At 37.8% G+C, this 72089-nt stretch overlaps 3 protein-coding genes across 3 annotated transcripts; 1 reads left to right on the forward strand and 2 right to left on the reverse strand.

The window, feature by feature from the left end:
- Window positions 1-28657: 28657 nt before the first annotated feature.
- LOC133781984 (protein EXORDIUM-like 2) lies at window positions 28658-30240 on the forward strand. Its single transcript, XM_062221107.1, has one exon. The coding sequence runs from the start codon at window positions 28753-28755 to the stop codon at window positions 29680-29682; it is 930 nt and encodes a 309-aa protein (XP_062077091.1). The 5' UTR covers window positions 28658-28752; the 3' UTR covers window positions 29683-30240.
- Window positions 30241-32324: 2084 nt separating this feature from the next.
- LOC133781985 (phospho-2-dehydro-3-deoxyheptonate aldolase 2, chloroplastic-like) lies at window positions 32325-43180 on the reverse strand. Its single transcript, XM_062221108.1, has 5 exons — window positions 42541-43180; window positions 41805-42082; window positions 39507-39783; window positions 39022-39267; window positions 32325-32858 (listed from the first exon to the last, which is right to left on the reverse strand). The coding sequence occupies exons 1-5, from the start codon at window positions 43048-43050 to the stop codon at window positions 32592-32594; spliced, it is 1578 nt and encodes a 525-aa protein (XP_062077092.1). The 5' UTR covers window positions 43051-43180; the 3' UTR covers window positions 32325-32591.
- A 3809-nt stretch (window positions 43181-46989) lies between these two features.
- On the reverse strand, window positions 46990-51649 carry LOC133781986 (polyadenylate-binding protein 2-like). Its single transcript, XM_062221109.1, has 6 exons — window positions 51493-51649; window positions 51244-51346; window positions 50643-50713; window positions 47618-47809; window positions 47382-47521; window positions 46990-47273 (listed from the first exon to the last, which is right to left on the reverse strand). The coding sequence occupies exons 1-6, from the start codon at window positions 51538-51540 to the stop codon at window positions 47225-47227; spliced, it is 603 nt and encodes a 200-aa protein (XP_062077093.1). The 5' UTR covers window positions 51541-51649; the 3' UTR covers window positions 46990-47224.
- Between the last annotated feature and the right edge of the window lie 20440 nt (window positions 51650-72089).

The raw sequence follows: 72089 nt of genomic DNA on the forward strand, positions 1-72089 counted from the left end.
TATTCCAAGTGCATAAACACCCTGAAAACTTTAGACCTTCCATTTGAAAAGAAACCATACAATCCTAAAAGATTAAAGAAGGTTTCTTATTATCCTTTTTACCAATTCTTTCATTATGATGTAATATCTCATTGAAGTCCCCGAGAACCACCCAGGGCTCATCAATAAGCGATGCCAGTCCCTGAATATCATGCCACAACCGTTCCCTAGTCATCTCATCATTAAATCCATACACAAATGTGTTTAACACAAGCCGAAATGATTAGATCTAATCAACATAAGCATTGAATGACTCATCATGAGCATTAATGCTTGACCGACCTCAAGTTCGATGAAAACTAAAAGTGCTTGTTTAGCCTAATGGCTAGTCACTTAGAGCCAGGGCCAGAAGGCCTAGGTGACTGCATCGTCACATGGCTAAGGGTGCAGAGCCAATGTTAGTGACTCATTCATCAGTCACTCATCTGATTTAGACTTACTCATCAGTCACTCATATGATTATGGCAATACTCTGGCAAGAGCGAGACTGTTGTTCTGCTTCGGCTCCTCTTTCCTGGCTTGTGGGCAATCCTTCTTCAAATGGTTGACACTCTCACAAATAAAGCAGGCCCTGATCCTACACTCTCCCCGATGTCATCATCTGCACCGAGGACACACTGGGAAACTCCTCCAATAGTCACCCCTGCCCTGACGGCCACTGAAAGCACCCCGTGCCCTCCTATCTGAGCTAGGAGGAACGAAAGAGTCTGGAGCCTTTTCTCTTCTGCTCACTGGGGCCACTACCCCAACTAGATCCGGTAAAAGGGGGCACCGTCCTCCTAGCATCGCGCCTAACAGCACTCTCTCTCCATATCTGATCCTTGGCCCCCTCGGTTGTAAGGGCCTTGTCCACTACCTGAGCATACGTAGTAGTCCTTGGATCCAAGGTAATCTTTTCATCACAGGCAATCATAATATTCAATCCCCGCATAAACCTATCCCTTCGTGCCGCATCAGTTGGCACCAAATCCGGCGCGAACTTCGCCAACCGGTCAAGTTCATATATATTTACTTTTGCCAAAATCTATATAGAATTAGTCATGCACTTTCTATGTATTTTATAATAGTAAAAGTAATATTTGTCTTAAGTTTTATGTCCAATCTTTTATTGCATTATTGTCAATGGTATAATGTCATTTTTAGATTTCTCATAAGATTTATCTCATCTTTCCATGGTAAAGAATAATAATCACTTGAATACATTTTTGTAAAACATATTTGTGATTCAATGTTAAATCTTCCAAATGTATAGTTGGGATGTGAATTTCTCATTTGTGTAATTTTTGTGAATCAAATATCAAAATAAATAAGTACGTATATTGGTGACTCTTGATCATTTATACTTGTTACCTATTGTTACATCACACATTAGTCTATCTTTATTTCTAATCTATAAATCTCAAAAACAACAAATATATCACTTGTTCTATTTTCCTCATATTATTTATCTCTTAACTTTATTTATTGATTAACTTTATTTCGTTGTCTCCTTGTGGAATCGACCGCCTGATCTATACTACAACCACCGCTTAGTGGAAGCACATTCTGGGCGTTAATCAAATTTTGGCGCCGTTGCCGGGGAGGTAATAGAAAAATGAAAAGAAATTCAATAAATTTTGCAAAAGAGGTGTGTAATTCCATCATTTTCTTTTTGTGTATATTTCTCTTGGATTTTTTTTTTAGATTTTTCTTATTTACCCAAAAAAAAAGAATAAAAAATCAATATCATTTTTTTTAATTGTTCCTTTTTTAGTTAGATTTTCATTTTTTTTTACATTGTTGTACTATAAAAAAAAATAAAAAAATATTGTCACCCTTTCTTTTCTAGGATTTGTTAGTTTTATTCTTAGTTTATTTTGTTGTTATTTTTCTTTTGTTAGTTTTCTTTTTCTCTATTTTTATTTATTATTGTTGTAAAAATTAAAAAATATATAAAATAAAAAGGTTGTTGTGAGTGTATTTAGTTTTTTTTCTTGTTAATTTATTTTTAATAGCTTATTTTTTTTTTTTAGAAAAAAAAAACTTAAAAAGATAAATAAATTGGTTGTTATCTTTTGCTAGTTTAATTTTCATTTTTTTTCAATTATTTGTGTTTAGGATTTGTTACATTTTTTTATCTTACTTTTGTGCTTTTTTTTATGTGGTTGTATGATTACTTTAGTTTTGTTGTTTACTTAGATAGTTTTTCCTCATCTTTAAAAAAAAATGTTTCTTTCTTAGAATTTTTTTTTAGCCCTTTTATGTATTAGTGTTTCCCTTTTCCTATTATTTTTTTAGGTTTAGTGAGCATCTTATTTCTTTTGTTTAAATAATTTTTGTTTTTCTATTGTTAGATTTGTATCTTTATTTTTCATTTTTTTGTTATGAGTTTTTATTTTTTTTATTTTTAGGTTTTAAATCTTTAAAAAAAATATAAAATACAAAAATAAAATTAATAATTATAAAAACAAAGCTTGTTTTGTCAACATAAGCAATTTTTGCTTAAATGCCAATTTGAGTAAAGTTCCATCCATGCTTACTTAGAAACCTCGAGGAGTTCTAGTAAGTATTGATTGTAAGATGACCGCTTTTATGAATTGTGACCCCTCCACAATTATCTATGAACCTCGGGGAGTTCTAGATAAAGTGTGGATCTTAAGTGGGACCGTTCTAAAATCCTCAAATCGACCTGGAAACAAGCAAAACAAAAAATAAATAAAAAATCATAAAAGAATCTTTAAAAAAATGAATGAAGAAGAGAAGAAATGTTTCGAGCTGTATTTTGGTATTATCCTTCAGTTAGAAACAATCGTAATTCTAGTGCTACTGAGGGTACTAGCCGTTTTAGGAGTACAGACAAACTTAGTGTAAGAGAATACCGAGAACTTGAGGTCTTAGAAACTAAGTTTGAAAGAGAAAGTTACGAGGTTCCCGAGATAGATTATGATGAACGTTATTGTGACTTTGAAAGAGTCGACCATAGGAATCATAATTCTAGTTGGACCAACCCCGTAGATTTTAGTTGGAAGCCTGAGTACAACTACCATGCCCCGCCTCACATGAATTTTGAGCAAAATTTTCCTAACTTCCCACATGAACCTCCATATAATGTTTGCACTAATACAAATTCCTTAGAAGACACTTTACACACATTTATAGAGGAGCAAAGAGAATTCAATAGACAATTGGTGGAAGATTTTAGGGAAACTAATACTCAACTTTCATAATTGACCAACGCCATTATTTCACATCATTTAAGTCCATTCCCGTCCCAACCTAAGGCCATAACACCATCCCTTACTCCCAGTTTTAAACCCAATGAGGATGATGCTATTACCATTTGGAGTGAACCTCTTTCCCATACCGAAATCCTTCCAACCACTCCAAAGAAAAATGAGAGCTATCATACTGATGTGATAGACTTAATCGTTGAGGAAATCATACACATGTTTACAATGAAACATTCACCCAATTTCCTCCACGATTTTGATACCAAACATTTTCTTTATCCTGAAAATGTTTCTAACGCTTTGATTTTTGAGACGCAGGTTAAAAGAAAATTCATTTTCGATGCAGGATAGCACACAAACATGCAGTTGGTAGACTTACCTGAGAGTGATGCTTTTGTCTACCAAAGACTGATCAGGTTTTATCTTTCTTTTTAGAGTGTTTTATTTTAATTTGTGTCTTTATTTTATGTTGCGAATTTTACTTTTTGGGGTTTTGTTGGTTATCATATTCCTTTTTTCTCGCATAATGAGCTTAACGTTAGACATTGAGGACAATGTCTCATTTAAAGTTGGGGGTAGTATGCATATTCATGCGTTGAAATATATTTTAATTACCATTTCGAAATTTTGAGTTAAACTTTTGCAAAATTCAAGACAACAAAATCTTGGTGAGATAGTTTTCGCTATTTTTATCATTAGGGAGTAATTTTTTAGAGTAATATCATGCACAACCAAATATTGAATTTTTTTTTTTACACATTCAATTGAGAAAAATCCTAAAGTTTAAAACTTTTAATTTTTGTGAGATGTGAGAATGAGAAAACAACTTTGAAAACTTCTATTGATCATTTGAGTTGGTAAAATTAATTTTTGGGATTGAAAACATATCATTTACTAGAGGGATAATTTTTGTTTTAAAGAGCCTTTGTTGTATTTTATTGTAATTTTTCTTTTAATTTCTTTTTATTCTGATGTTGTCTCTTGTAAAAAAAATTATAAAAAAAAGGAAAAGAAGAAATATATTAATAAAAAAATTGAAAAAAAGGAGAACAAGAGCAACATTTTTCATCTTCATCTTTTGTACTTTTGTTGAAAAAAAAAATTTGTCAAATAAAAAAAAGTAATAATAAAAATTCAACACTACTACATTTGTTTTTAATTTATGTCATCAAAAAAAACAAAAGAAAGAAATAAAAAGTTCGTGTATTGTTTATTTTTATTATCTAATTTTGTTCTTTATTTTGGCTCTTGATATCATTTTGAAAAATCCCAAAAGTTCTTATGTCATTTAGATTCCAATTATTTGATTAACCTATCTTTTGATCGATATTCGTTAACATTGTTTGTCATAAAACGATAACATCCATTTTTTGAGTGTTAATTGATAAATTTCCAACTCCAAAAGTGTCAATCATCTCCCATAGAAATACTTTCAATACATTTGTGAGAATTTGGAGTTGAGACTTTATTCTTTGGTGATTTTTCAATATTGTTTGTGTTAACTTTGGAAAGAACGATATGATTTGGTGCACACACACAAAACTCTTGAATTACAACTTTCATAGTTTTAAATATCATTTTCTAAATTCTCACTAAACATTTTGTTAAATGATTTTTGCATAATTTAGCTCACTAATTCATCTTGGTAATAATTTTTATCTGCTTGAATTGCTAAGGACTAGCAATAAGCTAGTTGGGGGTTGTGATTAGAGGTGAAAATTGCAACTTTATTGATCTTAAAGGTCAAAATAAATTAAGTTTTGATTATTATTTTCATTTAATTAATATGATATATTTTATGAATGAAAATATTTGATTATGATTTAATTTATTGTTGTTTTGTAGGAATTAAAGTTGTATTTTGGAAATTTGAAATGAAAAGAGAAAGAAAGAATTAAATGTGAAACAAATGAAAGAAAATTGGCAAAACTGAAAAGAAAAGGCCCAATCTGAAGGCCCAAACCCAGCAACATCTGCCATTTTTCTCCTTGCCCAGCCGCCAGGTGTCATCGCCAGAGGCCGCCACGCGTCGCCCAAGGTGCCCAGTGTGACGTGCTGCGTCATGACACACCTCCAGGGGCCATTTTGTATAGATGAGCATGCCTTGGTGCTTGATCATTAGTCAAGTCTTGCACCAAGTAACCTCATGGATAGGGGATGGCACTTTTGTAATTATGCATAAGTCTCCTAGAAAAAAATCATATGTTCCTGGAAAGACTTCATTTCCTTAGAAAGCTCCTTAGGGGGGGTGACCTGGTGACTTAAGGAAGTACCATGGCCACCAGCAGATAGGGGATTAAGCTGTATACTCCATTGCCCTATCAAGGCCTTATATGAATAAAATGATGCTTTGCCATGTCCCTTTGTGTATGCTTTCTTTACGATCTATGTGTTGCTTGTTTGTTGCCTTCGTTGGGCCATTGCGTGCCACTTGAATGTGTTGTATGCTCTGATTGTTGTGTGGGATGTTGTCTCTAGATTACTTGCCTCGTGTTTGCTCCCGCTTCATAATTGCCCTTACTTGTGTGAGACTTGTAACGTGGCTAACCATTGAGTTTGCTTGCCGCAGGTGTGAATTCTAGGCTAACTTGCTAGTAAAGAGCACTAACAAGTGCCGCACGTTCCGTCAATTCGAGTATCGAAGTTGGCGGCCTGTGACAGTTGGTATCAGAGCTAAGTTTGAGAAAGCTTGGTGACCCTGCAGGATGGTGAGCAACACTCAAAGGATTGAAGCACTGAAGAGGCGCGTTGGAGAGCTAGATGGCCTGGACGAAAGAGTCAGGGATCTTGGCTCTGTCAGGCTAGAACCGGAGACGACTAACGCACTAAACCGCGTGGCTGCGTTGGAGCGGGATACGACCAATCTACTAGCCCGCATAATGGCAATCGAACGGAGAGAAAACCTTTCAAGCACATCCAATACTCCTCCGAGGGAGGAACGTATTGAGGCAGTGGAACGAGCGATGAAGGACCTACAAGAAGCATTAAATGACCTCGTAGAGAATTGTAGGGAGTCAGTTGAGGCAATGAAGGATGAAATGTTGGAGATGAACACCAAGCTGAACCTCACCATGAGGGTAGTTGGGAATCAGCCTGCAACTGGACCCATTGGCATGGAATATGGGAGAGTAAAAGTCCCTGAGCTGAGGCCCTATGGGGGGGCTAGAGACGCGAAGGACTTAGAGAACTTCCTCTTTGATATGGAGCATTACTTTAGAGCCGTGAGAGCTGAATCAGAGGATGGCAAGGTCGCCATGGCAACGATTTACTTGTCTGCAGATGTCAAAGTGTGGTGGAGGACGAAGTACGACGATATTCAGAATGGCAGATGCACCATAACAACATGGGAAGATCTCAAGAGAGAGTTGAAGACGCAGTTTCTCCCTGAGAATGTTGCCTACATAGCTCGACGCCATTTGAGAGAGCTGAAGCACATCGGAACAATCCGAGAATACGTGAAGAAATTATCTGGGTTGATGTTGGATATCAAAGACATGTCTGAAGTGGAGAAACTCTTCGCGTTCTTAGAAGGTCTGAAGCCTTGGGCAAAGCAAGAGCTCGAGAGACAATGAGTGGCTGACCTAGCCACTGCTCAAGCTGTTGCCAAACGACTAACTGATTACTCTTCAGGGAACATTCAATCCAATAAGACCAATCCGTCAACTCGTGGAAGTAATGTTGGGAGTAAAAAGTTTGGGAAGTCTTGGCAAAGCAAGAGTAGGGGAGGAGAGAAAAGGAGTGTGGAGTCTAACTCTCCTAGCAAAGGTAGTAACCCCCCGTTCAAGAAGCCTCTTACATGTTGGATCTGTACCGGACCTCATACGTCGACAGAGTGTCCTCACAGATCCAAGATGAGTGCCCTCCAGGCAACATTTGCTCAAGGAGAACAAACCAACGAAGAGGAGGAGGAGGAGGAGTATACGCACATGGGTGCCCTCTGGATGCTGAATGCTCTCAAGAACACGGTGCGAAAGTGAAGAAGACCCCCGGAAACGGACTAATGTATGTGGACGTCGCTCTAAACGGTAAGATGGCCGGAAGTGTGATGATCGACATGGGCGCCACTCACAACTTCATTTCGGAGATCGAAGCTAAACGTCTGGGACTGAAATGGGAGAAGGATCATGGCTGCATGAAAGCGGTTAACTCAGAATCCTTGGCCACAACCGGCGTGGCTAAAAAGGTGAACATGAAGATCGGCTCATGGGAGGGGCAGACTGACTTGGTGGTCGTGCGAATGGACGATTTTGATGTGATATTGGGTATGGACTTCCTTACGGAAAAGGGAGCCATTCCCATCCCAGCTACGGGAAGCTTACTCATAATGGGGGAGACACCTGCAGTGGTGCCTGCTAAAGTAGAGCAGCCCCCAGAAACCAAGCTGCTGTCAGCCTTACAATTGAAGAAGGTCGTGAGAAGACAAGAGCCCACATATATTATCCTACCCACAATATACGAGGATACGGTGGATGAAGTCATCCCACCAGAAATTCGAATGGTCTTGAAGAAGTATGGGGATGTTATGCCGGACCAACTCCCCAGAGCCTTACCACCTAGAAGAGGGATTGATCACCAGATTGAGCTGGTGTCGGGAGCCAAACCACCTGCAAAGGCGGCCTATAGGATGGCACCCCCTGAACTGGCAGAACTAAGGAAGCAGTTGAAGGATTTACTAGAGGCAGGCTTCATCAAACCATCGATGGCACCATATGGTGCACCCATGCTATTTCAGAAGAAGCACGATGGGAGCTTGAGACTATGTATTGATTATTGGGCTCTCAATAAGGTGACAGTGCGTAATACGTACTCCATCCCCTTGATCGCCGACTTATTCGACCAGTTGAGTAGAGCAAAATTCTTTATGAAACTGGACTTGAGATCAGGCTACTATCAAGTGCGGATAGCAGAAGGGGATGAGCCAAAGACAAAGTGTGTGACTTGATATGGAGCATACGAGTTCCGAGTCATGCCGTTTGGGTTGACAAACGCACCAGACACATTCTGTACGTTGATGAACCAAGTTTTCCAGGAATACCTAGACAAGTTCGTGGTAGTCTACTTGGATGACTTTGTGGTCTATAGCTCAACAATAGAAGAACATCAACAACACTTATCTCAAGTGTTTCAAAAATTGAGAGAGAACCAACTCTATGTGAAGCGAGAAAAGTGCTCCTTCGCACAAGAGAGAATCAAGGTCCTAGGCCACATAGTAGAACGTGGTCGGATCCGCATGCATCTAGAGAAGTTGCGGGCCATTCAAGACTGGAAGGCCCCCACCAATTTGAAGGAATTACGCTATTTCCTTGGTTTAGCCAACTATTATCGAAGATTTGTGGAGGGCTATTCAAGAAGGGCGACACCCTTAACCGAGTTGTTGAAGAAGGGTGTAACTTGGACGTGGACCGATAGGTGTGTCGAAGCATTTAAGAGCCTGAAGGAAGCCATGATGCGAGATCCTGTCCTAGCCTTAACAGATGTTGGTAGGCCCTTTGAAGTGCAGACAGACGTGTCTGATTTTTCCTTGGGAGGAGTGCTTGTACAAGAGGGCCACCCCGTAGCTTATGAAAGCCGCAAGCTCACGGTGGTAGAGAGGCGGTACACTGCACAAGAGAAGGAGCTTCTCGCAGTAATTCATTGTCTACGAGTGTGGAGGCACTACTTGTTGGGGTCGAAGTTTGTGGTGAGTCATTTCCTCACCCAGCCAAAGCTTACCCCTAAACAAGCACGATGGCAGGAATTCATAGCAGAATTCGACTTTCATTTCGAACACAAGGCGGGCCGTCTAAACCAGGCAGCTGATGCCCTAAGTCGCAAAGCTGAGTTAGCGGCTCTAAAATTGCTGGCAAATATGTCAGATAGCATGGTGACCACTCCACTCCGAGAGCGCATTAAGGAGAACCTGGTGAAAGACCCGGTGGTGAAGACCATCATGAATCTCGCAAAAGGGGGGAAGACTCACCAATTTTGGGTAGAAGACGATCTTTTGTGGGCCAAGGGTGGCCGCTTATATGGTCCAAAGACAGGAGATTTGCGGAGGGCACTAATGAGTGAGTGTCACGACACCTTGTGGGCGGGTCATCCAGGGTGGCAGAGAACTCATGCCCTATTGAAGCAGGGATACTACTGGCCACAAATGCGCGACGATATCGTGGAGTATACCAAAACCTATCTCACCTGCCAGCAAGACAAAGTGAAGAGACACAAGACGCCAGGGTTGTTGGAACCTTTGTTAGTCCCAAGCCGACCATGGGAGAGTGTGTTGCTTGACTTCATTACTAGTTTACTGAAGACAGGAGACTTGAGTGCAATCTTAGTGATCGTGGACAGACATTCAAAGTATGCAACCTTCATACCGGTGTCGAAATATTGCTCGGCAGAAGAGACAGCGAGACTTTTCTTCAAGTATGTAGTTAAGTATTGGGGAGTACCCCAAAATATAGTTAGTGACCGTGATGGAAGATTCACAAGGACCTTTTGGTCGGAGTTATTCAACCTTTTGGGGTCACAACTAAATATTTCCTCGAGCTACCATCCTCAAACAGACGGGCAAACTGAAAGATTCAATGGGATGCTGGAAGAGTACTTGCGGCATTTCGTCAGTGCCAACCAAAAGAATTGGCCGCAACTACTAGACGTAGCTCAATTTTGTTTCAACTCTCAGAAGAGTTCTTCATCAAACAAGAGCGCTTTTGAAGTTGTTAACGGTCAGCAACCGCTGTTACCCCACACAGTGGTTGAGTATTGCGGAAGAAATCCGAGAGCCTTTAATTTCACGAAAGACTGGAAGAAAACCACCGAGATTGCCCAAGCCTACTTGGAGAAGGCATCAAAGAGAATGAAGAAGTGGGCAGATCAGAAGAGACGATCGCTCGAATTCAAAGCAGGCGACTTAGTGATGATCAAGCTGAGGCCCGAACAACTGAGATTCCGAGGGAATAAGGACATCAGACTCGTCCGCAAATACGAGGGTCCTGTTACAGTCATCTCGAAAGTGGTCCTGACCTCCTACAAAGTCATCTTACCAGAATGGATGAAGATACACCCAGTCTTGCACGTCAGCAACCTCAAACCGTATCACGAAGATCCAGCGCGCAACCAGTCTACCAGAGAAGGAGTCAGCGTCAAGCCACGAAGCAGCAGACAACCTGAAGAAATCCTAGCAGAGAGGACCATGGTCGTGGATAGAAAGAAGAAGAAATAGTTTTTGGTGAAGTGGAAAGGGCTCGGAGATGAAGAAATTTGCTCGGAAAGGGCGGAGGACTTGCTCAAGCATACGCAGAAGATTGAAGATTGGCAAGGGGCAAGTTCGTCGAGGACGCCGAAGATTTAAGTGGAGGAGAGTGTGATGTGTTGCGTCATGACACACCTCCAGGGGCCATTTTGTATAGATGAGCATGCCTTGGTGCTTGATCATTAGTCAAGTCTTGCACCAAGTAACCTCATGGGTAGGGGATGGCACTTTTGTAATTATGCATATGTCTCCCAGACAAAAATCATATATGTTCCTGGGAATACTTCATTTCCTTAGAAAGCTCCTTAGGGGGGGAAGGGGGTGACCTGGTGACTTAAGGAAGTACCATGGCCACTAGCAGATAGGGGCTTAAGCTGTGTACTCCCTTGCCCTATCAAGGCCTTATATGAATAAAACGATGCTTTGCCATGTCCCTTTGTGTATGCTTTCTTTACGGTCTATGTGTTGCTTGTTTGTTGCCTTCGTTGGGCCATTGCGTGCCACTTGAATGTGTTGTATGCTCTGATTGTTGTGCGGGATGTTGTCTCTGGATTGCTTGCCTCTTGTTTGCTCTCGCTTCTTAATTGCCCTTACTTGTGTGAGACTTGTAACGTGGCTAACCATTGAGTTTGCTTGCTGCAGGTGTGAATTCTAGGCTGACTTGCTAGTTAAGAGCGCTAACAAGTGTCGCACGTTCCATCAATTCGAGTATCGAAGTTGGCGGCCCGTGACACCCAGCTGCTGCCCAGCGTGCACCACCTGTCCGCGCCTCAGCCCAGCCTCCCACCTGGTGACCCGGTCCTCGACCTGCGAGCAACCCATCCCGACCCGCCTGTTGACCCGGTTTGGCCCCTCTCTTCCTTTTAGCCAGCCGCCCATGTGGCAGCTTTTCATTGGCTGGAAATGGGTCAATGGACCAGCTGCCACCAGCCACCTTTGGCCCAATTTTTTGTGCACTTTGGGCCTTGCACCTTTCCCTTTTGAGCTTTAAAGCTCATGTTTTTTGGTATTTTAGAAAAGGGAAAAATGACCATACACCAAAATAGCTAGGTTAATATTAATAATAAGATTTGATTTTTCAAAATCATATTTTATTATTAATATTTCAGATTTATTTTGTAAACCCCAAATTGTTGTTTAATTTCTTTTTAGTCATTTTCTCCCTCTATAAATAGGGACTCTTCTTTCACATTTACTATGTAATTTTTAGGTAGGAAAACTCTACCAAATTTTAGTCTCATTTCTCATATTTTCTCTCTAAAATTTCATGAGAATGTCTAGCATAATCGGCTAACCTTCTTAGGAAGGTTAGGATGATCCTATATGCACTATGACTTTGTTTGGTATTTTTTATTCACCATAGGCTTAAAGTTTATATATTTGAGTGATTTATTTTCTTTCATCTCTATTTCTTCATCTTGTTTTCTATATTTATGTTTACTAATAGTATATAGATTTTGTCAAGCACTTTCTATGTATTATCAAATTAGTGAAAATAATATAGATAATATCTTTATCATTTTCTCCATCTCATTCATATATATTTACTTTTGTTAAAATCTATATAGAATTAGTCGTGCTCTTTCTATGTATTTTATAAATAGTAAAAGTAATATTTGTGTTAGGTTTTATGTCCAATCTTTTATTGCATTATTGCCAATGGTATAATGTCATTTTTAGATTTCTCATAAGATTTATCTCATCTTTTCCATGGAAAAGAATAATAATTACTTGAATACATTTTTGTAAAACATATTTGTGCTTCAATGTTAAATCTTCCAAATGAATAGTTGGGATGTGAACTTCTCATTTGTGTAATTTTTGTGAATCAAAGATCCAAATAAATAAGTATGCATATTGGTGACTCTTGATCCTTCCTATTTGTTATCTATTGTTACATCACACTTTAGTCTATCTTTTTTTCTAATCTATAAATCTCAAAAACAACAAAAATATCACTTGTTCTATTTTCCTCATATTATTTATCTCTTAACTTTATTTATTTGCCTCCTTGTGGAATCGACCGCCCGATCTATACTACAACCATCGCTTAGTGGATGCACGTTTTGGGCGTTAATCAGATGGGGTCAGATTCGAAGACTGAGACTGGTTCCTCTGGGGTGGCAGGTCAGCTTTCTAGTTCTGATTCTTGTATTGTGCTGACTAGTTTGGTGCCATGTTGTTCTTTGTTTGTTGCATCTAGAGAAGCATAGACTTGTTATGCACATTGCATGGTTATGTTGTGATGGGAATGTGATAATGTATTGGTGATTTTAAGAGATGAAGTAGATTATGATGGAAATGACTCATCAGTAGTTTTGATAGGGTTGGTTATGACTGACTTCAGTATGATCTTGGAATTGGATTGGTTAACCAAGTGTGGGGCAATGATTGATTGCAAGGAAAGGATATTAACTCTTGGGTTTGAGAGTGAGAGACCCTTGTGGTAATTGGCACTGTGCATGGATTTTGTATGCTTATGACATCTGTATTTAGAGCTAGAGATCTATTGCAGGAGGATGCATAGACTCTTAACTAGTGTGGTGGATACCACTTAGGTCGTGCCAGTGGGATCAGGACAGACTGGATTAGTCTGTGAGTTTCTGAATGGATTTCCAGGGGGAATCGTCAGGATTATGTTTACATAACATGATAAATGGTGATTGGATTGGTGCCAGGAAGGGAATCAGGTCTAGGGCACTATTGAATGGCTTCAGCAAAGTTGTAAGACCTAAAGGTTCAGTTATTGAGTAAGATGATATTCTCCAAGGTGGATCTCTGGTCTGGTTAGTACCAGCTGAAGGTCAGGGAGAAGCATATGCAGAAGATTGCTTTTGTATTAGATAAGGGCACTGAGAGTGCTGAGTTGTTTTGATGGATTAGATGAACAGAGTATTCAAGGATTATCTTAATTGGATATGTGATCGTCTTAATCGACGGTATTATGGTATACTCTCAGTTGGAGAATTTGCCAAGGTCAAGGAACGCCTTAGGGATAGGAGTTTCCTTGGACAAGCAGGATATTATATGTGCTTTGAAAAAGAATTCTGAGTCTTCTTACAGAACAGAACCAGTTGTAGGTTGTTATGACACCTCAATGATAGGGAAAAAGGGATTGCCTATGCATCATGTTGGTTAAAGGATCTGATCATAACTAGAGTAGAGTGTCTAGTGGGCCAGGTGGCCAGCTATATATTTGAGTTTACTTTGGTAGAAAAGATCAAAGGGAAAAACAATTAAGTGAGCCACAGATGAGAGAATTGAGGAGAATGTCTTAGCTGGATTAGCTAAGGATTATGTAGTGTTAGGTATGAGTTTATTGTGGTACAAGGATCGGATTTGGAATTCGATGGACATTGGGATTAATTGAGAGATTCTGGATGAATCTCATACTACATTTTATTCTCTTCATCCAGGCATTGCGAAAGATGTAACAGTATTTGAAAGCTTTATAATGGTGGCCTGGGATGGAGAGGGACGTAATGGAATGCATGACAAAGTACTTAACCTGTTAGCAGGTTAAGATAGAGTATCAGAAACCAGTAAGGCTATTGCAGCCTTTGAGTATTCTATAATGGAAATAAGGAAACATCGCGATAGGTTTTGCGGTGGGAATGCCCAGGAGAGTGGGTCAGCGTAATTTGGATTAGATCATTATGAACCTGTATTGAAAGTGAGTTCACTTTTATCAGTAAGGACAATTAATACATCTGATCAGTATACATATCTCTATGTGAGAGAGATAGTACGCCTTCATGGAATTCAAGGTCTATCTTATCAGATGAAGACTCTATTATTGTTTCCAAGTCTTTGGAAAGGTTATAGATTGTGATGAGTATATAGTTGGAACTTAGTACAGTTGGTTATCCTCAGACTAATGGTAAATCAGAGATAGAGTTATCCAGTATTGGAGAGGCACCTTATGAGACATTGTATAGTAAGGAATGTATATCACCCATTCATTGGAATGGGATGTGTGAGATGTTGATTTTGGATCCTAAGGTAGTTCAGGGGTGGGATAATAAGCCTCGAACTGATGACTTCCACCACGTCAAGGTGACACTTTACCGCTAAGTTATATCCCTTCCCTTGTCCCCCATCGAGAAATAGAATTGACTAATCCTAAGGCAAAGGGTCGAGAAACTCAACGCAACTATTCTTGAACAACTTGGAGTCGAGCCTTCTTTTCGCACTATTACGGATACGAAAATAATGGGAAACATAACTTGAATTTTCTTGAGTCGTACGAGGAGAAAACTTCGTATACGTTTCTTGGGGGGGGGGGGTATTTTTTATCTATATCTATCCCAATGACCCATTTATCGAATCGTTGCAATTGATGTTTGTTAACCCCATTTCCTGTCGTGGGCCCGGGACGATGGTCCAGACCCATGGTCTGGGCGATTGGATATGGGCCCAGCCAAGCCCGCATGGTACGAGAGTAACCAAGGACGATGGTCCAAGTGTGGTTCGGGACCCGGATGGTGTCCAGGAAGATGATCCATGACAGTCGCCCGGGAGACGTATGGCCAGTTGGGGATACGGTCGAGGTATGCGCAAAACGATCCCGGAGCCTGGTAAACGGTCCGGGCCTGCGGGCCTGTGGTAAACGAAGAGGGACAGAGGTAAACAAACCCGGGTCATGTCCTCCAGGTTGGCAGGAAAAGGCATCCATGACCCTGAAGCCGCCCCATGACGCGTGGGAGCTGTCCCCACTTTTCACCTGCGGAAAAGGCCACCTCGGGATTGCACGCCGCTGGTTCAGACCTGCGCCGCCAGTGCACTGACCGATCTTGTCTCCTGAATCTGCCTCGTAACTCGAAATGTCCAGACCAAAAGCCCTATGTTGTCAGGCGAAGCATAGGCTTTGGGCCGCCCCATTGGGCTTCAGTCTTTCTTAATCTTTTGTAGTTTTATCCTTTGTATTGGGCTTCCATTAGAGAAGCCTAGGATATTTATCCTTGACGAGCCCGGGTCATACTCGGCCCAAGCCTCGTGCTCCTGTGAGCCTATAAATACAGGTGGCAGAGCACTGGAGAGGGATCTCTCTTCGACTTATATACAGTTATTCTGTCAAAACATAGAGAGAAACTTCATTGAAAAAGACTTTCCAAGCTCTAACACAATTGACTCATGGACTAAGGCTCATTAACACCCCAACCACGTAAAAATCCTGTTTTTATCTTCTAAATTCCATATCATTAGTCTTACCTAATATTCATTAATATAGTTTCCGAAAATCTCGGTAAACAATGTTCAATCACGAAGAGAAGGGAGAGCTCTTCGGAAAGTGGTGTTTTATGATCCGATAAAGAATCAAACTTATTTAAATGTTCCTGTTATTCTATATTTCCTTGAAAAAGGCGCTCAGCCTACAGGAACTGTTCATGAAAAGATTAGAGCTGGGATGCTCACTTCTAAGAGTAAATGGAAGAGTTACGCTAATTTGAAATGCAGGAACATGGAGTTCCAGGAGGAAGACTGTATCTTCCTTAGGATATCATCATGGAAAGGGGTGAGGAATTAAGGGCAAGTTGAGCCCTAGATTAATATGACCGCTTGAGTCCTGGATAAGACCGATTAGGTTGCCTTTGGATTGACCTTATCTTTGGCATTGTCAACTGTATACAGTGTATTTTATATTTCCATGTTGAGGACATGGGTTAGAAGAGACTCATGAGTTGATTTATGAGAATCTTGAGATTGAGGCTACGTTATCCTATGAGGAATAGCCGGTCCAGATATGAGACAGAAAGAACAGAGTTCTGAGGAACAAAGTTGTACCCTTGATTAAGTTATTATACAAAAACAGTGAGGTTGAGGGAACGACCTAGGAAACTGGAATCAGTTGTGCGGAATTATATTCCGGGTTGTTCAGATAAATTTCGAGGACGAAATTTCTGTAAGGAGGGGATAGTTGTAATGACCCAAATTTCCAAATAAGGTTTAGGACCTTGATTAGGAGGCGTGGAGGGCCATAATTGATTTATTATGTTAATAAATGATTATATGCATGTTTATGTGAATTATATTATTATATGATGTTAAATGCATGCATATGGGTCCATTTTACATTATAAGGGCATTTTGGTAATTTGGCCCGTTGATGGTGTATTTGTATATTTTCATGCATGTTGGTGAATCATGGATAAGATCACATTATATGTGGATTTGTTTGAGCCATTTGGCATGAGACGAACTTTGAATGCAAGTTATCGGTTTGGTCATAACGGGGTTAATTTCGGGGCTCGGGGTGAGACTCGGGGTAATTTGGTGATTAGAACATTACCGGGAATTAAAGGGTAATGGGATATGATTTATTATTATTTGATAATATTGTGAATAACGAGAATTGGAGGGTGTTAATTATGATTAATGAGATAGTCGGGAAATGACGATTTTTCCCTTGGTGGCTGTTAAGGGTTTTATTTAAGCTTGGGGCATTTTGGTCTTTTGACCTAAAGGATATATATGAACCATTAAGGCTGTAGAAAACAGAAACCAAAACACAACATTCATCTTCTTCTAACCGTTTGAGTACGATTCGAGGTTCCGACAGTGAGGTTTAGGTCAAGAACCTTTTATTGTTGATTTCATTAATTGGATTCCATATTTGGTTATGACTAGGTGACGACTAAGGGATCAAATGATTGATCGTTCTCAAGGGTCGTTCATTTGTTATTTCTCGCTCGAACCAGAGGTAAGAAAACTGCACCCACTATGTGATGCATGAGAAACATGTGATTAGGGCATGACATGAATATTGAATATGAGATTGATCAGAGCTTGAGTCTCTATAATTGTGCATGATCATAATTATGTTTGTGATTGTTAAGTAAGCATGTTGAATGCCTTACATTTGGATATTTGACATATGATATATGTCTGGTTGCATTGCTTCCTTGTGTGTGTCACTGACCCATGAGTCAGAAATTGGCACGAGCCGTATGGTATTGGCTTAAGAGTCAAGAACGGCACTGATGTGTTCAACACAAGCCGAAATGATTAGATCTAATCACCATAAGCATTGAATGACTCATCATTAGCATTAATGCTTGACCGACCTCAAGTTTGATTGAAACTAAAAGCGCTTGTCTAGCCTAATGGCTAGTCACTTAGAGCCAGGGCCAGAAGGCCCAGGTGACTGCATCGTCACATGGCTAAGGGTGCAGAGCCCATGTTAGTGACTCATTCATCAGTCACTCATCTAATTTAAGTTAGTGACTTACTCATCAGTCACTTATCTGATTAGGGCTACAAGTCCCAGCATGATTATCAGAATCTCTAGTGTTAAATCACTCATCTGATTAAGGCTACACGCCTCAGCATGGTTATCAAAACCTCAAAGTGTTAAGCACTCATCTGATTTGGGCTATAAGCCCCAGCGTGGTTATCATAACCTCAAAGTGTTAATCACTCATTTGATTATGATTGACTTGATAGTCATCCATACAAAGGGTAGGGCCCATAAGTCATCTATACAAGGGGTAGGGCCCATAAATCATCTATACAAAGGGCAGAGCCCACAATCATTATCTAGACTTTTCTGCATGCATGAATAGGGCTATTATTGCTAGTCATGCACATTATGATTTAGTAACATGTTATTACTGTTCATGAGCATATTGAGTTTTCTTGCTGAGCTTCGGCTCGCGGGTGCTATGTGGTGCAGGTTAAGGCAAAAGAAAGTTGGACCATCCTTGAGTTGGAGAGCTTAGGCGACAATGTGTACATATGCGGCTGCTCGACCGCCACGGCCGAGGGTTCGAAGAGGAACTAGGGTTAAACCTTATTTTTCTGCTTAGGTCGGTTGGTTGTAAATATTTTGTAGCAATACACCTTTAAGTTATATTTTTGGGATCTTAATGTATACAGTAAACGTTTTAGTGAAACGTTGTTTCTTAACAAAAAAATTTTAACCCTAAACCGCTAATCTTACTTAGTTACACGATTATGGCCAAATGACATGATTAGCGAGTTTAGCACTATTTAAAATGCACATCGTAATGGTCCCTGGGTAGTAGGATGTTACATTTGTGGTGGTCGAGCAGCCGTATATGTACACATCGTCACCTAAGCTCTCCAACTCAAGGAGGGTCCAACTTTCTTTTACCTTTACCTGCAGCACATAGCACCTGTCAACTGAGGCTTAGCAAGAAAACTTAACATGCTCATAAGTGGTTAATAACATGTCACCAAATCATAATAAGCATGCCTAGCAGTAATAACCCAATTCATGCATGCAGGCAAGTACAAATAAATGGTTATGGGATCATTCTGGGGCTTGCAGCCTGAATCAGATGACCATGGGGTCAACCTGGGGTCCTTTGCCTTGAATAGATGGCCATGGAGTCATCTTGGGGTCCTGCGCCCTGAATAGAAGAACATAGAGTCAACCTGGGGTCCCTTGCCCTAAAAGAGCTAGCTATATCAGAGCAATTATGTTGGAGTTGAGTCGTATAGCTTTTCACCTGTTATGGCCCGGTCCTGGATAGATGACCATGGGGTCAACCTGGGGTCCTGTGCCCTGGATAGATGACCATGGGGTCAACCTTGGGTTCTATGCCCTAGCCATGTGACCATCAAGTCACTCTGGGCCTTTTAGCCCTAGCTCTGAGTAACTAGCCAAGCACTTTAGTTTTCTTCGACCATAGGGTCAGACGAGCGTATAATGCTCATTTGATTAGATCTAATCATATCAACCAACGCTCGATACGCTATTGACACTCTTGACTAATAAGTTAGTGTTTTACGACCAACGCTCATCGCTATTGTCGTCATTGACTAATAAGTAAGTGCTTTCTCTATGAGGTAATACAAACAGGCATGTATCATATGTCAAATATCCAGATATAAAGCACTCAACATACTTAATCAACAATCACAAACATAATCATAATCAGGCACATTTACTAAGACTCAAGCTCTGATCAATTCCATATTCAACATTCATGTCATGCCATAATCACATGTATCACATGCATCACATACTGGGTGTGGTTTTCTTATCTTTGGTCCAAGCACAGGTTACCAATAAACGACCCTTGAGCACGATCCTGATTCTGAACCCCTAGCAATCACCTAGTCACAATCATAATATATAATCCTATAAAAAAACGAGCGAATAATGGCTTCCGGACCGAGTCCTAGCCTCCAGGACATCAAACTCTACTAAACTGGGTAGTAGGATCGATCATGAGCCTTTAGGTTTAAGTTCCCATGACTAAAACCCACTTTTCGCTAAAGCTGTCAGGCATGCCGTGACTTACCCTTAAGAGCCGCGACATGCTCCCGAGACAGAAACTTCCTTATCTGAATTTCAGGACATGGGCCACGGCATGCTCCCCAGTCAGAACCGCCTTAGTGCCCTGGGTTCACACAGGCCACGGCGCCCAAGAACAAAGTCGTGGCACGACCCCACGAACCCAGAAATCTTTGTTTTTCCTTAGCCAAAACCTTACCAAAACCATCCAAATCAATACCCAAAACCATAATTCAAACCCCCAACCATAATTCAAACCCCCAACCATTAACAACACACTAACACCATAAAAACCCAAGCTTAACTTCAATCAAAACACCTACCAACAACTCTGTCGACGCGGTTTTCCGCTAACAGTAAATTATATGAATAAATAGGATGGATTAAGTATGATTGATAAACCGTAATATGAAAATGATAATAATCGAGAATGTGGAAGATGATTGCAAAGAAAAGATGGTCAATTCTTTTTTAGGTGGTTCGGAGGTTAAAATCCCTCTAGTCCACCAGTCGATATTATTGATCTCTCCTTACTATTTCTTACAAAGTATTTACTTTACAAGGAGAAGCCAACCCTTTGCACTATCCAGGGTTTTGGTATTTATAGGAGGTTGACCCCTGGGTAAGGGTTGGGGTCAACCCGTGACCCTTTTGATCCCTAAAATCATATCTGTTACATCAATGATTTATATTTACATTTTATATTACAGTGAAGTGGGGTCTAATCAATAGGTAAAGATGAGTAATGGGCAGCATGGACCAAATGAGGCGCGGGATGTCCAAACACGCACGTTTATACTGCGTATCTGAGAATTCAGGAATAGAACAGACACGTGATTTCTGGTATACGCACGTTTATATTGCGTCGTTGACTTTATAAGGATCCGAGGGTATATCAGACCTCTGATGCACCACGAGCTCAATGTGGCGCTATCTCGTGGCTTCTATTATGTCGACACAATGGCTCCAAGCAAGGAGCAGCTAAATGATCCATCAACTCAGGCTAGTTGTTTAGGGGACCGTAACAAACAGCCCCGGGTTGACAGTTGACACGTGGCAGATCGATTTAGGCCCTTTTCTAACTCGCCAAAGTGCGTGCGGATATTCAGGGCGTACAAACTCAATCCAAGACCTTGAGCTTCAAAGCTCAAGAACACTAAAACTAAAACAGAATTCAATCAAGAACAGAGTTTGAAGCCTACCTCAATGGTGATTATTCCCTCCTATCTGCCACTAATCAAGCCCCAAAGCAAGCCTTCATTCCAAGCATAAGGTTTCCATTAATTTCCTCAAAAATTCAAACCAAAATAAGGAGAGGAAGAGAAAAACCGAGAGAAAGAGAAAGAGAGAGAGAGAGAGATGATGCTCTGTTTTGTGATTACTTTAGCAGAGGGGAAAGGTGATTAAGTCCCTAGATTTTTTCCTCAAATGACTAAAATACCCCTAGGGCCAACTCTCTCTCTCAAAGCCCCTCAAGGGCAATTTTTTCATTCTCCACATACCCCGTTAATCCTAATTAACCTCTCACAATTCTTGTTACTTATAATATCCTCAAATAATTACCAAATGATTTCCCATTACCTGTTCAACCCTGATAATGTACTAAATACCCAATATACCCCTTGACTCACTTCGAGTCAAGTATGGGTTCTGTTGTGACTTTTCCATTAGGTTGCTCCCTAGGATCGTCTCGTGCTGAGTAACCCAAACATATCCACATAGTAATGTAGTACCACGCACATACCACATATATGCCAAATATCCCTATAATGGGCCAAATTACAAAAATTGCCCTTTTAAATAGAAATTGGCCCACTTGCATATTTAATACACCTAAACATGCATATCAAGTCATATTATAATATAACTCACATAATCACATAATGATGCACATATATATATATATATCACAAAATCACATAATTTCCATAATTTTCCATCCTACCCCCCTATTCAAGGCCCTAAGCCTTATTAGGAAATTTAGGACGTTACATACAATCTCTAGCAAAGTGGTCATTCTTGCCACACACATAGCAAGGTCCCTTGGAACTCTTGAATTGCCCCTCAATCTTCTTGGGCCCCAAGGGTTTTTGGCCCTTGCCTTTGTTCTTGCCATTTCCATTGCCTTTCTTAGGAGGATTTGCCACAACATTGGCCTTCAAAGTCTCTCCATTGGACTTCTCATCATTCAAATCTCTAGAACGAGATTCCTCCTCAATTCTCAAGTGTTTAAGAATCTTCTCCAAAGAAATCTCTTCATTTCTATGGAGCATCTTTTTCCTATAGCCTTTCCATGAAGGAGGTAACTTGGCTATAATGGCAGCAACAAGAAATTGTTCCGGCAATACAATTTTAAGAGTAGGCAATTTATTTACAATAATTTGCATGTCATGAAATTGAGGGAGAAGGGGTTTATCATCATAAAATTTAAATTCCATATATTGAGTAATATAGAATTTCTTTGTACCTTCCTCTTCCGCTTTGTACTTCTTTTCCAAGGCCTCCCAAATCTCCTTTGCGTTCTTGGTGTTGGTGTAGAGATCATAGTCCAATAGAGCATTGAGAATGTGACCCCTACAAATTAATTCATCTTCTTCACGCTTCTTCCTCTCTTTGACGATTTCTTGAGTATCATCTTCCTTGGGCTCCTCCAAGGCTTTTAGGTCCTCATCCAAGACATAGTAAACCTTCAAAGTAGTGAGCAAGAACCTAATTTTTTCTTTCCAATGCACAAAATTAGTCCCATCAGATCTATCTAATCTAATGAAGTCTTGCGTCATGAATCTCAAAGCCGAAAGAGAGTTAGATTCTTCCATGATATGCCATCTCAAATAATATAGTATTAGAATGTTGGGGGAGAGTGAGATAACACCTCCGCAAAAAATAGAATCTACACAAAATTTGGATTGACAAAGACTTAAAAAAGATTAAGAAAGAACATGCAAACCCAAGTAGAACAATGGGGTTCTTCAAGTTTTGATGAAGCTTCAAACCCTAGGCAAATTCACCACTTTGAAAAATCCTTTGAGCAAACCCTTAAGCAATACCAAAACACAAACCAAAGCTTATACACGTTGTAGAACGATGTCCTAATACTCTATATCCTAGCCACCATTGATGCTTAAGGCTTTCTCTTTTTAGGAAATGAGGATTGAGATTGAATAAGCCTTCAACTCTCTAAGTCAAGCACTTTCTTGGAGAGTTCTTGGAGAAAACTAGAGATTCTTGGAGCTAGAGAAAGAGAGGGTAGAGAGTGAGGTGGGACAGGTGTTTGGATTTGCTCAATTGAGCAAGGTGGGGTAGTTGGTGTAGAAGCAGGTAGTGGAGCATTGGACACAGGTGTTGGAGTAGTGGAAGTGGAATGACACAAGAATAGATGACAAGGGTAAGATGGCAGGGGTTACACACTCGAAGTTGGCGACAGGTTATTTAAGTACAAAGGGAAAGAAGACTCATCAAATACAACATGTTTGTTGTATATATTCGTCTAGAGTTATAGTCTAAGCACATATATCATTTATGATTGGTGCTATAGCCTAGGAAAATGCATGGAGAAGATCTATACTGCATCTTATTAGCATTGTAGAGCTTTAAGCATGGGAAGTATATACAACCGAAGGTTCTAAAGAGAGAATAGTGTGGTGCTTTGTGGTAAAGTGTTTTGGAAGGTGACTTTGTAATGTTTGCCCAACTATATATTGCAATTACTATAGTTTTCTATAGTTAAGTTTTATTGTCTTTGGATGTATCAAAAAAAAGAAAGTATCTTTGAGTTTCCTAACTTGAAACTAAATACTAGTAAGGAATGAATCTCCATAGTTGTAACATTGACATTGATCTATAAGGACTGCAAACCATTCTTGGTTGTTTCCCTATGGACTAGACTAGAGCACGAAACTCTAGATCGAATCTCGTAAGTTTTACTTATGCATTTACTTTTTGTACATTGATTTTGTTTTGTTCAATGATCTACTTAATTAGTGTTCTTGTTTATTGTGGTTAATCGCTTCAATTAATTTTGGATAATTCAATCACTAATGACTTATTATTCTCAAATCACAAATAATTCTTTTGATTATAGGTAAAAGTACGATATTTTATCTCAAAACCAATTAATAAAAATTAGAGTTAATGACACTCTTATAAGTGGTAATAATTACCACATATGTATAGACTTTCAATGTAGAGTTTTTAACAAGAGTGTTACTATTTCACACCTTAAGGTGTTCAACACCATACAAGATGATCTCATAATTGGTTAGCGATACTCCATAATATTTATTAAATTTAAATATGTAGGATCCAATATTAAATTGAACTAATAGCAATACACCACTTCCTTATAGTGTTGGACACCACTAGTACCCCTTAACAATTCTTTTCTAACAAACGTGAACATTCGACACTCTTATATTTTTGTGATGACTCCCACATTCTTCTATTTTATCGACACTCCAGTTTGCCAAACAATACATTTTTAAATTACCTAAGTCATTCCAAAAATTGATCCTGCAGCTAAATACAGAGTTTGCCAGTTTTACAAGACAAATAAAAAAAAAAAAAGAGTAAGATGTGAACACTAAAATTGGTTCCCTCAAAAACAGAAAAAGAAAAAAGAAAACACTATAATGGGTGAATTAGTCACGTGACGACGCAGCTCAATGGGTCGGCACCGGCTCTCCATTCTCGACTCTCGAGTTCCCTCCCGAACACCACGTTTTACTCAATGCAAACCAACCAAACCCACGAAACAACGAAGAAAATGTTACTTTTCTCTACTTTTAAAAATAGAAAAGTACAAAACAAGTGAATTCGAAGGAAACCAAATTATATTTTTCGACGGCTATTGCTAAATACGGTGGACCAACCCGCATTCAAAAAATTCCCCACCAACCTCGGTTCGGCTGTTGCTCTTTATTCCTCACTCCTAATTACCATAATGCCACTCAAGAGTTAAATAATATTGTCTCTTATGGAGTTGAGATAAGACCAACTTAACGTAAAGCTCAAATAAAAAATAAGATAAGTCTTTATTATATATTGGTGGGTGGGTCCCACGGATAAGTCACAAGTCTTTGCTTCCCGTACAGAGATCACTAGTGGAATAGCCCTAGTAGGGGTCTAGGACTGGAAGTAAAGGGACCCAAAATAGTAATTTAAAATAAAAAAATCTGAATCCATCTAGTGTCAGAGCGGAGAGAGTTCAGTAGTGATGCACAAAATAAAATCATGCGTGACCATATTAATTAATATTAAACAGCGAGTACTGTAAGACTACCCCCTCGAAGTCCGCACCTAAGACCCAGCTACACCCTTCTACACCTGATGTCATACCCCTCGTCAAACCTTTCTTCCAGCCCAGTCGGTGTGGGACCCACTTTTCTGACTCCAATTATGCAACTGCTACACCTTAATCTTTTCTTTTTAGTTTTATTATTCGGATCATCCATATTCTGTGGTCCTCATATCTCGTCTGGTATTAGATCAATGGTTGTGATCAGTCCTCGGTGGGACTGTTTGTAATGCTAAAATCTCCACAAATATGCTTACTGTTATTTTGGGTAGGGTTTATACGTGTTTTTTCCATTATTTATTTGAATTTTGTGTTTTGAGAAATTATTTTTTGAATTTTATATTTTGTAAAATTATTAAAATATAATTCTAAACTTAATTTTGGTCAATGTTTTCTCAACTAAAATTATAAATAATTTACCAAACTAATAATTCAGAATAAAAATAAAATCATTTTGCTTAAAAACTGTGTTGTTATATTCAATTTTTTCTTCATCAAAATTTAGTTTAGAGTTCTATTTTAATTATTTTACAAAAACATATGGTCTAAAAAATAATTTGTTAAAACACAGGGTCTAAATAAATAATGAGACAAAATACATGGTCCAAAAAAAATATAAACTCTTTTGGGTATAGTATTTTCCCTTAATTTTAAGATTATTTTTTTATTTGGTTAAAAATAATTTCATAAATTAAAATTTTGTTAAAATATTTTTAAATATAACTTATAAAGATTATATTCGTTAGAAATTTACACATTTTTAAGGTAATAATCACGTAAATAAAATGGAGAACAAAAATATTTTATCCTAAATCATTTTTTAATAATTTAACAAAATATAGAATTTAAAAAATATTTTTTAAAACATAAAATTTATCGTAAAATTAAATTAAAAAATAGAGATTCAAAATATATAAATTATAAACATGTAAAATAAATCAAAATTCAGAAGAAAGAAAATAGTTATTTATACTAAGTTGTTCTGTTTACCTACTTCAAAAAAAAATTGCTTTGGTTTACCTAAGAATTGTTGGAATGATTTAAATTAACTTTGTCAAAAAAAAAAACTTTGTTATAATTAGTAAAAAGAGAAAATAAATTAACACTAAATTAAATGCTAAAATAATCTCTTAAATCTAATTAAACAATAATACATTGTTTAGGGTAGGTGACAAACACATTTTTTTAGGCGTGAAGTTAGATATTTCTTTACTCTAATTCCTGTGGGCACTTCTATATTTATTTTGATACTTAATTTTTGATAAATATGCTCACTCTAATTAATTATAAAATTAAATGGGTCAAAAACAAAAGAATTAAATGGGCGGCCTTATAAAAGAGAAAAGTTGCCCCCTTTCTTTGACATTGTATTTGTATATTTAGATGTTAGTAACATTTTATTAAGTTTTTATTGGAGCCACGGGATTTGGCATTATTGCCAAATCTACATTGATTGTTGGTATGTCTGTATGAATACATGGCTACGACTAGTGTAAATCTATTACAACATCATATTTAACGTTATTGACAAATACAATCATATAAAATTACAAATAAAATACTTTGTCCGTTCTATGGATTATAATCAAGGGTATATAATTATTTGGTATTGTATTTTATAGAAATATAGATTTTGTATCTTATATTTTTAATACTATTTGTTAAACTTAGATTTCGAGATAAGAAGTTATGACAAAAAAAATTGAGATCATCAGGTGTGAGCTCAAAATATATGCAGACATCATATGGTTTAATCGTTAAACCTCTTTGAAGTAAAACATCGACCTCGAGGATGTGTAACTTCGAATATTTTCTGAGCTCGCGATGGGTAAAGGCACGACACTTGAATATATTTTTTACCGATTGTCTTCAGACGAGATAGCTCGAGCACGGGAAGTACAAGCTCGGATGTGACAGCCTCGTCAGCATCTACCTATCTCGAGCATAGTGTGAAGTTGAGTGGCAAGCTCGTGACTGACCCATAGTCTTGACAGACTCAATGCCAATCGCTGATCTCGAAGACCTGATGAATCACCTGGGATAACTCATTATGTGTGAACATGTTACTCTTGTGTAATCCTAATATTTAAGGGATATCATTTAATCTATTATCTGTTCCCGATCTTCATGAGACGTTTCCGTGTATATAGGAGATAGTGTATTTAATATTATTATTTCAATTGATTTACAGAATATTTTCTCGAAAACTCTGTGTAATTCATCTCTAAAGAATTTCCAGAAAGCTCATAAGTCTTAATAACATATTCGCTTCATTGTTTAATTGCTCTACAATTTAAGTTGACGAAAAACGGCGTCAACATTATTAATCTAGTATCTTGTAATATTAAATTGTATATATTTAATATTCTAGACACAAATTTAAACAAGAAAAATTTATAAATATGATCAAGTTGTCAGTAATTATATGTAATTAAGTAGTTAAATTTAAATTTAAAACTCATATAATCGAGAGCAATTTAGTCATATTGATCAAATCTAAATCTATGATACTAAATATGTACGATTTCAAATTATAATATATTAAATACACATTATTAAAAATATAGAGTATGAAATATATATTTCAATAAAATAAAACATACGACACCAAAAGAATATTTGCCTTATAATCAACAAGTTTTTTTCATAACTAAAGAAATTTTATAGCTCATGTTTTGTTTTATTTTTTCTCATTCTAATTCAAGTAATTCAATGTTTTATTTATGTATAAATTTTGTTCCATTATTTATTCATTTTTAATCATAAGATTTCATCCAATTTTTTTTACCATTACATAAAATATAATTAATCAATTTACAGTAGAAAAAAAATCATATGTAATAATTTCACAATATTATTATTGACATCACGCAATAAATACAAACAGTCAATTTGATTAAAAAAATCTTGTTTATCCAATCTCTTCTTTCCTGTTCCCATACAAAATATCCTAAAAAAAAACTAAAAAGCAATATAGCCATTTACCTAAACCAATTAATTTTTCAAAGAAAATAAAAGCGACCCATAACCATGTTTTAACACCTCCAACAAACTTTTTTACTTCAAAAAGACAAACAACAAGAAAAGGCCAAACCCCACAAACGAAGGGAACATACTAGTGCAAAGCAAAAGTGTCCAAAATAGCTAATCAAAATTAAATAAAACAACATTAATTAGTGAAATAATTAACAATTAGCCACACAACACGATAGCATTTAAGGGATTAGGGCGTAGACTAGATAGCGTGCGGTGAATCGCAGAGGAGTAAATGTTTTTTATGGGCCAAGTCGAATCAGCTGATGTATTGGTCCTTCTTCAGACTCATCCATATCTCCCTCTGCCGTGAGTAAATGACTAGACTCGTCTTCCGCCAAAGCCTAAAGACTCGGAGAGAAACCAAAAAACAATTCTCTCTCTCTCTCTCTCTCTCTCTCCAGACCACCCACGTCACCAGTTTCATAGCCAAACACTACAGCCTGGCAAACCTCTTAAACCCCATACTCCCCAATTACCTATCTCCACGTGTCGTTCCTCGATAACGACACCTCTGCTTCTGTACAGCTGTGTGCCTCGTCTCTCACCCCTACCTCGACCGCTATATAAATAGCCACTTTCCCTCTCTTGTTCCATAAGCTTCTTCTTCTGAGCTAAAGAAATACAAAAAGCTTTCAAAAAAAGAAAAAAAATTCAAACTCAACGAACTGTTTCAGTGCTGAAAATGGGTTCTATTCACCGCTTTGCCATGCTCTTCTTTGTTCTTATAGTTCTCGTCGATCGTCCGACGGCTGAGGCTGCCGCAACTGGCCGGAAGCTTTCGGCTCTCGTCCAAGAACAGCCGCTTGTTCTCAAGTACCACAACGGTGCTCTTTTGAAGGGCAACATCACCGTTAATCTCATATGGTACGGTACTTTTACTCCTGTTCAACGCTCGATAATCGTTGATTTCATTCATTCGTTGAACTCCCCCCGTGCTACGCCGCCTTCGGTGGCGTCGTGGTGGAAGACGACGGAGATGTACAAGGGCGGGGCGTCTAATCTCGTTGTTGGGCAGCAAGTCATCCGCGACACGTATTCTCTCGGGAAAGTCCTCAAGACTTCTCATCTAATGGCCCTCGCCGGTGGAAAAGGTAACGATCTCAGAGCCATTAACGTGGTTCTAACGGCGAAAGACGTTGCCGTTGACGGATTCTGTATGAACCGATGCGGTACCCATGGTGCTAAACGGGCCTTGAAGGGAAAAGCTGGTCAGGCTTATATTTGGGTCGGAAACTCCGAGACCCAATGTCCCGGTCAATGCGCCTGGCCCTTTCACCAGCCCATGTACGGCCCACAGACTCCGCCTTTAGTGGCACCTAACGGTGACGTCGGAATCGACGGAATGGTCATTAACTTGGCTACTCTCTTGGCGGGAACCGTGACAAACCCGTTTAATAACGGCTACTTTCAGGGGCCAGCAACGGCGCCGTTAGAGGCTGTGTCCGCTTGTACCGGGGTATTCGGGTCCGGATCTTACCCGGGTTATCCAGGTAAGGTCCTGGTCGACAAGGCGAGTGGAGCGAGTTACAATGCTCACGGTGACAACGGCCGTAAGTATCTTTTACCGGCGATGTGGGACCCGAAGTCTTCAGCGTGCAAAACGCTCGTTTAATCGGTAAGAATCCAAAAACAAGAAGAAAAAAATCCGGAAATAGAACGCTTAGATTAGATTGCGGAATACGGCGTCGTTTATGGACACGTGGCTTTGGCTCTTTCCCTCAGTGGTGGGGAGGTATAATCCGGTGCAGGCTATTGTAGATACGGCGTTTTGTGGGCACATTTCGAAGTTTGTCGTTTTAGGTGACGTGTAAATTGTGTGCTAAAGAAAGGGGGTTTAATGATGTTATTATAATTATATATATATAAAAAAAAAAGTGAGTCGAGTGGAGAAAATTATTATGTATATCCGAAACTATAAATAATGATATTTAGTAATGAAGGAAAACGTTTTAAAGAAGTGAAAATAGTGGAGATATCATGAAAAGTTGTGTGTGGAAGGTAGTATTTGATGGTATTTTGTTTGCTTTTGGGTAAAAAATTAAAGGGGGATCATTAAAATGTAGGAAAGAGGAAAGTAATTCAGAGCCCAACAATATGTGTATATTAAATTGAATGATATTTTATTTTATGTTATCATATAATGAATGAATAAAGCCAAGTATATGTGAAAGGGTGCTAGTAAGTGTTTGTGGGGTTCATGATTTTAAGATAAACCATCGAGTTGTTGACGAGTTATATTCCATATTGGAAAATGAGATTAAAAGTGTCATTTAGTCAAATTTGGTTACAATTAATGGCTTCAACTTGACTATAATTAGGTTGGCCATGAAGTGTTTTATCATGACAAACTGACCATGTCAAAAAATACTTATTGTCATTGTTATACTTTTGGTTCAATGAATAATGTGTTTGGAAATATAAATATATGTATATCTGAATATGGACACATTTGTGTGCATTAAAAGACATAACACTACCATAACATGGTTCCATAAATATATACCATTATTATTCTTCTTACCAGAAAATATAAATATATTCTCCATATCATCGAGAAGGCAAATGGCTTAGTACTAAGCAGACAGTTGTCTCTATAAGATAAAGTAGCTCAATAGAATATGCATTGGCTTAGAATACAAGATTGTTTGGTATAAGGGTTCTAATCACTTTTACTATTTTAAAGCTCAGTCACCTCACTTATGCTTTTTTTTTTGGTGGGGGGTTTTGCTTGATTCATTTATTTTAACTAACATCTTTTGAACATTATAAATAGTATGACAAGGGATTCTATTATCATAATTGGCATGAACATTAATCCGTTCCTTAGTAAAGGGGGCTTAATAATGGATTCCATAGTATGTTGTGTGACCCAATAAACAATTTTTATCTCTCAATTAGCAATGGCAAAATAGAGACTATTGATTTATTAATATGTAATATAAATAAAAAGACTAATCCTACACACAAATTGTACATATTTTTTATAGACAATATTATGTATTTGATTTTAACAATAAATATTTTTAAGTAGGAACTACTTCATTTTTAATTGTGATTAAAATTAATTACATATTATTGTGTAAATAATATGTATAATTTAAGCGTGTTTCAATCATTACTCAAATAAAAATGCTTAAGATAATGTAAGAATTTTTATCATGGGTGATGTAACTATAGTTTATTGTAATTCTAACAGTTAACCATGTAATAAATTGAATTCAATAATTTTTAGCTCGTAATAAAAATTTAAGCTAGATGTCTAGTGCTCGTAAATAATTATGTATATTCACTAGATCTATAGTAATTTCTTTTTACGTGGTGGTTATATACTAGATTTTATCTATTTTTTAAAAGGTTGTGTTTGACTTTTAAGTATTGGAAAAAATGAAGATGAAACTTTGTAGTTAAAAATTAAAATATGAGATTAAAAAATATATCTTGATTTCATTCAATTAAGATAAAAAAATTTGTAAACTTTATAGTATATAAAACGAATCGAGATTGATCCATTAATAAGTGGTTCTCAAACAAGTGGCTTTCAAATCAAGTGGGAGCGGGTCAAGATAAACCCACCTTGTTTACATTTTGGCCAATCAATTGTGTTAGATATAAGAAAAGCAATTAAATCATAGATTTATATTAAACGTAATAATTCACAAAAGTATCTTTAGTTGCTTTATGAGCATCATGTTTAATTATAGATCAAGTCCCTCCATAAACTAATCATTGTGCGTGACTATTCAATATAATCCATTATATTTTAGCTATCAATCCAATTATTGGTCGATTTTTTTTTTTCCTTTAAAAAATACTAATCAATTCAAATTTTACATGTAATGACTGATTTTTAAAACTGGTCAAGAGCCTAGTTTGGAATTCCATGATAATGCTTGAGCAAAAGTGTGCTTATAGTGTTGAGGCGATAAATCCTTATATAGTAGAACAAAAATCAAGGAAGTGTTCACCTTTTTCCCATCTACCCATTTTGAAGAATCCTCTCCACCATTGTATAATTCATGTTTTTGTTACTTATCATTTCCCTTAAAAACCTTTCCTACATTCTTTTATTACAAATTAGAACATGCCCTGGGATTAATAAGCCCCCCAAATACCCATTACAAATACAAAATATTAAAAAATTACCCAAGGCTTCTACAAAGGTTACAATGAATATTTTAAAGCACACAAACAAAATCTCTACGAAAATTGGATAATTTTCACAAGTGAAGAAGAAAACAAAGAGGGAAAAAGGGGTTATAGAACTAGGCTCTCTTTCATAATATTGTAGAAATAGTCCAGATCTTATTATGCATATAGATATAGCAGCGAAGACATACTGAAATTCCTTCAACTATCTTGCAGTTTTAACTGGCTTAAAGTTTATTCCAATTTCTCATGCGGTGAAACCTTTTTCACAGACACTCATGGTTGGATTAACTCTATAAGGATCCACATAACTCAAAGTACAATATAAAAGTTACCAACTTTAAAATAAATCAACAAACTTAAAACGGTAACATCTTACAATCCAGTTGAGGCCAGAGGGTTCCCTAATCCGAGCCTTCTCTTTCGCAGCCGCTCTGCGATATTGAAGGCGAGCTCCAGCGACTGGGAGGCATTGAGCCTTGGGTCACAATGGGTGTGGTAGCGTGAGCCTAGATCATTATAGGTTATAGTTCTTGAGCCTCCAACACACTCCGTCACATTTTGCCCAGTCATCTCCAGATGAACACCACCAGGGTAGCTTCCTTCTTGATCATGCACATCGAAGAAGGCTCTCACCTCATTCTATTGTAAAATAGCAACAAAGATTACTCCAAAATATGTTGTAGTAAAAACATGTAAAAAAATGAAATTTTTATTGTAAAAGTAATAACATTTAAGAAATAATGAACTCAATTTTTAGAGTTGTAGCTTAAATTTTCATTGCAATGTGGTACATGGAGGGGAAAAATTCGCATTTATTCTCCTCCAAAACATAGAACTCGCATGAATACAAATGAATGGAAGAATATAGGATACAACGACCAGGGAAAGCCAAAGAATCATACTACTAATATGAAGTCACTTCTCAAAAAATTTGGTGATTAAAAGATAAAATTGATGTCCCACTAAGTTCCATGGTAAATTGTAAGTGGAAGACATTTCTAAAGATTGATGTATTAGTACATCAAGATTGTCTCATCTTCAGTCAATCGATCATTATGAAAATTTGATATTGATTAAGGCTTAAAAAGAACACCTTCAAGAAAGTGAGATGAAATGAGGAAGCCATAAAAATTCCAATGGTAGAAAGATGATAGGAATTTCCTATCTGTGATGTCCCAAAACAGCCAACAAACAGAACAGAATAACAGAAAAGAAATAATGCAGAGAAAAATTGAATGAAAACCAGCTTGCATTAATACCCAGGTAGTTCGAGAGCCTGGCCTCTCCCAAACAACAGAAACTACAACTCAATTCCAGCCTGAAAAACATATAATTCTGGTCTATCCTTATTTATAGTAAGGTCTACACCCTATTCCCGTGTACCCCACTTACACCCAAAAACTCCTCATATAACTACCTCACATAATGTTTCTTTCCTCTTGATCAGCCCTTACCCCGAGCCCATTTCTACCCTTACCCGTCCTATTGTATACAAAAGTGATGGGAGGTCTATCAATACCGCCGGCCACCAGTTTCACCTTGTCCTCAAGGTGAAAATCGGGGAACTGTTCTTGAATCACAGTGAAGTCTTCCCAAGTTGCATCACATTCTGGTATGTTCATCCACTTGATCAAGGCCTGGGGTGCTTCTTTCTGAGTTCCTGGCCTAAACTCCAGCACACTCTCTGGCTGCAAAATCCATTCTAACTCCGCTGTGAGCTCGGGAGGGAGCTTAGTTGGTTGCTGGTTTGGTCCCAGCGCTGTCCTCAGCAATGAAACATGGAAAACCGGGTGTATTGTAGCATCAGGAGGAAGCTGGAGACGACAGGCAGCAGCACCAATGCGCTCTAAAATCTGAAAAGGGCCAAAGTACCTCGGTGACAGCTTCTCATTAACACGTTTGGCTACCGTCCGTTGCCTGTAGGGTCGCAGCTTAACATAAACAAAATTCCCCACCTCAAAATTAACCTCTCTTCTCTTCTTATCAGCTTGAGACTTCATTTTCTACTGGGCCCTATGGAGATTCTGTTTTAAAAGTTCCAGCACATTGTCTCTGTCAGTTAACACCTGTTCCACAGCGGAGACTTTGGTGCTGGCTGGTTCAAAACGGATCAATGGCGGGGGGTCACGATGATAAAGGGCTTTGAACGGTGTCATTCCAGCAGCTGAATGAAAGGAAGTATTGTACCAATACTCTGCCCAAGATAACCACCTAGCCCAATGACTCGGTTTTGAGCTAATAAAGCAACGTAGATATGTTTCTAGGCAGCGATTAACCACCTCCGTTTGTCCATCGGATTGGGGGTGGTAAGCTGTACTTTTCTTTAAACTTGTTCCCTGCAACCTAAATAACTCCTTCCAAAACAAACTGAGGAACACCTTGTCACGATTGGAAACAATGGAACGTGGAACCCCATGAAGCTTGACAACTTCACTCACAAAACAGGCAGCGACGGTAGTGGCTGTAAATGGATGGCGTAGGGGAATAAAGTGCGCATATTTGCTCAAACGGTCCACCACAACAAAGATGGAGTCAAACCCATTTGATTTCGGCAGCCCTTCAATGAAATCCATGGAGATATCATCCCAAACTTGGTCTGGAATGGGCAATGGCTGAAGCAAACCAGCTGGAGATTGAGCGAGATACTTACTTTGCTGGCAAGTGGCACATTCCGCAACAAACTTTTGAACGTCCCTCCGCATTCCCTGCCAATATAAATCAGTTGCAACTCGCTGAAAAGTTTTAAACACCCCCGAATGTCCCCCCACGGCGCTGCTGTGATACTCCTGTAACAATAATGGGATGAAAGGGGAGGATGCTGGAATGACTAAACGCCCCTTAAATTTCAGACAGCCTTGTACCAGCGAATACCCAGCCACTTGCTGCCCCTCTTGCAACTCCTTCGTTATCTTAGAAAGAAAAGGATCTGACGCTGTGTGAGCCTTTAAATCCGGGATGGACACAACATTAGGAACTGAAATGGCTGAAAAAACAGCCTCACAAGGTAGGCGCGATAACGCATCAGCCGCTTTATTTTCTAACCCCGGTCTATATTGAATATCAAAGTCATATCCCAGCAATTTTGTAAGCCACTTTTGGTGCTCAAGAGCCACCAATCTTTGTTCCAACAAATATTTTAAACTGCGTTGATCTGTCCTCACCAAAAACTTGCGCCCCAACAAATAAGGTCTCCACTTTTGGACCGCCAACACGATTGCCATGAGTTCCCTCTCATAAATAGACTTCATACGAGCTCGCGGTGACAAACTTTGACTGAAATAGGCCACGGGGCGCCCGTTTTGCATCAAAACAGCCCCTAACCCAGCTCCCGACGCATCCGCTTCCAACACAAAAGGGGCTGAAAAATTGGGTAATGCCAAGACCGGTACCGAACACATAGCCTTCTTCAAGTGAATGAAGGTTGAATCGGCCTCTTGAGTCCACCCATAAGAGTCTTTTCGGAGCTGATCCGTTAGTGGCTTAGCGATGCTTCCATAACCTTTGACAAATTTGCGGTAATACCCGGTAAGTCCCAAGAAACCCCTCAACTCCTTTATAGACTTGGGAGTCGGCCAAGCCTCCATTGCAGCCACTTTATTAGGGTCGGCAGCCACTCCTTCTGCTGAAATCACATGACCCAAATATTCCACTTGTACTTGAGCGAACATACACTTCTTGCGATTTGCAAACAACTTGTGGCGGTGAAGACGATCCATAACCAAAGTCAAGTGATGTACATGGTCCTCCAAAGACGGGCTGTATATCAATATATCATCAAAAAAAACTAACACAAATTTGCGCAAAAAATCGCGAAAAACTTCATTCATAAGGGCTTGAAATGTGGCTGGAGCGTTTGTGAGACCAAACGGCATGACCAAGAATTCGTAGTGCCCGTCATGTGTGCGAAAAGCTGTCTTCTCAATATCCCTTGCCTTGACCCGAATTTGATGGTATCCCGACTTCAAGTCCAACTTCGAAAAGATTTGTGCTCCATGAAGCTCATCCAATAACTCATCTATGACTGGAATTGGAAACTTATCAGCTACCGTTTCACGGTTGAGAGCCCTGTAATCCACGCAAAATCGCCAACTGCCGTCTTTCTTTTTAACAAGCAAAACCGGGCTGGAAAAAGGACTTGTACTAGGCTGTATAATACCGGCTTGGAGCATTTCAGCTACTAATCGCTCGATCTCATCCTTTTGAACCTGAGCATAACGGTAAAGCCTAACGGAGATGGGACCCGTGCCTTCTTTGAGAAGAATTGCATGTTCATGAGCCCTTAAGGGCGGGAGACCCACTGGCATTTCAAAAACTGACTGAAACTCTTGTAAAACGGCTGTCACAGCTGACGGCAGGGGCTGATTTGCAGTGGTTGGTGTGGCTGTTAGCTCCCCAAACTGAACCCAATAACCTTGCGCTTCCCGTTCGACTGATAGTATCATTGCTTTCAATGAAATAGGAGATTTACAAAGACTAGGGTCGCCTTGTAACGTAACCCACGAACCCGCCATCTCAAACTTCATGACCATGGTCCTCCAATTAACCTGCATATTTCCAAGTGTTTCCAGCCACTTAATACCAAGTATCACGTCCGCCCCGCCAAGTTCCAACGGCAAAAAATCAGTGACCACACGTAATGCTCCGAGATCAAGCTCCACTTGGGCACAAATACCTTCCGTTCGGACCTTGCCGCCGGTTCCCAATAGAACCCCGTAACACGTAGTGGCTGTAATCGGTATTCCCACTGCAGAAACAATCGTTGTTGAAATAAAATTGTGAGTTGCCCCACTGTCAATCAAAACTGTGACTGGTTTGTGCCCAATATGCCCAGCTAGTTTCATGGTGTGAGTGGACGAAATGCCCACCAGAGAGTTCAAAGAAAGGGTGGCCAGCGTCTCCTCGGCACCGCACAGTTCACCGGATTCTGGGGATGGTGGTGGCGATTCCTCCAGCTGCACAAACTCTTCTTCATCCGCGAGCAGTAACACTTGGAGGAGCTTCTGCTCACATTCATGGCCGCGGTGGAATTTTTTATCACAACGAAAGCAAACGCCACGCGCACGTTTATCCTGGTACTCTGCTTCTGTTAGCCGACGGAATGAAGTTTTCGACGCTGGAGGTACGCTGCTGCTGGTCTGCGCTGATGCCGGAGAAGAAAGAGCTGTCGGGGAGGTCAGAGGTGGCTTGGCGAGGAAGGGCGGCTGAGTGGTTCTGGGTAAGGTAAGTGGGCTGAGGGTTTGTTTAGTGAACCCAGATCTAATGGGCTGGCCCGTCTGAAGCAATTGGTGGCCTTCTTCTATCCGTTGGGCCGTATCCATGATATTGGATAGGCCCACGGGCTGGAGGATATGAAGGGCTGCTTTGATGCTCTCTTTGAGCCCACGGACAAAGCTGCCTTCCAACACATGGTCGGGCACATCAGGGACCCGAGAAGCCAGCATTTCCCAGCGAAGACGGTAATCACGCACAGTGGACGTCTGGGTCACAGACAGTAGCTCCTCCGACACCGAACCCACCGGCGACGCCCGGAATCGCAGCAAAATTTGCTGTTTCAGACTAGCCCACGAAGTAATCGGTCGCCGCTGATTTTCCCACTGAAACCACGTGAGTGCATCACCATCCAATCCGATAATCGCCGTTTCCAGCATCTGCGGTTCCGTAAGATGCATCAGCAAGAAGTAGCGTTCTGTTTTATAAACCCAGCCGTCTGGATTTTCTCCTGAAAATAGAGGCAGCTCCATTCGAGGTGGGCGAAAATCCTGGCCAAAATTCTGGGCAACTCCCCACGGTTCCGAGGACTGCTGCTGCTGTTCGTGGTGGCCGCTGGATTGCTCTCCGATGATAGGCGGTGCTGGAGAAAAAGCTTGTGCCCGAGGTTGTGGAGATCGCACCCCCGACCGATGCTCCTCCTCCAAAACTGGCTTCTGACAGTCGGCCTCTCCAGCTGAAGATCCACTACCCGTCTTCCCCGAAGCTTGAAGCAACTGGGCCAAATGAACCACCAGAAGGTCCATCTTCTTCTCCATCGCAGGTAACCTTAACACTTCAGACTTCATCGTCTCCAATTCTCTGGGAAAGTGCTGAAATTCCACTCTCAACTCTTCCAATTCCTTCCGAAATTCAGACTGCATCAGCTCCATCTTCTCCTCAAGCACCTCACTCTGCAGGTCTTTCTTCGGCCCCATAGAAATCGTTGTCTCTGATACCAATTTGATAGGAATTTCCTATCTGTGATGTCCCAAAACAGCCAACAAACAGAACAGAATAACAGAAAAGAAATAATGCAGAGAAAAATTGAATGAAAACCAGCTTGCATTAATACCCAGGTAGTTCGAGAGCCTGGCCTCTCCCAAACAACGGAAACTACAACTCAATTCCAGCCTGAAAAACATATAATTCTGGTCTATCCTTATTTATAGTAAGGTCTACACCCTATTCCCGTGTACCCCACTTACACCCAAAAACTCCTCATATAACTACCTCACATAATGTTTCTTTCCTCTTGATCAGCCCTTACCCCGAGCCCATTTCTACCCTTACCCCTCCTATTGTATACAAAAGTGATGGGAGGTCTATCAAAAGATTTCTACTTCTAACACAAAGACAGTGTATTCTTTTTTCTTATTTTTGCACGTGTTTTGTTCTTTAAACAAATATATCTCAAGTTCATTGTGGAGCTGTGATTCGTAACCTGACTTTGAGCACTCAAGACCCTAGGACATAGCAAAATTTTAAAAGATGTAGAATCAAAGCAAATATAAAGAAATAGAATCGTGACCGTTAATTTGTTCATAATACATACCCTGATTGCATCAAAAGATCGAGTTTTGAGTCCACAAGGTGCTTTGATGGTGTTCCCATGCATGGGATCACTGACCCAAGTGACAATCTGACCAGCTCTACGAACAGCCCTGATAAGATGAGGAAGCTTTACTCTCAAATTTTCAGCTCCCATTCTCACAATCACTGTTATTCTTCCTGGCTTGTTATTGGGGTTTAAAATGTCCACAAGCTTAACAAGTTCATTTGGATCCATCTTATCACTCACCTGCAATCACATTCATGTTTATTACAAAGCTTTAACCTCATACAAATACAAAGCACACTTGTGTGCAAGTACAAATAGCAGCAAAAGTAATTTGCATCCAATTATCGTAACAAGTTTTATAGTAATAAAAAAAGTTCAAAGCGATGCATTAATTAATAAAGAAAAACTATAATAAAAATAGTTTCCTGTTTCTTGCAGCTTAAAAAAAAATCTTGTTAAAGTGTAAGACATTCATATACCTTGACCCCGAGGGGATTAGCAACTCCCCTCAAAAATTCAACATGTGCGCCATCTAGTTGGCGGGTCCGTTCTCCAACCCAAACCATGTGAGCAGAGCAGTCATAGTAAAGCCCAGAAGTAGAATCTTCCCTAGTAAGTGCTTGCTCGTAAGGCAGAAGCAAGCACTCATGAGACGTCCAGAATTCAGTTGTGGTCATAATTGGGTGGTCAAGAGTAAGTCCAGCAGCTGCCATGAACCCAAGGGCCTCATCAACCCGATGAGCCAGTTCACGGTATCTGTCGAGGCACATCAAAAGTATTATTAACCCTCAAATGACCCATAAACTAGAATTAAAATTTAACTTGTTTAGTACCACAGCTAGCACAAGCCAAATATCGATGAAGATACACCCCATCTTGACAACAACCCTATTGAACCCTTTATGAAAAATCACTACTTCATGTGTGTGTGTGTGGAGGGGGGCACTGGAAAATGGCCTTTGTTTAATTTTTCTTTTTTATCATAATAATCTTCAGATCTAATCATCTTAGGGGAATTATCACAAGCCAATTACCAAGTCAGAGAAACATCAGCTCTTCTTAATAAGCAAAGACATGTTTAATAGTAAGTACACCAACAAACATGAATGCAGGTAAAAAACAGAAGATGCAAATCGGTAAAGTTGATAAAATTACAAATTTTAATTACAAGTAATAGAAAAACAAATTGCTATGATCCAAGAACAACTCCAAAGGTACTGATTATATTCCTTTTTTTTATATATATAATTTAATAAAATAGCTAAAATATCACTTATTTCTTATTTTTAGAGCATCTCCATAGCTCCTTATTTTTTCTTTTATAACTAAGATAGCTAGTAATTTTTACCCGCTCAAATCACACTCCCTATTTTTTTTGTTTTTAAAAAACATATATTATATTAATATTACTGTTGAATTTTTTAATTATTGATTTTATCCAATAAACTTTACATTTTACTTTATGTCAGGATTTTAACAAATAACAATAAAATAAGGTTTAACTAGCGCTAAAGTCTGAGATTTGAGAAAGTAAGAATTAAAATCGTTAGAATATAGGTAGTCTGTTGAAGAAATAGAAAACAAATCATCCTTTCAGCTATTTCACAACAAAAATAAAATACTACTAGTCCCCTTGCAGTTGCTCTTATCAATCCAACAAACTAGCTATTTTATCTTTTGACTTTTTTCACTATTCAAATGTAGCTAGCCACCATTTATATATATCATTTTATTACCAACCTTACATAGAGCAAAAAATATAAGTAACTGGATAAAAGGGGAAAAAAATCCCTAATTAGAGAGTATGGTTGGAGTGAGTCACACAAAAGTAACTTGCTATTTAAGCTAAAACCTTATAGAGATCCTTTGGAGATGCAGTAAGAAATGTAAACTCTATGTGCCACATATCAGCTAATGCATTGAAGCAATAAATTACGCTCAATCATCGTCACTAAAACTCTATTGCGGTATGGGATCAATCATGGGAATCTTGATGAAAATCAGTAATCAACCAACAGAAATTCTACTCATGATATAAACTTCAATGCAATATGATTCCACACGAGAAAGTGAATTCAGCATGCTAGTCCACAGCTTTTATTAATCATTGTTTAGAAAAGTAAAGAAAAGGAGCGTGCGGTTGTTTAATAGAGAGGAGAATTGAAGGTGGTGTAATATTATAAATATATATTTTTAATAAGAAGGTTATAAAATAATTAAATGAAGAGCTAAAAACTGAGATTAAACAAACTCTTCCATCAGAATTGGAATTCGAGCAAAATATGGTAAGCGGTTGTAATTTTTTTAATTTAAAAAAAAACTAAGTTGAAATATAAATACAATTCCTTCATTAGGATATCTTACTCAAACTATCTAGGCCAAGCAAATGGTAATTGCGTAAGAGAATGAAAGCAGTACCAATAATTCAGCATCCTAATGAAAGGAGACTATTTTGATTCTTTGATAATAAAGTATAAAAAAGGAAGATGAAGGATGATAGAGCAGAATGATTGAAGTAAAGAAAGTACAATATTAAGTAGAGAGGAGAATAGGAATTGAAAGGAGCTAAAACTAAAATTCATAAATTCTTCAACCAATCGGGAAAGATTGAAACACAGGAAAAATATATTTTAGTTTCTTAAACCCATTTTTCATTTTAGTCCAGTTTTTGTTAAAAACTGCTACAATTTTCTCTGTTCCTAATTCCTTTAATCCTACTAATTATGACAAATAAACATTCAAAACTTTATGTAAGAAGAAAGAACAATAAACATTACCTATCCCCCTGCTCACTGTGATCAGTGAAATCTAGATTCCAGTGGTTCACTCTCTGCATAGCCGCATAACCTCCAGTAGCAAACGCCCTCAAAAGATTTAAAGTTGCAGCAGATTGCGTATAGGCTCTAATCATTCGATCAGGGTCAGGAATTCTCGATTTTTCATCAAATGCATCACCATTCACATTGTCACCTCTATAGCTAGGAAGCTTCACTCCATCCCTATCCTCAAATGAATCTGATCTAGGCTTGGCAAACTGACCCGCCATTCTTCCAACCTGCATAATCCCATCAACATATGCACTTCAGAAAAATGAATCAATAAAAAAAATGAAACTCGTAACATAACGATCATTCCAGGTTGGGCAGGCCTCTTTAGTTTACTACCAATCTCAATAACCATACCAAGCAAAATTTCATCTTTAATAGCCACATAATCCCTTAATCCTAAATCCCAATCTTTTACCAACTATGATTTAAAGGAATGAATTTTACTCACTACATGTAAATTCACCTACTTCTAAACTAATGCTATGTAATTTGTTCAAAAAACATTTTGACAACGATTACAATTTACAAATATTCTAACTCCATTCCAAATATCACCAAGCCCACAATTCCTAAAGATAAAGAGGTCATCGGTTGGCATGCAAACAATTATAAGAATGTGTGTGTGTGTATGCATATAAAAATGAATTAGACATAACAGTAATAAAAAAAAAGGAAAATTGAAGACCTTGACAATGGGCATTTGGCCTCCGAACATAAGCACAACGCTCATCTGAAGCAGAACCCTGAAAGTGTCCCGAATGTTATTGGCGTTGAATTCCTTGAAGCTCTCGGCACAATCCCCACCCTGAAGCAGAAACGCCTTCCCCATGGCAGCCTGGCCAAGCTTCTCCTCTAGGCTCCTCGCCTCGCCAGCGAAGACAATCGGCGGGAAAGACTCTAGGGTTTTGAGGACCGAATCGAGCTCGAGCTGATCCGGGTACTCAGGCAACTGGATAGCCTTCTTGTTCTTCCAGCCGTCGATAGTCCATAATTTGGAGGGATTCGAAGCCGTCTGAGACGTCGATTTGGCTGGCTTCGAAGGGTCGGCGGCGTGGACAGCGGAGATGGGTTTTCGGCGATTGGGGAGGTGAGGAAGATGAGAATGGAGATTGAAATTGGAACTTGGGGAGAGTGGTTTGGGAGTTTGAGGGTTGAGAAGGGATTTCGTGATGGGACTCGTCGAAGCCAAAGCCATTGGAGGTCGAGAGAAGAAGAAGCCGAGCCAACTCTGTACAGAGTCAGGGATAGGGATAACTCGGCAGAAGAGGAAGAAGAAATGAGATTTTTATTTTATTACATATTAATGATTATCAGATTTTTTTTGGCAGAGAAGAAGGAACAGTGTGGTGGATAGTTCATGGTAGTACTGATTAGATTAACCATTGGGGTCCACACACGTCAGCATACTCGTTACAATTACGTATAAGTCCTTTGACTTTCCATTATTTAATAAGGAGGTTATTATAATATTAAGTGCTTTGTCTCCTATCAAGAAAGAAAAGTTTACACGTGCGTATCTATTAAAAAAATAGTATTTAAGAGGATATTTTTGGAAATGATTTTAGATTTTGAAAACATAAAATAAGATAAGTGATCCATCAAAATAAGTGATTAGTTGATTATTTTTTAAAACACAATCCAAATACCTATTCAAATTTTATGATTTAAAAAAGAACGAAAAATTCACTTTTTTTCTCTCTTTCTTGAAATTTTATCTAAAAACAAATTCCTCTTTTTTCTCCATTTTCTTCTACCACCCCCAATCATTCATCGCAGTCCACACCCACGCCATCACATTCGCTGTCTTCCTCCGTCAGTCACTTGTGCTCTTTTTCTCCTTCGTTGCTTCATCACATGTCTGTGGTGAGCTCTCTTTTTCTCCGTTGATTTTGAAAGAATACAATAAATGGTTGTTAAATGTATGTATATCTATTCTATATAATAAATGTGTAGATAAATAAAATTTTTAGTTTTTACGTTTTTTTTATTTTTTTAATTTTAATTTTAACATAATATTTTTATATTTAACAGAATATTATTATATTTAACGGTAGTTTGTAAATACTTCAACTTAAATAAAATAAAATAAATAATTAAAAAAATTAAAATATGATATTTTTGAGATATTTTATAATAATAATTATTTAAAAATAATAAATAATTAAATTAATTAAAATATGATATTTTTCAGATATTTTATAATGATAATTATTTTAAAATAATAAATAAGTAAACAAATTAAAATATAATATATTTTAGATATTTTAATAATTATTATTTAAAAATAATAAAATCATACGTTTTATAACTTAAATAAAATTTAATTAAACTGAAACTCACTTATTACAAAAATATCATATTAAACATATAAATAATTTAGTGTGAAGTAGCAACAAATTGCTTTTTTTTTAAACTAAGAATAAACTTAAATTTAAAATCTACATATAATATTTAATATAACATTAAACATATAATATATAATCTCTTGTTACCACTGTGAAATTCAAAAACCACAACAAACATAAACTTAAACAAAAATAAATAAATTATTTAATTAAAATAAGATATTTATTTCAAAATTTATGACATTAATATAAATTTAATAAAAATAATTAATAAATTTTATAAATAAAACTAACAGAACGTGCATATTGCACGTTGTTTGTATCTAGTAATCTTAAAAATTAGTGAATATTGTCTCATTTGAACCTTAAAATGTGATTTTTTTTCCCTTTTAATTTCATTTTTTCCCTTTTAATTTCATTTTGAAGCATAAATACATACAAAAATTCTTCCAAAAAAAAAACTTTGGTAATGACTTCACTTCATTTTAGCTCCTATTGGTGCAAGTGTTTTCTTTTAAGAATTTAATAAATTTAAAGGAATTTACTCATTTGGTACCTATGTTTTTACAAAGTATCATTTTGGTACCATCTGTTTTTAATAATGCTCATATGGTACCCTGTATTTTAAAATTATACATATTTGATATCCTAGGATCAGATTTGATAGATAAAATTTTATCAATATGATCAAACTGTCATCAGTTATATGTAATTAAGTAATTAAATTTAAATTTATAATTTATATAATTGACAGCAGTTTGATTAAATTGGTAAAATTTTATTAATTAAATTTGAGTTTAGGGTACCAAATATGTACGATTTTAAAATACAGGGTACCATATGAGCATTATTGAAAATAGAGAGTACCAAAATGATACTTTGCAAAAACACAGAGTACCAAATTGTTACCTATCTAAATTTAATTAGTTAAAACATATGTCACATCATAGTGAGGATTTAGAATATGTAAAATGAGGGTATGTCTGATATTACTCTTATTAATTTATTGTGGATTATTTTTTATTCTTTTTTACTTCACTCTTTGTGGTTTGGTAAGGCTAGAGTATTTTAATTTTTTTTATTTTGTTCTCTTTGAAGCTTTTATATTTTTCTTTGAAATCCTATGAATTCTTTCTTGGTCTTTGTTTGAAAACAATATCATTTGCCTATCTTAACTCATTGTGGGTAATCGATTTTTACGGTATTGTGGTTTAAGAAATCGTCATACTTAAAACTCCTGTAACAAATTCATTTTTTTGTCGAAGATGAAAAAAATTAGTTTGTTTTCTCCTGTAACAAATTATGTATATGACATCGCATTAAGAAAATAGTTTGAATTAGAAATATGAATGTCGTGACATTTATAAAAATAATTTATTTTTCTGTTCTCTTGTACTCCATTACGAAATTGGCAAGTATGTATTTGCGTATGTTAGGATTATTTTGTTTGTTGTTTTTTTTTTCTTTCTTGTTCCCCCAACCAATCTTTCAGATAACTCATCATCCTTCATTTAATCTATTTAATCCATTCATTAAAATATTTCTTGTAACCAAGAAACAAAACTTTCACTACTCATACCAAGTGTTGGATGTTTTCTTTAGAAGATTTGATGTGTTAAAGTTAAAGTGGGTAAATATGTTCTTATTTATTATTTCCTATTTTACCTCTTATATATTGTCGTGTTGGTGTGATTTTGGTGGTAAAAGGCTCACACATTTATACCATATGGAAAAATTTGTGAAGCAAATGATGTCTATGCATACCTAATTTTTTAAATAAATATTTGATACTTTTTATGTTGAAATATTTCCGGTGATGTATAGTTTGTATAGCATACATTGTTATGTTAGAACCATTTATACCATGCTTTACAAATTTGTTTCCATCATTGCAGTAAAATATTTGTGCTTTCATCCTACATCTCCCACAAAATGGTGGCGACAAAGCAAACTTTAATATTTTTTCATTAGTAAATGATAACTTTGTAAGTGAAATTATTTTTTCCAGACAAATTTTAGGAGTGAATTTTTTTTTGCAGCATGTGTAAGGTTTTTGAATAAATGATACTTGTGTTGAAAGTTTGAGCCGGTTCATAATTTAACTGTTGGGAGGTTTTATTTTGAAAAAGGAAAAAAGTTCAGGGGCATAATTTGAGAGTACAGAAGAAGGGATAATTATTGCTCATTTTGTTTTTATATTATTTGGTAAATTATACTTGTTGAATATGTTTTATGGTGGTACAAAAATATTTTTGAGTTAGTCTCTATTCAACATTGCTTTCATGTCATTTGTGACACGTGTTAGATTTCTCTACTCTGAACATTGTGTTTGGACATTCATTTTTCTATTCAACATATTATGAACATTGTCCAATGGTTTATGTTTTACTTAGTCTATTTATCTCATCGAGTACTATTATTAAACATACATTGTTACTCATTGTACCAAAAATAATATTGGCTCTCTTTGATATTAAGCGCAGAAACACAAATGAAAAAGGGTTTGAATTTGTATATTTCTTTGTAGTCCTCGAAATTACTCTTGTTTGATATTAGTAGTAAATTCGCTTCATCTAACGTGAGTCATATGGGTGTAGGCTAGAAGAGAGATCTCAGCTTAAATCATGAGTTCTTGATTGGTTGGGTATATTAGTTCTTAGTATTCAATGATTAAACTAAAATGGGGGTAGAATTATGGCCGAACCATTGGTACAGACATGGAGAGATGTATCCTCTCATTTACTCACAAACAATATAGCATTAAAATAAATAAATAAATAAAAGGCATCTTTGCGAAGACTAAATCAGATATATAGAGAAAGTCAGTATAGGTGTGACAGTACATTCTTCATCTTCACAAAAGGCTTAATCCACACAACATTATCCACAGTAACCCTACAGATGAAATAGATCCATTAAAAGGAAAAGAAAAAAAAACCGAACCATTTTGAATCGCATTTCTTTAAAAAAAGGAAGGCGATCTGTCTTCGTCCTCGATGCCTATTCCTCGGCAAAATTGAAAATTTAGAAGTAGGGACTGTAACGCATAGGCATTCTCATTCTTGGAACCTTTCTGCAACAACCATAAGAGAAAACAATTTGTAGAATGTAAAGATACAACAAGAGAATCTCCAATCAGTTACTGATTAAAATGTAAAGGGCAATGTTTAAAAATGCATACCCATATCCATAGGGGTTGTATATGAATGGAGTGGGAACGAAAGGGTTAGGACCCCTTGAACGGAAGCCACCCATGGCCGGATTTGGTCGTCGACCACGGAATTGCTTCATCCCAGGTATATTTGTTCTTTTAGCAGAAACCTAATACAATTAAAAGATCTTGTCCAGTTGAATACATGGTTCCAATACTTGAAGTTTAAAGTAAAAAGAAAAAAAAAATGTATTGATGATGTGAACCTTTAATTGGCGGCCATGTAGCTCAGATTCATTCAGAAGGATTGCCTCCTGAACAGCTTCTACTTCGACAAATTCCACATAGGCATAACCCTTTGGTTGGCCAAACTTGTCTGTGCGAATTGTGACTCTGTTTACCGTCCCACATGACTGAAAATGCTGCTGTACTTCTTCAGGGGTACATGCATAATCCACCTGCAGATGCCAACCAGGTCTTATTACTCCAAATCTTAAATTAAAATAGCCAATCAACAAGATTTCCAGAATAGGAAAGAAAAAAAGCAGATAAACATGCCCATAAGAAAAGGAGAATAAATAATGGCCTATGTGGGAATTGATAAGTTATTTGTTTGATATTAAAAATAGTAAGTCACTAAGACGGCAAATTCCTGCGTGTCCAGAGTTTGGAAGAAAAAAAGACCAGAGACCCCTCACCATATGCAAAAACAATGTAACTACAAATCCCATAAGCTTTGACCACCATCATAAGATCCAGCCTTTGCAAGTGAGGAAGTCTTCAACACATGTTGCCAGTGAGGAAGTCTTCAACACATGCAAAAACAATGTAACTACAAATCCCATAAGCTTTGACCACCATCAAAAGATCCTGCCTTTGCAAGTGAGGAAGTCTTCAACACATGTTGCCTTAATTGACTGATCATGGTTAAGAAACCTTCATTTGAATTTATCCCTTTGGTTCCTCTTGGCATAAGAACTTTGAGTCAATTTCAGAGGGACTCGCATTCTAGTTTTAACCTATGGCCTTTTTCTTCCCTCTAAAAGATAAATTGTACAACTCATCTCTTAGTTTTAACTTTGACTCTTTCTTTATTTTCAAATCTAAATATAGATTAATATCTTCTCCACGAATAGTCATTGTTTTAAACTTTCATAGTTTTTCTCAATGCACCAATACTCTTTACATCATATTTTTTTTACTCCTTTCTTTTCTTTTCTCCAATCCCCCCTAAATTTTTTTGATGAAAAACCTCCCCTAAATTCCCTTCTTTTTAGTAACTTTTCTTCCCCTATACCATCTCTGATCTAAGTCAATATAATTTCCAGACAAGCGTTAACCTATTCGAAAACTCATTTGAAGCCCAACCTGCCATTATGTTCAAACATAAGAATATGAGATATCAAACCAGATTCTAAAATGAAAAGAATACCGTTTAGCTGCAAAATAATCAGCTATTTCAAAACCAAAAAAAGTGGGGGGAAATTTGCTAATATAGCTCAATGAAGAGAACAAGGTTGCTACTTGATATATTCGGGAAAAAAAATACCAAAAGGTAACTATCACACGACATAAATAAAACTAATTTATGGTATGTCCCCAAAACAAACTTAAGTCATAATTTACAGAAGTGACTTGAACCGGTCAAGTGATGATATGATCCTAAAAGCATTCATTAGAGATATGACTATAAATTCAGCCAAAAATCAACATGGATAGCCGACAAACATGAAGACAGGTCCAATGATGAGGCACACTTATCTAAGGTTACCCTTGCTCAAAATGGGGGAGTTTTAAGATCCACATCATGGAAGACCTAATCAACTTACACATAAACAGTATCAGGCATTTCAGTAAATGCTGGAGGATAAATATAGGGTTTTAAATATGATCAATAAAAGCTTTGATGAGGTAGAGACACATAAGCAACCAGGGGTGGAGAAAAACACTAACCCCCAGTTTCTGAAATTTTAAAAGTACTATTGATTTTAATGTTTCAAAAAGTTATTATAACAACTGTTAATACTTCAGAATACCTAATTATTTGGAGAGAAAACTATAGCAATTTCTATGTAGGTACTAGGAGGGACTCGAACCTAGACCTTGTGGAAGCAAACCACATGACCATTTGAGCTGCCCTTCCTAGGTTACTTCAAGATACCTTATTACAGCACAATAAGCAATATTGAATACTTCATGTTTATTTTATCATATACTTCATCAAAAACACAGCTTACCCCAAAAATTAGTATCAAATTCTGCTATAATTCTTTACAGATGATATTTGTTTTGTTTTGCCAGTGTATCATATACCATACAATGATAGATCTCAATGAATCTTAATCAAGGACATGGATGGCAACAACTAAGAAAGTTGTTAGTTTATCCTAGAACTTATCTCATCCTAGAAACAGAACAATAAAATACAAATTTCTATTAAAATATATATTATATATATATTCAATCTTGAAAAGGAAACTTTTGTAGAGAAAAATGATTGATATCCTCATTCCTCAACCTCAATGGCAACTAATTTTAACTCCAATTATTTCCATGGCCAGTCTGGCGCACAATTTTAGTTATCTCCTATAAATGCATTGCATATCACACAACACCCCATCTTCTGTTTCCATCAAATTTCTCATTCCAAAGCAGCCTTGAGGTTTCTCCTTTACTAATATAAATAACGAAACAAATATGAAGAACTCAAAGAGGAGAACAAATTATTGTATCCATCAATCACATGGTTCCAGCATCAATGAAAATAGAAAGGCAAACAACAGTGCCCACAAGTTTCACCTATTCGTATATTTTGAATACGAAGAATTTTGAGACCTTGATCTGAAGTTGACCAGAGAACAGCCGAGATAATGATTGAATGATTATTAAACAGTCAAATCAAAGCTCACTAATATTTACACAGGTCGTAATTCACTAGTGGCATCAGTCAAGTTCAGCATTAGCAACATAGGGAAGATTCTACAGACAAGCTCACTAGTAGCATGAAAAGAAAAAATCATTTGTAAAAGCAAGTTTAATAGTCAATGGAAAAATATACAGCCTTAAGCAGCCATTGAATGAAAATAACACACAAGCTTTAGACTTTAGTTAGTGATCCAAAAGAATCAAAAAACAAATAAACCTCTGATAAGAGAGAATATGTACTACAATATACAGAATACTATAACCACATAGTATACGGGTTCAGAAGCAAGAGGATTTGCCATATCAATTCTATGCTATTCAAAACAAAATGAACAATCACAATCTAAACAAGGTAAGTGATCTCACATTGCCAACAAAGACCGATCGAGAATCAACTTCCTCTCTGCTTGCCTGTGATGCAGCTGCAGTTGATGGTTCTAGATGAACAAAAAAATCAGTCAGAGGAAGGTAAAAAATGTTTCAACTATTAGTAGTTTATAGCCGTGGTTCTATACAGGTATTCACAGGTTCATAGAATAGAAGATTGAATAATTCTCTAACAATGGCTTAAAAACTCAAGAATTAAAATGGAGTTGGAGACAATTTCTCCTCTTCCGACCCTTAAAGCAAATAACATTTTTACATACATATACACATACATACATACGAATCAATATATGTGTGTGTGTGTGTGTGTGTGTACTGTATACATACCAACATGTACAACTAATCAAAATGATACTAATACCACCTTAAGAGCTGCTATCAATGAAATTAACAAAAACATGAATATTCGAATTTCAAGTGGCATTCTAGGGCACAAAATCATACCTCAGAATCCTTTTTCACCCATGATAGGAGTGATAGGATGATTTTGCAACAGAACAATGTACTCAAAAACCTACCGGAAATACAAAAAGAAAGAAAGAATGAATGAATGAATGAAAAAAAAGAGAGGAAGGGTCACCTTGTACGGCACCCATTTCCTTCTCGACCTTAGCTTGCATCTCACGAAGTGCGGCTGCTTCATCCTCCATTTCCTTTAGGCGTTTCTTCATGTCATCGAGTTCCTATAGATTGATTCACATTAACCCATGCCAAAATCAAAATCAAATTTGGGGGTTTTAGGGTCCAAAACCTAACGTGTAGAATAAATTCCAAGAAACCAAACAACTATAACTTTTCTAGGGAAAATGAAATGGAGGAAAAGTATTACCGCTTCGGTGCCATCAGCCCCGGTCATGTCGACATCGTCGTGTTCCATCTCTCCGTGTCTCTCTCCCTCTCACCGCAAGAGACCAGAGAGAGTATAGTGAGTAGAGCGCCACTGTATTATAATATTTGTACGATTACATTATTCCATCTTTACCTCCCAATTCGTTGTCGTTTTTCCTACTTTTCTGTCGTTTTATTTCTAGGATAATATATTTTTTTTGCGGCATTATTCTATCACAATATAAATGTTTATTTTTATTCGGGAATATAATCATTTAGCATCTCTATCGCATTTTGTTATGAATAATATTTATGTGATAGCTTGGAAACATAAAATTACTTTAGACTCGACTTTAGTTACCAAAATTTTCAATATAACCAAATTCCCTAAATTATACGTAATTAAATAACTAAAATTGATTTTAAAAAATTGCATGGCTAATATTTTAAATCCAATATATAAAATTTTTAACATTAATTTTATAATTATAAAAGTAATGAAAAATATATTTTAATTAATAAAAAACTTGATTAATTAATTAATTAGATTTATAATTAAAGAGTAATGATATGTGCACCCAAAATATACTCATAATTTAAACTAAAATATAACAAAAACTAAAATAAAATTATAATATATTCTAGAAACTAAATACAGATATAACAAAAACATTAAAAAAAAAAATGTCACCCTGAATTCTCCCTCGTTCTTCCTCTCTCATTCTCTTTTTCTTATTGTAGATTGGAGGTCGGTATCAGAGATGGTTGTAGTAGAAGTCAGTGTCAGACATGGATGGAGCGGAGGTTGGCAAATATTGTAGGGTGATGGATGCGCGAGCAGTCTGGCGATGGATGGGCAACTGGGTATTCAGCTGAATGGGATGGTGACAGGAATGGCGATCTGGGTAGTTGTGTTTTCATCAAGTTGGATTCTCCACGGGTGTTCTCAGAGGGTTATATATGATTTGTAGCTTTTTGTTATTTGTTGAAACTACTAGTTTATTTTTAAATCTGTGTTTATGTATTTGTTGGGTTTGTAAGAATTTTTGGGTTTGATTTTGTAGGTTGTTGTGTTCATAATAATTTTTTTTATGGGTTTTCTCTAGGTTGAATTTGCATATTAATTTTGGATGAAAAGAAGTTTGGATAAATAAGATGGTAAATCTAAGTTGTTTACACATATTTTCGTCAACTAAAAATAAAATAAGAGCGATTAACTCTAATAAATTCATAAAATAAAAGATGAACACAAATATTTTACGCGGTTCTATTAGAGAATATTATATTTCAATAGAAATAATAGAAACTAATATTACAACTCTAGACAAGAAACAATTGGACAAGGTGATTAATAAAATAAAATTACAACACTATGCTTAAAATAAAAATAAATATAGACGGTATAAAAGAAGAGAAGAAGATGAATACAAACTCAAAACAAAAGTTACAAATCAAACAACAAGAATAAAGAAGAAAACTCTCACACTTACACAACTTTAAGTGAAGAGTGGTGGGGATCACTAGACTTGAATAAGGTTTGAAACCTTTGTCCAAAAGCTTATTTCCCCCTATTATCTTAGCATTAAGAGATTCTCAAGTTTAGAAAATAATTCTTTAGAACTACCTAGCTTTATTGTTTTTGAGCCAAGTGCTAAAATGGATGAAAAACTTCTATTCACAAGTGACCAAATTGTCTCTATTTATAGAGTTTTGAGACATCCTTTGAATTTCAAATTTCACCAATCTCTTGGCTGTTACCAATGTTAAATTGGATGTTTATGGAATTCAATGGAAGATTTGGAAGTTACTTGAAGTGTTCCAAACGTTCAAATTGTTGGAAATGCATAAATGTGATTTGACTGTCAGAGTCCTAAACCGCGGCCTGAGCCATTCTAGGCCGCGAGCCTCATGGTCGCAGCCTAGAGCGCTTGTAACCTCCCAATTTCTGCACTTTGCCACAAAAACGTCAAAACTTTTTCCCTTTCGATTTTGTAACTTGTATACACCTAATGGGAGTCAAAATCACATCCCCAATAACTATTCAACATAATAGCTCATGAAATTCAATTTGAAAATGTGTAACCCTTATTTTACACATTAATATGTGATCTTTTGGAGGTTACAAATAGTTACTGATTTTGTAAGATGTGTAACTCCCAAAAGTATGTTACAAGATGTGACAAACTCATTTCGTCACATTTATTTAATCTAACATTATATTATTATTGTTGTCCATATTTTTCACCATTGACACTTGACAATCCCCAATGGTTGGCTAGGATGTTTGTGGACATCCTCGAGGCATGTTACTACCTGAGGCCTATAGTCAGAATAAGGGTCTTCCTAGATGAGGCCCTATCCTTGAAGGGGGTTGTAGGTGCCTTGGTGAGTTACTCCCCGATGCTATGGAGGTTCTCCAGCTCGGATAGTTAAGGCGAGGGATCTCGTCTCTCGATCGCCTCCCAGGTCCGAGGTTCTAGTTCTCGGACCTAGGATAGGGATCAACGTGTCAGTAGGAGCGGGTTTTCAGAGTCAGAGGATCGTCTGACAACCTTTGTGGGCGATCTGTCAATAGTGTTGTCGAGTGTACGACTTGAAAATTTGCACACCCACTACGCCGCTGACACGGGAGTATGTACAACATGCCCTGACAGTCCTAGGGGCATGTGTCCCCATAAAGTGGTTACCTTTCTGCAGTGGGCCCCGCAAATCTCGCCTAGGTCGTAATCTCTATTCAATGCAGCCCAATGTATTGAAGTGTATTAATCTCCCAAATGTAGGAGTAATGGGTATCAATTACTGATGATTAACATTAATGACCCCAACCTATATAAATAGGATTGGGAGTCTCATTGTAAGGAGTTTGGTTTTTTTTGAGAGAAAACTACTTGTACTCAGAGCAATCTAAACACTGCCTGAGAATACCCCATAAAAGCTTGCAATCACAAGCTTACAACCCTCATAATACTAGAGACTTGTGGACTAGGGTTCTTTTATAACTCAAACCACGTAAAAATCTTTGTATTCTTACGATCATTTCTTTAATCTCTCTAATTAAGGTTGATAGCGAAAAAAGCAATCAACATTTTGGTGCTTTCATTGAGAGCTTGAAGGAAGCATTTGAAACATTCACAATCATGGTGACTACATGAAGAAACATTACAGATGAAGTGCCCTGTAATGCCCTAGTTACTCCAAGACCGTTACTGTGAACTTTAAATCGTGCTTAACTCGCTAAACAAGTCATTTGGTTATAAATGCGCATCTAAGTGTTATTAATAGGATAAGGTGAAAAATCTCGATCAAAATGAAATGATATATTTTATTTAAAACATAAAACTGTACATGGGACCATAAAACGTTTACAAGTTATTCACAATCCAAAATGGTCATTACAGTGTAAGAATTACAACCCGCCGACCTAAGCGGCAAAAATAGGGTTAACCCCAAGTTCCCCTGAGAAACACCTTGGCCATGGTGGTCAAGCGGCTGCATATGTACACATCGCCACCTAAGCTCTCCACTCAAGGCTGGGTGAACTTTTCTTTCCCTTTACCTACACTACATAGCACTCGTGAGCCAAGGCTCAGCAAGAAAACTCATTACTGCATGTATACAATATCAATTGATGATTATGACAATCATACTGGGCTTGTAGCCCTAATTAGATGGTATCGAGATTCTAATAATCATGATGGGGGGCGTGTAGCCCTAATCAAATAAGTGATTGATGAGTAAGTCACGAACTTGGGCTCCGCACCCTTAGCCATGTGACGATGCAGTCACCTTGGCCTTCTGGCCCCGACTCTAAGTAACTAGCCTTTAGACTAGACAAGCGCTTTTGTTTTCATCGAACTTAAGGTCAGACAAGCATTTCATGCTTATGACGATAATGCTTATGTCGATTAGATCTAATTTTTTCGGCTTGCGTTAAACACGCTAATACCGTTCTTGACTTATAAGCCAATACCATACGCCTAGTGCTCAGTACTACTGCCGAACTTGACTAATGAGTCACAGCTTCACAGTCAATACTAACACCATTGCCGATTCTGACTAATAAGTCAGTACCACTCACAGATAAGCAATATTGATAAGCATTTAATATGCAATCAATGTCCACATATAGAGCACTCAACATGCCTCATTAATAACCATGCATGTCACATAAGGGGTGCAGTTTTCTTACCTTTGGTTCCAGCGTGAAACAATAAAAGAACGACCCTTGAGAACGATCGATCCTTTGATCCCTTAGCAGCCATCTAATCATAACTAAATATGGAAATCCATCAATAAAATCAATAGTAAAAGGTTCACGATCTAAACCTCGCTCTCGGGACCTCAAATCATACTCAAATGGTTAGTAGATTCGATCCTGAACCTTAGGAATTGAAACCCCAAGCCAAAAACCCTCAACAATACCCAAAATAGTACCTTGGAAAAATAGGGTAGCGCTACAGCACTGCCCCCCTGGCGCCCTGGTGCCATGGTGCTACAAGCAGGGTTGACATTCCCTGGACAACCTTGTAGCGCCCACCCTTGGGCGTTGTAGTGCTAGAACCAGGGTGATTCACCCCTTATTTTTCCCCTTCAATTTCTCCAATTTCCAATCTTCAAGAACTGATTCCAAACTTCAACCAAACTCACAAATGAACCCAAAAACCCATTCTACAAGTCCTAGGCATCAAAACTCAATCAATCTTTGCCAAAAACTTTAATGAATTCTCAACTATCCAATCCAAAAATCCCAACTAAAAATCAATGAAAAACAGAGTAAAAACCAAAGTTTCCATGGTTGAATTCTTACCTCAAGCTCAAGATTAAACCCTCTTCAATGGTAGAACACAATCCTAGACCCTCAAGGCTTACTTCCCTAGCTTGAATCCTCAATTGGAGCTTCAAAATTTAAAAGGAAAAAGGAAGAAAATGATGATCGGGAGGAAGATGAGCTCTGTTTTTGGTTAAGTTTATGTTAGAGAATATATATTATTGCTCAATGGAAATATGGAAAAACCAAAATACAACTCTATGCAAAAATACAATGGACAAGATAGTTGATTAAATAAATATTACAACTCAATTGCTCAAAATACAAGTAAATAGAAAGATGTAGAAGAAGACGATTACAAACTCAATACTATAACAATACAAATAAATAAGAAGAACAAAAGAATGAAAACACAAACTCTCACACAACCAAAGTGTAGAGTAGTGGGGATCACCAACTTGAACAAGGTTCAAGACCTTTGTCCAAAAGCTTATTTCCCCCCTATTCTCTAAGCACTAAGGGATCTCTCTAGGAAATAGCTCTCTGGAATTATCAAGTCTTTCGGTGTATTTTCCAGCCAAGTGCTTTGTGGATGGAAAATGGTGTGTCATACAAGTGAGCATTAGGCTCCTATTTATAGAGTTTGAGATACCCCTTTGAATTTCAAATTCCACCAACCCCCATGGTTGTTACCAATGTTTAATTGGATGTTTATGGAATTAAAATGGAGATTTGGGAGTTATTTGGGATGTTAGAACCGTTCAATTTGGAAAAAACTGAAAATTCACATAGGCTGTCAGCCTCACTGGCCGCGGCCACGACTTTTCAGTGGCCGCGCCCACTAGCTTCTGTCCCCCAGGCCGCGGCCACAGGCCATTTTCAGCACAAAAAAGTCATTTTTCCAAAACGTCCAAAATCCTTTCCCACATGATTTTGTAACCTCCAAACACCTATTGGGAGTTAAAAACATGTCTCCAACAATCATATATCATCATGACTTTATGAAATCCAATCTCAAATGTGTAACATACAATATACACATTATTGGGTAATATTTGGGAGTTACAAATTTGTAACTGATTTTGTAACTCCAAAATATGTCACATTTGGGCACACACATTAGTCCAATTTTGTGACTCTCAATAATATGTTACAAGGTGTGACAAATCACATTTTGTCACATTATTTAATCTAATATTATATTATATGAAATAATATAACATTCCCCCACTAGATTAAATAATCACTTTTTGTAACACTTATTTAATCAATCAAACATTATATTAAAATATAATATTCCCCCACTTGATTAAATAATCGCTCTCTATAGAAACCTTTGCATTGGTGCGTAAAGTAAAATGTCTTTCGACTTGAATTTTACCTTAGTGTAATTATCACAAAGTTTGTTGAAATTTTGGTTGCCGAAGCATTGAACCACTATCCCTTGATAACAAACCAGTGATAACACACACACCTTTGCTATGTTCACTTGAGACCTCAATGTCTCGCTTTTGCACCGTTAATGGCCATGTGCACATTCCATTCATAGACTTTTCTTGAGAATGACTCCCAATTCTCATGAGGGGCGGCACCACCCCTAGGTCTATATAGGTAGAACTCTTACAGTATTTTGTTACCCTAAAATACTTGTTTTTTCAAGACTGAATTCTATTAAAAAACCTTTCGGTTTTAACCCTCATTTTGGTAACACACTAGTACTCATATCTCAGATGGGACAAAATTTGAGTACTACTATCTATTCACTTGATTGACTTGTTATTACCTATTGAACCTAATACTAGTATTAAGATAGGTTAACATAAACCGTGAATCTCTTTAGGGAGTCTAAGTCCCACCCCTTGAGATGTAGAAATAATTCCATTTGAATCATTTCTTTTCTCATGTATGCATACTTAGACACTCTCATTATTTTATTCAAACTTTGTTGCTAGCCACAGTTTGATTAAAATAGTTACCTCTTTAAAATAGTGATTTTGACTATAGTCAACACCACTATTTTATAGTTTAATATCCAAGATAAACATTTGAATATTAATTCTAGAAACCTCTTTGTTTCTAAAAATCTCCTTTATGTTTTAAATTGATTCATTCTTGAATCAAAATATTACAAACAGTAACTTTAGACACCAAGCATGTCTAGATTTATCCATTCTATACACATATAGCCAATGTGATTTAGAATGTGGAATTTCAAATCACCTATTTGATAGAATGACCAAATTAATCAATTGATTAACAACAAAATAAATTGATTAACTTTGGAGCATCACTCCCACATTTCTCACATAGTGATAATAAAATATCACTTTAAAATAAAAATCTCTTCATTTCTAATAAGTCATTTATCCTTCAAGATAAATCTAGACCTATGATTCTCAAAGTTCATCATGAGTCCTTAAGCTTCATGATAAACACTCAATAGATCAAAATAAAAACCTCAATGTTTATCTTGACTCATTTACTTGCTAAAGCAAGGCATACTTATTTGAAAGTAACTTTTACATGGTTGCTTTCTTTTGTATATTTAACAAAATAAAATGTGAACACAAATGTAATGTGAAAATTTCTCAAACAAATAATCACAAATTTCATTTTTAGTTGTCTAAATAATCTATAAATCACTTAAACAATTTTTGTGTATTTCTTAAGAGTCTCTTTGAGATTCTTTTGAAAACATCAATTTGACATCCATTGATTTTCTCATCAAAATCAAAATGAAAATGTAATTTTTTTTTAAACACTTTAAATCAAAGAAAATAAACCCTCATTGATTTATTTAAACACTTTGATTTCTTATATTTTGTTTAAAATTATCTCCTCACTGAGATTAATTTAAACATATCACCATCTTTAACCAAAATGAATAAAGCTCTCTTTTATTCACCATTGGTGTAAAGATTCAAAATTGCTTCTCCAATTTTGAAATGTCTCATTGAATATTTAAGAATTATTGTCACTAAATAATTCTCAAATATATTTCATTTGACCACACTCTAGACTATAAGTCTATTGAGTCAACATGTCATCCCACAATTTTTGAATCCACCTTGATCCATTTTTCTTGCAATGGCAAGACACAACCATTAAAAGATGTAACCCCCTTAGGTTCATCTTTTCTTATCTCATAAAAATGAGATGGTCAACACTTAAATAGGAAGTTTAATTTCTCAAATAATTCTCTTTATTTATCAAATAAGTGGTAACTCATCACATTGCAATAATATATATTAAAAATATTTACATTATTATCACCTTAATAATCATATTATATGACATATCATAATAATCATGATAATTCTCATGTATAAATCAATATACATTTATATATTAACATAGTTATGTCTCAAAGAAATTTTACACAATTTTTCAACATATATCCATCATATTAGCATGCATTGTTAATCCCATAATAATATTGATATCATACAATAATTCACATATCCACAAATTGATATATTCTATTGATTCACAAAATCAATATATAGGCATGTCATATAAAACTCATATAGTTGTCATTCTAATAATTTCTCATTAACACAAAATAGGACAATTCTATGACATGGAAGCATATTGCCCAATAATCTACTAGATTATTTACATATTAATCACATATTATAAAACTCAAGATGTTGAATTATCTTCTAATCTAACCACTATATTTGAAAACAAAAGATATTAGAAAACAATGAACCTCATTTATAAAATTTTCTTCTTCTCATATCTATCACTATATGAAAACTACTAGATCTTCTAAGAAAATCAAAGAAGAATATTACCTTATCTTACCATCTTTTCAAGGTTGAATCCTCACAAGATCTCTATGGCTTCTCCTTCCATTGAAAAGGAAGATAAGCTTTTGATTGTTAGAGAATATATATTATTGCTCAATGGAAATATGGAAAAACCAAAATACAACTCTATGCAAAAATACAATGGACAAGATAGTTGATTAAATAAATATTACAACTCAATTGCTCAAAATACAAGTAAATAGAAAGATGTAGAAGAAGACGATTACAAACTCAATACTATAACAATACAAGTAAATAAGAAGAACAAAAGAATGAAAACACAAACTCTCACACAACCAAAGTGTAGAGTAGTGGGGATCACCAACTTGAACAAGGTTCAAGACCTTTGTCCAAAAACTTATTTCCCCCTATTCTCTAAGCACTAAGGGATCTCTCTAGGAAATAGCTCTCTGGAATTATCAAGCCTTTCGGTGTATTTTCCAGCCAAGTGCTTTGTGGATGGAAAATGGTGTGTCATACAAGTGAGCATTAGGCTCCTATTTATAGAGTTTGAGATACCCCTTTGAATTTCAAATTCCACCAACCCCATGGCTGTTACCAATGTTTAATTGGATGTTTATGAAATTAAAATGGAGATTTGGGAGTTATTTGGGATGTTAGAACCGTTCAATTTGGAAAAAAACTGAAAATTCACATAGGCTGTCAGCCTCACTGGCCACGGCACGACTTTTCAATGGTCGCGCCCACTAGCTTCTGTCCCCCAGGCCGCGGCCACAGGCCATTTTCAGCACAAAAAAATCATTTTTCCAAAACGTCCCAAATCCTTTCCCACATGATTTTGTAACCTCCAAACACCTATTGAGAGTTAAAAACATGTCTCCAACAATCATATATCATCATGACTTTATGAAATCCAATCTCAAATGTGTAACATACAATATACACATTATTGGGTAATATTTGGGAGTTACAAATTTGTAATTGATTTTGTAACTCCAAAATATGTCACATTTGGGCACACACATTAGTCCAATTTTGTGACTCTCAATAATATGTTACAAGGTGTGACAAATCACATTTTGTCACATTATTTAATCTAATATTATATTATATGAAATAATATAACAGTTTAATCCACAACCTTCTAGTTTGATATAACCCTTGGTCAAATGACCAAAATGCCCCTAGGTTAAGTAAAATCCTTTCAAGGCTAGCAAGGGTAAAATTGTCATTTCCTGCATATATCGTTAATTATAATTAACGTCCTCCAATTCTCGTTATTCCCAATATTCTCAAATGCTAATAAATCATATCCCATTACTCTTTAATTCCCGGTAATGTACTAATAATTAAATTACCCCGAGACTCACCCCGGGCCCCAAAATTAACCCCGTTATGACCAAACCGCTAACTTACATTCAAAGATCGTCTCATGCCAAATAGCTCGAACAAATCCACATTATAATGTGGCCTCATCAACAATTCACCAACATGCATGAAAATGTACAAATATGCCTTCAACGGGCCAATTTACCAAAATTCCCTTACAATAAAAAATGCACCCACATGCATGCATTTATCATCATATAATAATATAATTTACATAATCATGCATATAATCATTTACTGGCATAATAAATCAATTATGGCCCTCCTGGCCTACTAATCCGATCATTAAACCTCATTAGGGATGTTGGGGCATTACATGCCCCCTCTTACCGGAGTTGAAGGAGGAGAACCCAGTAGGCAACCACCTCAAGGCATACCTGAGACGATGGAGGACTACAATGAGTGCGTCGAGTATGATGGAAAAGATAATGGTGCCCTTATTAAGGTTGATAGCGAAGCTTGGCTGGTCGACGAGCAAAGTGCCCTTAATATCATTATATCCCATATTTAGAAAAGGCAGTATAACAAACTTAAGAATTTAGGTTACCTCCCGAGGACAGCACGCGCCCAGAGAGTAATAACCAAATCCTAATTTGTGTGATATAAACAAATACCCAGACGGCCTACGCCCGTGCGTCTCGTTAACATCACCTCCCAAGAAGATAGCCCAGAAGGTAGATATGCACTCGGGGAGCAGTGTCGAAACCCCTAACCTCTCGAGTAGTGCATACTCGAGGGGCAGGTGTTTTCACATGCCAGGACCCCTGAAAGCCCAAATCTTCAGGTTGTAGGGGCATGAGGCGACGAGTAAAGACCTGCAGTAAATTTCACGTCAAAGCTACTTCTAGGACTGTAGCCCTACAAGAGACTAACGCAGAAACCAGGTATTTGAAACAATTTGAGTTCTTGTTCTCGTGACATTCGTATTACGTTGAACTTATAGAACCAAGACTTTGAGTTCTTATTCTCATGACATTCGTGTTACACTGAATTTATAGAACCAAGTGCTTAAAAAGAATTTTGAGTTCTTGTTCTCGCGACATTCGTGTTATATTGAATTTATAGAACCAAGTGTTCTAACAGTTTGAGTTCTTGTTCTCGTGACATTCTTGTTACATTGAACTTATAAAAGCAAGACTTTGAGTTCTTGTTCTCATGACATTCGTGTTACGCTGAATTTATAGAACCAAGTGCTTAAAAAGACTTTTGAGTTCTTATTCTCGTGACATTCGTGTTACGTTGAATTTATAGAACCAAGTGTTCAAACGATTTGAGTTCTTGTTCTCGTGACATTTGTGTTACGTTGAACTTATACAACCAAGACTTTTGAGTTCTTGTTCTCGTGACATTCATGTTATGTTGAATTTATAGAACCAAGTGTTACAATAGTTTAAGTGTTTATTCTCGTGAAATTTTAAGTTACGGTGAATTCATAGAACCAAACCAAATAAAAAGCAGTGCAAGTTACTTAATTCTTCAATGGGTAAATAATTATAAGTATGCTCGCGGTTCGAGCGATTTTTTTCTATACCCCAATAAGTGTATGGCACGCGAGGCCGAATGCAAAAATTATACTCAATCTTCGGGAACCTTCGCCACCAGTTCAATGACCGGATCTACACTCGGGGCACCGCCCCCCTGGGCCGCCTCGGCAGTTGGGGTCGCCTCAGCCGTTGGGATCACTGTGGTCACCTCAGCAACTTGGGAAGCTTAGAGGCACTCATTGAAAATGAACTTGTACTTCTCGGGCTCCCCGGTGAAGTCTAGGTTCATGTCCTGATTGTGGTACCGGGCTACATAAAAGGCGTCCTCGCCGATAGACTCGGTCTCCTGCTTAAGCTTCTCCACCTGGCACATGGCAGACCTATTCATCTCCATGGCTTGGAGGGTCTTCCTCTCGGCTAGCTCAGCCCGATCGGTAGCCTCCTTAGCCTGCTCCTGAAGCTGAGAATTCTCCAGGGCCACTCGGGTGATCTCTGACGTAGCTTTCTTGGCCTCCTCTTGGGCTCTTTGCATGCCATCGATGACCGCCTACATTTCCCCTTTGGCCTACTGCAAATCCTCGGATGCTTTCTGGAGGGTCTCCTCAAACTCTCAAGAGCATTTTTGCTCGGCCTCGAGGGTAGCTCTGGCTCGGGCAAGTTCTTTCCGAGAGCTCTTCATTTTCTCCTTGAGGGAGGCAATCTTGCCTTGGGATCTCTGGAGTTCATATGACTTCTCCATCATAATGTCTCTCAGGCGTTGGCAGGCTAAGGCGGACTGCAAAACAAAAACAAAGAATAATATAAATGTGTTAGTTCAATAACATCTAGTTAAGTTGAACTCAAGCGTGGGAGTGATTAGCTTACCCGAACTGAAGCATACCGACACTAGGCAACGAGGGATGCCTCGTTACTGTCGTCGAGTTGGGAGAAGCTTCGGGCGGTAAACTCACACATGGTGGAGCTGACCCCCTGGAGGAGCTCGGCGACAAGAGGGGCAATAATGTCCCCTAACTTGGCAGAGAACAAAGTCTCCAGCTCAGATCGAGCAATTGGAGGGATGATGGTCCTCTCTCGGGGTGGTTTGAGTTGCCGGAGAGTGTAATGCCCCGAATTCCCTATTATGGTTTAATGGCTGGATTAGTAGGCCGGGAGGGCCATAACTGTTTAATTATGCCATTAAATGTGTTTATGCATGTTTATGAGAATTATATTATAATATGATGTTAAACGCATGCATGTGAGTCCACATTTGTTTACAGGGGTATTATGGTAATTTGGCCCGTTGAGGGTATAATTGAATATTTGTTTGTATGTTAATGATATATTGTGAGACCACATTATAATGTGGGTTGGTTCGAGTATTTCGACATGAGAAGATCTTTAAACATGATTTAACGGTTTGGTCATAACAGGTTTGAGCCCGGGGCTTGGGGTGAGTCTCGGGATGATATTAATGGTTATAGCGTTACCGGGGATTTTAGGGTAACGGGATGTGAATTATTGGTGTTTGAGGATATTGAGGTTAGCGGGAATTGGGAAGCGTTAATTATAATTAACGGGTTTAGCGGAATGTACCAATTTTGCCCTTGAGTTGGTTTAAGAGGCTTTGGATGGCACAAGGGCATTTTGGTCTTTTTAGGGAGGATATATATGATGTTTAGTGGCTGTAGAAGGTGGTGGAATAAACAGAACAAAAACAGGGGTTTGCTTCTTCCTTACCCGTACATCATCTCCTTCACTTCTCCTTTGAGGGTTTTGAGTTCTTGGTGGAGTTTCAACCAAAGGAAATTGAAAGGCTGGGTTGGAGCACTTGTGTTAGCTTGTGTGGGAGGTTTAAAGCTAGTTTCAAGGTGAGTTTTGGTCATATAACACAGCTGGTACTCTGTTTTCGTTTTAGTTTTTAACTCATGGATTTTGATGTGGGAAGTGAGAATCAAAGGGGGTTTTAGTGTTAGTTTGATTGGGGTTTGATGTGAGTGAGCTAAGGGTGTTATTTGGAGGTTTAATTACATGTGTTGGAGGAGGTTTTATGAGGGTTTGAAGGACTGATTTGAGAGGGAATTGCACAGGGGTAAAATCTGGTTCGTGCGTGTCTTTGTTGCTGAACTGGGCTGGGCGCCGCGGCGCAGCAGGGGTACGCCGCGGCCCTTGGCGTCTGGCAGATGGGGAGCCCTCTGTTTGGGGGCGCGCTGCGGTGCAGCAGAGGGGTGCCATGGCCCTTAAGGCCAATTTTTCTAAAATGTGATTTTTAGCTTAGGGATTTAAACCATAGGCCTCGGGGTTGGACCTAGTACCCGGTTGGGTGGTATTTGAGGTCTCGGGGGCTGGGATTTGGTTTGGGAACCCTCAGTTATCATTTTTATTGATGAATCCTATAATTTGGTTATGACCAGGTGACCGTCGAGGAATTTAAAGGTTGATCGTTCTCAGGGGTCGTTCGTATAACTATTCTCACTCGAACCAGAGGTAAGAAAACAGTGTATGAATACAGTTGCACCCTGTATAGATATATGGCATGCATGGTTTGATATTTGAGGCATGCTGGTTGATATATGTGGACATGGATTGCATATCAAATGCTATTGAACGCTGATTACCTGCTTGAGACACTGACTAGTAAGGGACCGACTCTAGAGTCAAGAATCATGCATTGAATGGCTCTATAGCATTAATGCCAGACCGACCCTAGGGTCGAGGAACTTATAAGCGCTTGCCTGGTCTATGACCAGATGATTATAGCCAAGGTATATGACCCCGGTGATCGTTTGTCACAAGGCTAAGGGACGTTGTCCATAGTTTCGACTCTAGAGTCGTGAGGAAGGTTATGTTGGTGACCAATCACCATGCACCTGTCCTGAACAAACTTATGAAAGAATCACTTATCAGTTAAGCCTGGTGACCCTATCGTCACATGGCTAGAGGGAGCGATGCTCATTATTGTGACTTTTGGCTATTGTCACCTACTAGTTGGACTGATAGTCCTGAATGGTTGTTATGATCGTTGTTGATATTATATCATGCGTTATTGTGTTTTCTTGCTGGGCCTTGGCTCATGGGTGCTATGTGGTGCAGGTAAAGGGAAGGAAAAGCTTGGCCAACCCTGAGTGGAGAGCTTGGGCGATGTGATGTACATACAGGGCCGCTTGACCGCCACGGTCAAGGTGTTCTCAGAGGGACTAGGGGTTTACCCTATTTTTGCCGCTTAGGCCGGCGGGGATTATATATTTGGAACTGTAGCAACTCTTTTGTATTACAAACTACTTGTACACATTTTAAAAGGCTCATGAGCAGTTTATTTACTTAATGAAATGTTCCCTTTCCTTTTTAATGGTTTTCACCTTAACCTGATAATGATACTTAGATCATGTTTTTAACCAAAGGACTCGGGTAGCGGGTCAAATTTTCGGTTCACTGTTCACCGTAACTGTTCTGGGGTAACCAGGGCGTTACAGAGAGCCTCGGTTGTCTCATGCAAAGCTTTGTTGCCTTCTTCTAGCCTTGCTTTGAAGTGTTGAAGCATCCTCTTATACTGCTCCAACAAGTCCCCCTCATATTTCTCAGGATATACGAGGAGACAGACTTGGGGTGGCACCGCCTCCTACTCCGAATTGTGACCCGACCCTTGGCCTGGTCCTGATGCCCTCTCTGGTCATATCTCTTGTAATTCCTCCAGCATTGCATCTTGTATCGCCTCATCTGTCTCGGGCGAGGATGGGATCTTCACCACCGGGGGCAAATCAACTGCAAGGGGCTCCGCAGTGGGATCAGAATTTCTCTGCCTCTTGGTCAGAGGAGAGGGATCGGAATGCTCCCGAGGACATGACGATCCCTCTCCTGCCGAAGAGCTAGGGGGACTCCCAACCTTAAGGTAGACTGAGCAATGGCCGCCAATCCCATGTGAGCTGCAGGAACAAGGCAAACGATTAGCATACATTCTACACAAGGATAATGCAATAAAATAAGCTACTCGGAGGCTCATCGTGAGTTGAGCATCGATGCAAACAGTGAGGGTGTACTATCCTATTCCTTGCATCACAGCTAATATTGGTGCCATATTGGCAAAACCAACTCGAGGTCAAGGGTGTCACTCGGTCTAAGGGTACGAACCCATGGGATGTAGATTGCCTCCTAGGGTGGTGGAGGTAAACATCTACGAGATCTAGGTAGTCTTGTAATTCTTCCCTAGTCCAACGCCGATGTGAAATTTGACCACAACGGAGGAGTGCTAGGGAAGCCCAGACATGCTCGGGACTTATCCTATCACCTACTCGGAAAGCAGACGTTAGGATGAGAGGTGAGTTACCTGAGTGCAGGTGGGCAGCTTCCATCCCTACCTGAAGCTCTTCCCCGATCACCTGGTCCTCTTGGGCCTCTCGAGCCTCTTCTATGGCCCGCACGTTCACCAGCCTTTCCTCTGCTAATCGCCTATGATACGCTGTCTTGGCCAGCCCTTGTATGTAATTGATGTGGTGAGACGCCAGCTCCTGGGACTTCTTGGATTGGCGGTATTTGGTCAGCTCCAAATTGCTTATCCGTTGCTCAACGCTGAGAAGCCCCGACCTAATGAGATTTGCCTCTGTTACTTGGATGCTAAGGTCCAAATCCTGATCAGGGAGAGCCTTCATTGCCTGGAGGTGATCCTCAAAAAGATGAACGTATGGAGTTCAGCAGAAAGGACATATTGAAAAGGAAATGGCTAAGGTTAAAATCCCATTTTGCCCTTGGGGACGTTTTCGGTACCCCGAGCCCCGGGATTAACTTAATTACCTAAGGTTAAACTAAGTAAAAACCTCAGAATTTAGTGGAAATAGAGTAACTGACTCCCCTAACTCTCTCTCCTTCTTTCTTCTTCTCTTCCAAGGGAACCACTAGAATCTAAGAAACTCAGCTGGAAATTCTATGTTTTGAGCTGAATTTGTGAGGGATTAGCTTAGTTCTAACTAAGGGACACTCAACCAGGACCAAGGTAAGAACTGAATTTAATTCTTGAGCACTAGAATTCTGAGTTTTGGCTGAGTATTAAAAGTGTTTATGGTTTTGATGTCTAAGGACTGAATTGAAGCTGAGAAGCTTGGGTTCTAGCTCAGAAATTGTTAAGGAAGTGGTTCATCAAAGAAGGTAAGCTTCAATTCGTAGTTTTGAGCTTAAATTATGAGTTTCCATGACTAGTTTTAGAGTTCTTGAGCTACTGGGTTTCAGAAATCAAAATGGGATTTTAATGAGTTTTTAAGCTAGGTTCTTGTTGGATTGAGTTGCTAGAATCATGTTAGGAGTCTTGTGATTAATGGGTTTGGAGTTAGGGTGCTTTGGGATGGTTTTTAGCAAGGTTAGGATGCTAGAAATGGTGGATTTTCTGGGCACGAAGGGTTGGGCCGCGGCTCTGTTCTAGAGCGCTGCGGCCCTACGAAGCAAGGAAGAGCCAAGGAGGCTCTGCAGTGGGGAAGCGCCGCGGCGCCTCAGGACAGGGTCGCGACACGTGTTTGTCTTTAGAGAGGCCTAGCCTCTGTTTCAGGGGCGGGCCGCGACTGGGTTTCAAGGGCCACAACCCTTTAGGGTATCTTTGATCTTTTGTAGGTTTAAAGCATGGGAACCTTGTAGGAAAAACTCATTGCAGAATCTTTATTTATTTTCATGTAATTTACATATTATCAAACAAACATGCAAATTCCTAGAACATGCTCCTATGAAATTGATACAAATACAGAGTAAAGTAAAAACTTACATTATGCAGCGGAACTGGAACAACTCCATCCTTCAATCTCTCTAACCCTTGATTCCTTTCTTAAGCAGAGTATTATCAAGAGATTGAACAAGATCAGCAACACAGTCTTCCTGACCAAGCCTTTGATCAACCTAGAACTAGTGTGGGCTGGTTCTCAACACATGAGATAGAGATCTAGAAAAGAAGAAGAGAATGTGGCTAAGAAATGATTAGAGTGTCTAGGTTTTCACTTACCCAAATCAACTGAGACTGACTTGCTTCCTTATGAAAACCCTAGATATCATATTCCTTATATAGGAAACTTAATGAGATTTATTTAAATTTAAATTAATTAAAAATAATAAACAAAAATAAAAGTCTTGGGCTGCCATAAATGGACTTGGGCCCAATCTCTTTGTTTTGAATTTAAATCCCAACTGGGCCTAAATTCAAAACCTTTTATTTATTTATTTATTTTTAATTAATTAATTAAATCCTTATTCAAATTAACTAATTATAATTTGAAACTTGATTTAATATTACTTATTTATATTGATATCAATTTATCAATATTAATAAATTTACCCAAAGATTCTCTTTTATTTTCTAAATCTCATATCTCTGTAAATTTTCCAAAATTGACCTAGTCAACTTTAAAAATCCTAATTGATAATTAAATCAATTAATTGAGACATTCTAGATGATTTACTCTAAGGTGATGCGGGGACCATGGATCCATGAAATCAAGCTCCAACAAGTTACCGTGAATTTATTTACGAATAATTTCACTACCTTATTAATTCCTTGTGACTCCACTATAGACTCGGAATTGAACTCTTAAATTCATAGAACGTATTTTCAAAACCATAAATACGTTATCCATTGTTATAACCATTACAATCAGTCAATCCTCTATCGATGACTTACTAACGAGCTGGGTGCAAATTACCGTTTTACCCCTCATTAGTATTTTATCCTTAACTCCCACTAAGTTCCTTATAAATGATATTTCTGTGAACTTAATCACAGAAATGAGATCTCAATCATTTAACCTTTTGAACAAAGCAATTAAGGAAATCATCTTTTCACTTCTCATACAGAAGTTATAGATTTCGTATCTATGAATAATACTCCCACTCAATTACACTAATAAATCTCCAAGATGTAAGTATGGGCTAGATCGTAGGGTAAGCTGGTAACGAACAAGTCAAAAGATTTAAATAATATAATTAGCAGAATATTATCACTCAGAATTAAGATCGACTTAATATATGGTCAACATTGTGACATTGATTAGATTTGATAACAACGATACTTATTTATCAATCAATAATCAATATCGGTCCTAGTCCGATGTAACTAAATACATCCGATCTTATCTACTTGGTCGAAGCCTTGGACAAGACATCACATCCTGAATGTGTAAGTAGATCATATCGTAGATTGCCTAATCAGTGAAAATCCAATGCACTGATCTAATCTTAGGACTCGTTCTTTTGAACATATAATTACAACTATAATCCACTGTGACCTAGTCACTATAATTGTAACTATCCATATGTTCGGGATTTTATAAATGTTTGTATTATTTCAATAATCTTGTAATAAAACAAGCAAGCAACACGGTTTTTAAACTAAATGATTTCTACTACTTTTATTGATAATATGAAATCGTGCTACATGTCAGACATGGTTTTATAAGGGCATAAAACCCAACAAACCAAATCTAGCGTGCTCGGGATCGAACCCACCACCGTGTTTGGTGGAATTTGATGTCCCGGAAGCTAGAATTCCATCCGGAAATATTAGCACGATTATTAATGGTACTCCCTATCTTGGTTGTGACTAGGTGTTAAGCTAGGGCTCGGGAAGCGGATCGTGCTCGAGAGGTGTCGCTCATAATCAGTAACTTGGGAATTAAAGGTAAGAAAACTGCACCCGGTTGTGGATTTATAATGGGACTAAGGGTTTCCTGTGTTTGTATGCTTTGTAAAGGATGGTATTATGCCATGTAAACAGTAAACCAACGGCCTAAGAGTGCCGAAGTTTACACTACATAGGGTGCGGCTCGGCCACTGGTAGCTGAGGACAGCTTATTATGCATTGAGCTCGGTTTAAACGGGCCGGAGTCAGTGGGGGTAAACAGATGGTGCGACCTAAGGTGTCGACCCTGATTATTATGTGATTTTTTTGTTATTATTGATTGGAGGACTGTTATGCTGTATAGCTGGGTGATAATTAGCTGACTCTTTGGTTGAATCTTCATGCTTTGTGGTTATTGTGGTATGTTAGGTATATGGTCATGCTTAAAGGGTTATCCAAATGTTATTACTGCTTGTTATGTAATATGATATGTTTTCTTGTTGGGCCTTGGCTCATGGGTGCTTCGTGGTGCAGGTAAAGGCAAGGGCAAGCTTGACCAGCCCTGATTTGGAGAGCTCTGAGAGCAGAATGTACATGATCAGCTGCTCAGCCGCCACGGTTGAGGGGAGTTAGGGACAGGAAAACCATAAACTTCTGTTTTGCCTTTAGAAAGGCTGGTGATTGTCTGAACTCTGGAAATTTTGTAAACAAACTTTTAAACGCTATTTCTTTTGGGATCCCATGTGTAAAATGTTTTATTATATGGAAAGTATCTTTTGAGACCAAAACCTTTTAACCCTAACACATTAATGGCTTTAGTAATCACGTTTTTAATTGATTGGCTTGATTATCAAGTCTTGCACCTTTATAAATATACAGTGTAGCGGTCTTTGCTATCCAGGGTGTTACAGACCTCCTGGTTCTTCTTCAAAAATTCCACCAGTTTGTGTTTCGTTGTTGTCTCTAAGTTTTTACCGACTTTTACAACCACGGGTCCAACGTCCTCTTTAAAATCCCCAAAGAGAGGATCTAAATCTCTATCCTCACTTTGGGAAACACCCTATTTGGTGACTTGTTCACCTGATTGGGCTTGTGTTTCACTTATAACCAACAACCTTTTTCTGTCTCTTTCTCCCGATCCGCCTCTTTTTGCCTTTGTGATTGAGGAATTATAACACTCCATGCTTCTCGCTGGTTTCCCAATACACATCTAATTCTTGCGTCGGTTGGAAACTTCATGGCCAAATGCCATATTGAGGTCACAGCCTGCAAATCGACGATGTTGGGCGCTTGCCGTCAAATGTTGTCGGCTCGTTGCTCGCCCTTTCCCCCCCATTTTTCCATTATTTTTGTCGTTGCCATTGGTTTTCCCAGATCCATTGGCGGCTTTGGTGGGGTCCTCTTTCTGGCCCTGGTTGTCTGTAGGAGACTTTCCTTCATTAGCGATAGCCTCCTTGAGTTTAATATACTTGTTTGCTCGATCTAGAAATTCCTGAGTGCTCTTGACTCCATTCTTTTACAAACTACTCTAGAGGGGTGAATGGCGTCGTACTCCAGCGGTGAGAGCCATCATCTTTCCCTCATCCCCAACTGTCTTGGCCCCAACAGCTACTCGCATGA

The sequence above is a fragment of the Humulus lupulus genome, chromosome 6 (genome assembly GCF_963169125.1).
Source record: "Humulus lupulus chromosome 6, drHumLupu1.1, whole genome shotgun sequence".
Classification (NCBI taxonomy): Eukaryota; Viridiplantae; Streptophyta; class Magnoliopsida; order Rosales; family Cannabaceae; genus Humulus; species Humulus lupulus.

Coding starts and splice junctions, on each gene's coding strand:
- LOC133781986 (XM_062221109.1), bottom strand. CDS start 51,540: ATGGAACACGACGATGTCGACATGACCGGGGCTGATGGCACCGAAGCG. Junction 51,347..51,492: donor GGGCTGATGGCACCGAAGCG/GTAATACTTTTC, acceptor ATCAATCTATAG/GAACTCGATGACATGAAGAA. Junction 47,274..47,381: donor TACAACCCCTATGGATATGG/GTATGCATTTTT, acceptor TGGTTGTTGCAG/AAAGGTTCCAAGAATGAGAA.
- LOC133781985 (XM_062221108.1), bottom strand. CDS start 43,050: ATGGCTTTGGCTTCGACGAGTCCCATCACGAAATCCCTTCTCAACCCT. Junction 42,083..42,540: donor GCCAAATGCCCATTGTCAAG/GTCTTCAATTTT, acceptor GGGATTATGCAG/GTTGGAAGAATGGCGGGTCA. Junction 32,859..39,021: donor GATCTTTTGATGCAATCAGG/GTATGTATTATG, acceptor ATTTTACAATAG/AATGAGGTGAGAGCCTTCTT.
- LOC133781984 (XM_062221107.1), top strand. CDS start 28,753: ATGGGTTCTATTCACCGCTTTGCCATGCTCTTCTTTGTTCTTATAGTT.